General features: G+C 49.3%; 2 protein-coding genes across 7 annotated transcripts; both read left to right on the forward strand.

Annotated features, from left to right (window-relative positions):
• Positions 1-13,588: 13,588 nt before the first annotated feature.
• On the forward strand, positions 13,589-17,889 carry LOC101390004 (cytochrome P450 2D14-like). Of its 4 annotated transcripts, none has more exons than XM_087448569.1 (9): positions 13,589-13,777; positions 14,479-14,650; positions 15,337-15,489; positions 15,581-15,741; positions 16,094-16,270; positions 16,448-16,589; positions 16,761-17,005; positions 17,469-17,610; positions 17,711-17,889. In XM_087448569.1, the coding sequence occupies exons 1-9, from the start codon at positions 13,589-13,591 to the stop codon at positions 17,887-17,889; spliced, it is 1,560 nt and encodes a 519-aa protein (XP_087304695.1). The 4 variants fall into 4 exon arrangements, with proteins under 4 accessions (XP_087304695.1, XP_087304694.1, XP_004437992.2 ...); XM_087448568.1 differs by having other exon boundaries at positions 16,818-17,036; positions 17,434-17,610; XM_004437935.3 differs by having other exon boundaries at positions 16,818-17,005.
• A 27,777-nt stretch (positions 17,890-45,666) lies between these two features.
• LOC101389738 (cytochrome P450 2D14-like) lies at positions 45,667-48,511 on the forward strand. Of its 3 annotated transcripts, XM_087448829.1 has the most exons (8): positions 45,667-45,682; positions 45,872-46,024; positions 46,115-46,275; positions 46,627-46,803; positions 46,983-47,124; positions 47,351-47,538; positions 48,006-48,147; positions 48,249-48,511. In XM_087448829.1, exons 2-8 carry the CDS (start codon positions 45,880-45,882, stop codon positions 48,425-48,427), a joined length of 1,134 nt encoding a protein of 377 aa, XP_087304955.1. In that variant the 5' UTR covers positions 45,667-45,682; positions 45,872-45,879; the 3' UTR covers positions 48,428-48,511. The 3 variants fall into 3 exon arrangements, with proteins under 3 accessions (XP_087304955.1, XP_087304956.1, XP_014648755.2); XM_087448830.1 differs by lacking the exon at positions 45,667-45,682 and having other exon boundaries at positions 45,752-46,024; positions 46,678-46,803; XM_014793269.2 differs by lacking the exon at positions 45,667-45,682 and having other exon boundaries at positions 45,753-46,024.
• The last annotated feature ends 12,437 nt before the right edge of the window (positions 48,512-60,948 follow it).

Below are 60,948 nucleotides of genomic sequence, written 5' to 3' on the forward strand. Positions count from 1 at the left end.
CGGTGTCTCCCCAGGCAATCGGAGGAGGGGCAGACCATGTCCTGGTGGAGATTGGGCCCCTAGTGCCTGGAGACAAGACAGGGCCTAAGACACGTGGGTCTCAAACGTGGAGCAGAGAGAAAGGCTAGGGATTGGTGGGCCCAGGGCATGGAGGAAGGAGCCTGTATCAGGGCTGGGGCCGGAGGAGTGTGGGCCTCTCAGAGGACCAGGTGTGTAGTGAAAGGGGGCGGGATTGCGTGAGCAATGACAGGGGCTGGGGCCAGGAACTATCTGCTGTTAGAAGGGGAGTCAAAGTGGGTGGGATTGGGGGCTGGAAAGGACAAGGCATCGGGGGTTGGGGGAATTGGCGGGGGGTGGGCCTGACCCAGAGATGCAGGACTGTTCGAGCAGGTGCAGAGGGCAGGCCTGTAAAAGGGGGCAGGACTGTGAGAGCATGGCATGGGGTGGAGCCAGGATCCACATTCACACATCATTATCACCCAGAGTCCATACTTTCCATTAGGGTTCACTCTTGGTGGTGTACATTCTATGAGTTTGGACAAAAGTACACTGACATGTATCCACCATTATAGGATCATACAGAGAAGTCACTGCCCTAAATATCCTCTGTGTCCACCTATTCCCTCCCCCAGCCCCTGGCAAACACTGATCTTTTTTGTGTCTCCATAGTTTTGCCTTTTCCAGAATGTCATATAGGTGGAATCACACAGTATGTAGCCTTTTCAGATTGCCTTCTTCACTTGGTAATAGGCATTTAAGGTTCATCCATGGCTTTTCATGGCTTGAAAGCCCATTTCTTTTGCGTGCTAAAGAATATTCCATTGTTGGGATGTACCACAGTTTATCCATTCACCTGCTGAAAGACATCTTGGTTGCTTCCAGGGTTGGCAATTAGGAACAAATTTAATGTAAACCTCCGTGTGCAGGATTTCTGTGGACACAAGTTCTCACCTCCTTTGGTGTAATATCAAGGAGCATGATTGCTGGATCACATGGTAAGAATGTTGAGTTTTGTAAGGAAGCGCCAAACTGACTTCCAAAGTGGCTGTGCCATTTAGCATTCTAACCAGCAATGTATGAGACCGCCTGTTGCTCCACATCCTCCTAGCATTCGGTGTTCTCAGTTTTCTGGATTTGACCATTCTAATAGGTGTGTAGTGGAGATGTATACAGTTTTAAGAATTTTTAAATCGTGGTAAAAAACACAACAAAATTTGCAATCTCAACCAGCAAGTGTACGGTTCAGTAGTGTTAAGTATATTCACATTGTTTTTCAAAGGATCTCCAGAACTTTTTCATCTTGCCAAGACGAAGCCCTGTACCCATAAACTAGGGTACCTCTCTGGGAGGTGGGCCCTGACAGGGTCCCCCTCCCGCCCCTGTTCGCTCCTTGTCCAGGGCCTCCTGCGCCCCCCGGCGCCTACCTGCAAACTGCAGACGCGGCCACCCTGCCGGGGTCTCCCCCTGGATCCCAGCGCTGCGCTGGGTGGGTCCGCACTGCGAGTCAGGTGAGGCAGCCAGGCCCGCGGCCCCACAAGCTGCACGCAGCTTCCACGCACCTTTCTGTCCCCAGCGGGGAGGGGGACTTGCGGGATTTCCTCCGCGGGCGCTCCATGCCGTGGGGGGAGGGGCAAGCCGAGCAAAGTGCCGCCAACTTTCCCAGCGCCCTGGCTGGGGCTGCAGCTCCCTACCTGCTTTCTAGCGCGCTCTCCCTGGGTCGCTCTGCATCGCTTGGGTCCCAGGGCCCCAGGCTTCCTGCTCTGCCATCGTGCTGACGTCACCCCTGGACTCTAAGTTTCAGGTCGCAGTGTCCAGAGGACCCTTCCCTGCTGGGTGAACACTTGTGACATGCATAGTCCCCGGGGGCGGGCTCCCCTCTACCCCAGCAGCTTCACCAGAGCAGAAGCCCAGCGAGGGTGGGCTGAATGTGTTTCTAAAACAGTAAATCTCAGTGACTTACATGTAGAGCCATAGCTCAGAGTCTGCCTTATTATTTATTTTTTTTTTTAGTATTTTCAAAAAATTATTTTATTGAGGTCATACTGACTTATAGCAAGTTTCAGGTGTACATTATTATATTTCAGTTTCTGTATAGACTGCATAGTGTTCACCACCAATAGTCTACTTTTTATATCTCACCATATGTATGTGCCACTTTACCCCTTTTGCCCTCCCTTCTTCCCTCATTCCCTCTGGTAACCACCAATCTGTTCTCCTTATCTACGTGTTTGTCTTCCACATATGAGTGAAATCATATGGTGTTTGTCTTCCTCTGTCTGACTTCTTTTGCTTAGCATAATACCCTCAAAGTCCATCCACGTTGTCCCAAATGGCACAATTTTGTCTCTTTTTATGGCTGACTAGTATTCCATTGTATATATATATATGACATCTTATTTATCCTTCCAACCATTGATGGGCACTTGGGTTGCTTCCATGTCTTGGCTATCGTGAATAATGCTGCGATGAACATAGGGGTGCATATAAATTTTTTTTTTATTATTGATGTTTTAATAGTTTTTAATATTGTCAAATTTTTGGTTGTCCATTTTTGTTTGTCCATCACCATATATATGACTCCCTTCACCCCTTGTGCCCACCCCCCACCCCGATTGCCCCTGGTAACCACAGTCCAGTTTTCTCTGTCCATGTGTTGGTTTATATTCCACATATGAGTGAGATCATACAGTGTTTGTCTTTCTCTTTCTGGCTTACTTCACCTAACATAATACCCTCCAGGCCCATCCATGTTGTTGCAAATGGGACGATTTTGTCTTTTTTTATGGCTGAGTAGTAATCCATTGTATATATATACCACATTTTCTTGATCCAATTGTCAGTCGAGGGACACTTAGGTTGCTTCCACTTCTTGGCTATGGTGAATAATGCTGCAATGAACATAGGGGTGCATAAGCCTCTTTGGATTGTTGATTTCAGGTTCGTTGGATAGATTCCCAGTAGTGGGATGGCTGGATCATAGGGCATCTCTATTTTTAATTCTTTGAGGAATCTCCATACCGTTTTCCATAGAGGCTGCACCAATTTGCATTCCCACCAGCTGTGTATGAGGGTTCCTGTTTCTCCACATCCTCTCCAACACTTGTTGTTTTTTGTCTTGGTGATTATAGCCATTCTAACGGACGTGAGGTGATATCTTAGTGTTCTTTTGATTTACATTTCCCTGATGATTAGTGATGTTGAACATCTTTTCATGTGCCTATTGGCCATCTGTATATGTTCTTTGGAGAAGTGTCTATTCATTTCCTCTGCCCATTTTTTGATCAGGTTGTTTGTTTTTTTGTTGTTCAGTTGTGTGAGTTCTTTATATATTATGGAAATCAACCCCTTGTCAGAGGTATGTTTTGCAAATATTCTCTCCCAGCTTGTGGGTTGTCTGTTCATCTTGATTCTGGTTTCGTTTGTCTTGTAGAAGCTCTTTAATCTGATAAAGTCCCACTTGTTTATTTTTTCTTTAGTTTCTCTAGTCTGGGTAGGCACGTCATCCGAAAAGACTCCTTTATGACCAATGTCAAATAGTGTGTTGCCTATATTTTCTTCTACGAGTTTTATAGTTTCAGGTCTCACCTTCATGTCTTTGATCCATTTTGAGTTAATTTTTGTGAATGGCGATAGCAAATGGTCCACTTTCATTCTTTTGCATGTGGCTGTCCAGTTTTCCCAACACCATTTATTGAAGAGACTTTCCATTCTCCATTGTATGTTCTTAGCTCCTTTGTTGAAAATTAGCTGGTCGTATATGTGTGGTTTTATTTCTGGGCTTTCAATTATGTTCCCTTGATCTGTGTGTCTGTGTTTGTACCAGTACCAAGCTGTTTTGATTACTATTGCTTTGTAGTATGTTTTGAAGTCAGGGATTGTGATGCCTCCTGCTTTGTTCTTTTTTCTTAGGATTGCTTTAGCTATTCAGCGTCTTTTGTTGCCCCATATGAATTTTAGTATTCTTTTTTCTATTTCCGTGAAGAACGTCATTGGGATTCTGATTGGGATTGCATTGAATCTGTAGATTTCTTTAGGTAATATAGACATTTTAACTATGTTTATTCTTCCAATCCATGTGCATGGGATGTCTTTCCATTTCTTTTGTCATCATCGATTTCTTTCAATAATGTCTCATAGTTTCCACTGTATAGGTCTTTCACCTCCTTGGTAAGATTTATTCCTAGATATTTTATTCTTTTTGATGCAATTGTAAATGGTATTATCTTTTTGAGCTCTCTTTCTGTTAGTTTGTTATTAGCATACAGAAATGCAACTGATTTTTGTAGATTGATTTTGTACCCTGCAACTTTGTTGTAGTTGTTGATTATTTCTAATAGTTTTCCAACAGATTCTTTAGGGTTTTCTATATATAAAATCATGTCATCTGCAAATAGTGAGAGTTTCACTTCTTCGTTGCCTATTTGGATTCCTTTTATTCCTTTTTCTTGCCTAACTCCTCTGGCCAAAAACTCCAGTACTATGTTGAATAGGAGTGGTGAGAGTGGGCAGCCCTGCCTCGTTCCTGTTCTCAGAGGAATGGCTTTCAGTCTTTCCCTGTTGAGTATGATGTTGGCTGTGGGTTTGTCATAAATAGCCTTTATTATGTTGAGGTACTTTCCTTCTATACCCATTTTGTTGAGAGTTTTTATCATAAATGGATGTTGTATCTTCTCAAATGCTTCTCTGCATCTATTGAGATGACCATGTGGTTTTTATTCTTTGTTTTGTTGATGTGGTGTATCACGTTGATTGATTTGTGGATGTTGAACCATCCCTGCATCCCTGGTATAAATCCCACTTGATCATGGTGTATGATCTTTTTAATGTATTGCTGTATTCAGTTTGCCAATATTTTGTTGAGGATTTTTGCATCTATGTTCATCACGATATTGGCCTGTAATTTTCCTTCTTTGTATTGTCTTTGTCTGGCTTTGGTATCAGGGTGATGTTGGCCTCATAGAATGAGTTAGGAAGGTTCCATCTTCCTCTATTTTTTGGAATAGTTTGAGAAGGATGGGTATTAAATCTTCTTTGAGTGTTTGGTAAAATTCTGCAGAGAAGCCATCTGGTCCTGGACTTTTATTTTTTGGGAGGTTTTTGATTACCATTTCAATCTCTTTACTTGCGATTGGTCTATTCAGATTCTCCATTTCTTCTTGGTTCAGTTTTGAGAGGTTGTATGAGTCTAAGAATTTATCCATTTCTTCTAGATTGTCCAATTTCTTGGCATATAATTTCTCATAGTAGTCTCTTATAATCCTCTGTATTTCCGTGGTATCTGTTGTAATTTCTCCTCTTTCACTTCTAATTTTATTTACTTGAGCCTTTTCTCTTTTTTTCTTAGTAAGCCTGGCTAAGGGTTTGTGGATTTTGTTTATCTTCTCAAAGAACCAACTCTTTGTTTCATTAATCCTTTCTACTGTTTTTTTGGTCTCAATTTCATTTATTTCTGCTCTGATTTTTATTATTTCTCACCTTCTGCTGACTTTGGGCTTTGTTTGTTCTTCTTTTTCTAGTTCTGTTAGGCATAATTTGAGGTTGCTTATTTGGGCTTTTTCTTATTTGTTAAGGTGGGCTTGTATCGCTATGAGTTTCCCTTTCAGGACCACTTTTGCTGCATCCCATATGGTTTGGTATGGCATATTTTCATTTTCGTTTGTTTCCAGATAGTTTTTGATTTCTCCTTTAATTTCATCAATGATCCATTGGTTGTTCAGTAGCATGTTGTTTAATCTCCACATTTTTGTCACTTTCCCATTTTTTTTTAGTGGTTGATTTCCAGTTTCATAGCATTATGGTCTGAAAAGATGCTTGTTATGATTTCAATCTTCTTAAATTTATTGAGGCTTGCTTTGTTTCCCAACATATGGTCTATCCTTGAGAATGTTTTATGCGTGCTTGAGAAGAATGTGTAGTCAGCTGTTTTTGGATGGAGTGCTCTGTATATGTCTACTAGGTCCATCTCGTCCAGTTTTTCATTTAAGTCTACTATTTCTCTATTGCTTTCTGTCTGGATGATCTATCCATTGATGTAAGTGGGGTATTAAGATCCCCTACTATTATTGTGTTGTTGTTAATGTCTCCTTTTAGATTTGTTAATAGTTGCTTTATGTACATTGGTGCTCCTACGTTGGGTGCACATATATTTATAAGTGATATGTCTTCTTGGTGCAGTTTCCTTTTTATCATTATATATTTCCCTTCTTTGTCTCTCCTAACCAGTTTTATCTTGAAGTCTACTTTGTCTGATATGAGTATGGCAACACCTGCTTTCTTTGCTTTGCCATTAGCTTGGAGTGTTGTCTTCCATCCTTTCACTCTGAGCCTGTGCTTGTCGTTAGAGCTGAGATGTGTTTCCTGGAGGCAGCATATTGTTGGGTCTTGCTTTTTAATCCATCCTGGCACTCTGTATCTTTTGATTGGAGAGTTCAATCCATTTACATTTAGGGTAATTATTGATATATGAGGGTTTAATATTGCTGTTTTGCCACTTATTTTCAGGTTCTTTTGCATTTCTTTTGTTTCTTGTCCTATTTGTTTCGGACTGCCAATTCAGTTTGGTTGTTCTGTCTTATGACTCTTCTAGTTTTCTCTTTGTTTATCATATGTGATTTTGTTTCGATTATTTGTTTAGTGGTTACCTTGAGGTTTGTGTAAAAAATCTTGTGTATGAGACAGTCCATTATCTGATGGCCTCCTATTTCCTTATACTAAGTCAATTCAGTCACTTTCCTCTTCCCCTTCTAAGTCATTCTTGTTATACCTTATTCTATCTTGTGTTGTGGGTGTGTATTTACAGTGATGAGGTTAAACTTAATTTTGGTGAATTCCTTTCTTTGATCTTTGATTTTGGTATTTAAGTGGTTGCTAACCTATTCCAGTAAAGATCTACTATTTTTCTGAGTTTGTCTGCCTACTTTTCTCCTTGCTCCAAGCTTTGTATTCCCTTTCTCTTCTTTTTTCCATGCCTGAGGGCCTTCTTGAGTATTTCTTGTAGTGGGGGTCTCGTGGCCATGAGCTCCCTTAGCTTTTGTTTATCTGAAAGGTACTATTTCTCCACCATATTTGAAGGATATTTTTGCTGGATAGAGTATTCTTGGCTGAAAGTTTTTGTCTTTCAGTATTTTGAATATATCATTCCAGTCTCTCCTAGCCTGTAAAGTTTCGGTTGAGAAATCCGCTGAGAGCCTGATGAGAATTCCTTTGTATGTTATTTTTTGTTTTTGTCTAGCTGCCCATAGTATTGTTTCTTTGTCATTGACTTTGGCCAGCCTTACCACTAGATGTCGTGGAGTGGGCCTTTGCCTGTTGATGTATTTAGGTGATCTGTTGGCTTTGCTTACTGGTATTTCCGGTTCCTCCCCCAGATTTGGGAAGTTCTCAGCTATTATTTCCTTGAATAGGCTCTCTGTTCCTCTTTCCCTCACTTCTCCCTCAGGAATATCTATGATTCTTATGTTACATTTCCTAATAGAGTCATATATTTCTTGGAGACTTTCTTCATTTCTTTTTAGTCTTAGTTCTCTCTCCTTTTCCATCTGGAGCATGTCTGTATTCCTATCCTCTATAATGATAATTCTTTCCTCCATATTATCAGCTCTGTTCTTTAAAGATTCCAGATTCTCCTTTATCTCCTCCATTGGGTTCTTCATCTCCATCAGTACTGATTGGTTTTTCTTTATGATTTCAATCTCTTTTGTGAAGAAACTCCTAATCTCATTGAATTGTTTGTCTGTGTTGTCTCGTATTTGGTTGAGTTTTTTTATGATAGCTATTTTGAAATCTCTGTCGTTTAGGTTATGGATTTCTGTGTCTTCAGGGCTGGTTTCTGGGTGCTTGTCATTTTCCTTCTGGTCTGGTGATTTCATGTATCTTTGCATTGTGGTTCCTGTATTGGCTTTGTTTTTCCTCATCCTGGAAATATCTGGTTGCAATTTCCACCCACTGCCACTGTGTGGGGGTAAAGGGCAGTGTAATCTGAGCCCCCTGCGCTCTGCCCGCCTGTTCGCTGCAATCCGCCGGTCGCTTGGTCTGGTCTGGTCAGCTGAGCTGCAGGGTCCAGCTTGTGGGGAGGGGCGGGGGCTCTCTCTTTTGCCTGCTGGGTCCCTGGCATGGGGGGCTTCTCATTTGCCCCTCTTTATCTGCTCTCCTGGGGTGCTCAGATGTTGATGGTACCCCGTAGCAGTTCTGAGTCCTCTGTGTGGGAGTTTCCCACTGGCTGAGAGAGCCCAAAGAGCTACGGTTTCCCCACAGAGGGCTGCCCCTCCCCCCTCTCTGGGAGCTGCGAGGACCAGGATTGCTGATCTGATCGGGAGGGAGAGGAGTTCTCCTTACCTCTCTCCACTTCCTCCGGGGGCCCAGCACGTTCCACTCTCAGATGTGTGGCAATGTGGATCTTTCCAATCTTGCTTTTCGCTGTCTAGGATTCCATTGTTGGTCTGTGACTGATCCGTTTCTTGTATCTTATCGGGGGATGACTTTATGGGAAAGCTCACTCTGCCATGATGCTGACGTCACTCTCTGCATATAACTTTTTGAATTATAGATTTCATGTTCTTCTGATAAGTACCCACTAGTGGAATAGCTGGATCATCTGGTATTTCTATTTTTAATTTTTTGAGAAATCTCCATACTGTTTTCCATAGTGGCTGCACCAGTTTGCATTCCCACCAGCAGTGTATGTGGGTTCCCTTTTCTCCACATCCTCTCCAACACTTGTTATTTCTTGTCTTGTTAATTGTAGCCATTCTGGCGGGTGTGAGGTGATATCTCATTGTAGTTTTGATTTGCATTTCCCTAATAATTAGTGATGTTGAACACCTGTTGTCCATCGTTGCCTGTATATCTTCTTTGGAAAAACGTCTGTTCACATCCTTTGCCCGTTTTTTGATGGGGTTGTTCATTTTTTTTTCTTGAGTTGTATGAGTTCTTTATATATTTTCAAAATTAACTTCTTGTCGGATATATGATTTGCAAATATTTTCTCACAGTTAGTGGATTGTCTTTTCATTTTGTTGACGGTTTCCTTTGCTGTCCAGAAACTTTTTAGTCTGACGTAGTCCCCTTTGTTAATTAATTAATTAATTTTTTTTTTTTTTTTTGCTTAAGGAAGATTTGCCCTGAGCTAACATTTGTGCCAATCTTCCTCTATTTTGTATCTGGGTTGCCACCAGAGCATGGCCGCAGATCAGTGGTGTACGTCCATGCCTGGGAACAAAAACCAGGCCACCAAAGAGGAGCACACTGAACTTAACAACTAGGCCACAGCACCGGCCCCTTGTTAATTTTTTCTTTAGTTTCCCTTGCCTGAGTAGGCATGGAATTCGAAAAGAAATTAAGACCGATATCAAAGACCGTAATCCTTATATTTTCTCCTGGGAGTTTTATGGTTTCGGGTCTAACCTTCATGTCTTTAATCCATTTTGAGTTAATTTTTTTATATGATGTAAGATAATGGTCTACTTTCATTCTTTTTCATGTGGCTGTCCAGTTTTCCCAACACCATTTATTGAAGAGTCTTTCCTTTCTCCATTGTATGTTCTTGGCTCCTATAATGAAGATTAGCTGTCCGTAGATGTCTGGTTTTATTTCTGGTCTTTCAATTCTGTTCTGTTGATCCGTGTGTCTCTTTTTGTGGCAGTACCATGCTGTTTTGATTACTATAGCTTTGTAGTATATTTTGAATTCAGGGAGTGTGATACCTCCAACTTTATTCTTTCTTCTCAGGATTGCTTGGCTATTTGGGGTCTTTTGTTGGTCCATATAAATTTTAACATTCTTTGTTCTATTTCAATGAAATTGTCATTTGGATTCTGATTGGTATTGTATTGAATCTGTAGATTGCTTTAGTTAATATGGACATTTTAACTACGTTTGTTCTTTCAGTCCATGAGCATGGACTATCTTTCCATTTCTTCATGTCCTTCGATTTCTTTCAATAATGTCTTATAGTTTTCAGTGTACAGGTATTTCACCTCCTTGGTTAAATTTATTCCTAGGTATTTTATTCTTTTCGTTGCAATTGTAAATGGGATGGTAGTCTTGATTTCTCTTTCTGTTAGTTCATTATTAGTGTATAAAAATGCAACTGAATTTTGTATGTTGATTTTGTACTCAGGAACTTTACTGTATTCATTGATAATTTCCAATAGTTCTGGTGAATTCTTTAGAGTTTTATATTTATAGAATCATGCCATCCACAAATAGTGACAGTTTTACTTCTTACTTTCCAATTTTTTCCCTTTTATTTCTTTTTCTTGACTAATTGCTCTGGTTAAAACCTCCAGGACCATGTTGAATAAGAGTGGCAAGAGTGGGCATGCTTGTCTTGTTCCGGTTTTTAGAGGACTAGCTTTCAGTTTTTCACTGTTGAGTATGCTGTTGGCTGTGGATTTGACATATGTGGACTTTTATGTTGAGGAAGAGAATGCATCTGGAGATGGACCTGGAATGCTGATCTGTGAATTTGACCTCCTAGTGTGACGCCTGAGACTCAGTCTCCTCCATGCCTTGGGGACCATAAAGCCACCTGCCTTACAGGGCTATGGGGCAGACATGTGGAGTGAGCAGCAGAGCCTGGCACACGGGTGCCTGATCAATGGAAGCTGCAAGTGCTCAATGATTGCAAAGGCCATCAGCCTCACGATTGTACTGTGTGCTCTGTGTACTCATGAGGTTTCCTCAAGGCCTCCCCGTCCTGGACAACAGGCACCTAGTATCAGGAGGCTCTGCCTGAATTACAGGCTTGTCTGTCCCTGCCCTTCATATCCTCATTAGGGTGACTGTATGGGAGGGCGTGACACATCCAAAACAATGGGGGCATAAAGACAGTTTATCCAGGGCCACTGTGTGACCAACACTCTGACCATCCTGCTCTCTGTGCCCCCCAACACCACCTGATTCTCTGGCAGTCCTGGGCAGAAAGTTGCTGTCCAAAGGACAAGACATTCAACTGAGGCCAATAAGAGGTGAGAAACGGATCCGGGAGTTGCCAGGGTACCTGTCGGTCTTGTCTTCCCAGTCTGTTGAGTGGCCTCAAAATGGCTCTCTCAGTCTCCTGGAGACCCAGCGACTCCAGTTCCCCCAAGTCCAGTCCTCATCCAGACTTTCAAAGCTGACTCAAGCCCACTGCCCCTCACCCTCCTGCACAGGACTTTGCAATTGTTTTGGTCCTGCTGCCACGTCACCTTGGATGCAGTGCCAAGCCAGCCAAAGTCTGCCAGGAGGTCTTCCCAGAAAGTCCTGCTCCAGCCTGGGGCAGTGTCCCCAAGACCCTCAAAGCAGTCTCCACACTGCTGGCCTGGTCTGTCAGCTCTCTGTCTTTCTACTCCTCCTCTTGGTCATGAGCATAGTGGAGCAGGGGCCCACCATCGTCTTCCCCCGCAGGCTGCAAGTGCCTAGCCCAGCATCTAGCACATGGTCCGACCAGTGGGTGTAGAACAGAATCCAAGGCCTGACCAAGGCAAGATGCATGGAAGGCCAGGTAAACTGAGGACAGCCCAGCTAGACCCCAGCAACCCATACCCTCTGGCCCCAGGGCTGGCAGGAGAGTGGGGATGTGGGAATTCAGAAGGGGAGGAGCAGATTTCACAAGCCAAGCAGGAACTGCAAACATTGAAAGCTAATACCAAGAGGACACATCCCTGGGGAGCCCATCACTGGGTGACCATCTGTGAGTCAGGGATGTCCAGAGGCACCCTAGGAAGAAGCCAGTCTTCTTACTGTTGGGGAGTGAATGATGGAGAGAACTGGGGGCATAAAGGGGTGTGGAGTGCCTCCTGCAGGCCCTGCTTCAGCTGGGGAAAAGAGTTTTCCAGCTGTTTCCAGAATGAGAGCTTGCCTCACATACCCCTGCAATGGGTGAGAAGGCCTGACCCCTACCCCGTCCCCACCCTCTGGGCTCCTGAGCCTTCCCATTTGAGTGGGTTTTGGCCTCAGAGTTCCCATCAGCTTCACTGACTTAAAAACTCAGCCTCAAATCCCACCCCTTTTCTTGTTGAAGAAGGAGGGTGCTGAGGCCAGTGGGCAGTGGCCCTGCCCTGGTATGGTGTGGTCACCCCCCTGCTTGGAGTGGGCAAGAGACTGAGCAAGAGGGAGGGCCTGGTAGCCACAATTTCAGCCGGGAGGTGGCATGCACTGGCCCGAGGTGGTGCTGAGGTTGGCATCTTTCCTTGAGGGACCACAGAGTCAGTGTTGGGAGGGATGGGGCTGGAGCAGGGGGGACCTGGCCCAGGGAGAGGGAGGAGGCCGGCAAAGGGGGAGGCCTGAGAATCCATTTCTTGTGGTCCTCAGCAGGCCTGTGAGGGTGTAAAGAAATTACATCATCCCCACTTGGTTTCCATCCCCTTGTCTTCTAGAAAGTGTTTGAGCATCTGATGTTCAAGGAAAAATGATAATGAGGAGGAGGAAGCAGGCTCCCTCCTCTGGGGACAGAGTGACATCCTATGCTAAGCCACCCTAGTACCCTGAGCTTCCTGGCAGCTCAGTCAACAAGGGCAAGTGCCCACCCCACATTTCTCTGAGTCAGGGAAGTGGACTCAGGCACCAGGAGATTCATCACCTGGGTGGCCTCCAGAGCTAGGAGGTCAAGGACCAGTTGGAACGAACTTAGGAAGGGTCTCTTTGCAACGAACTGGCTGGTTGGGTGATTAGGGAGCTCTGAAAACAACAATGCTGCCTCCCCACCCCCAGATTCAAACCTGCAAAGGCCACAACCAAACCGAAACCAAAGAAGTTGAGCCAGCAGCCAGCCAGGTGAGGGTGCTCAGCATCACTGCCCACAGCCTCCAGGTAGGGAGAGGAGGGGTCAGGGGAATCAGCTCCAGGCAACTACTGAGATCAGGTGCCCTGGTGCTGGGTGTGTGTGTGTGTGTGTTTGGTGCATCTGTTAATGTGTATGTGTATGTGGTCTTGTGGGTGTATAAATGTGTGTGTGCATGTGTTTGTGTGCCGTATGTAAGCATGTGGGTAGGGTCTGAATGTGTGAGTGGCTGTAAGTATGTGATCTGTGTCTGTGTGTGTTGAGTGTACTTCTGTTAAGTGAGGAACACAGAGAACCTCATCCCTCCCCCCCATCCCTCTGACCATTGTGACCTCCCTGAGAGTGCCAGTACAAACTTGGGAGGTCAAGGTCACTCAGGAGGAGGCAGGTGAGATATGGAAAGGCAAGACTGTGTTCTGGGGACAAAGCTGTGACCACATTAGGGAGTGTGAGCCTGATATGACAGGTGGAGGGAGGATCAAGTCCAAAGACCCCCTGCTTCTTCCTCAGAGCCTGTACAATGCTGTGGAGTCAGGCGCCCCCACCCTTGGTAAGCACCTGGAGAGGGCAGCAGGGAGAGGACTCTGTGGCAACTCCTGCACCTGACCTTCCCTGGCCCCTCCCTGCACCCTTTAGCAAAACAGTGATACCAACACCTAGGCTCAGGGCAGAGTACAAAGGCCAGTCTCAGCTCCCTTCATAAAGAGGGCCCAGGCTGGTCGAGCCCTCAGGGTTGGTAAGAGTGCCCCGCCTGGCCTGGTCTGAGGTGCCTGGTGTGGTGAGGGGTGCCAGTGTTTCCAGAGGAGCCCAGTACCCACTGAGGCAGACATGGGGCTGCTCATCGGGGAGACACTGGGGCCCCTGGCCATAGCTGTGGCCATCTTCCTTTTCCTGGTGGACCTGATGCATCGGCAACAACACTGGGCCACACGCTACCCAGCAGGCCCCATGCCCCTGCCTGGGCTGGGCAACCTGCTGCAGGTGGATTTCCAGGACCCCCGTTGCTGCTTTACTCGGGTGAGGAAGGTAGGGGGTGGGCACAGAGGTTCTGGGCACACACCTAGCGGCAGAGAGTGGGTGGTGGGGAAGCCACAGGCTGGACAGGGAGCTGGGTGGAAAGGGGCAGGCAGGTTTGAGAGGCCTCCTGGGGGAGGGCATCTTTGAAGGGCCTGGAGGATTGTTCGAATTTTCCAATCAAAGGTCAGAGACAAGAAAGGCCTGAAAAGGGGTGGGACCTGGTAGAAGATTTCAGTTCCAGTTGGACAGAGCTTAAGTTATGTGAGCTTGAGTCCCTTCTGAGGACATCAGGAGGAAAGGTCTTGAGATGTGGGGAGGGGAGTCTGGTCATGAGCCTCATTTAAATCAGGAAGTTGAGGTTGAGAGGGGACAGTGACAAGCTTTAAACTGTTTGCTGCTGTGAGACCTTGGGCCTCACTGCTCACCTCTGTGAACCTCAGTGTCTTTACCTGTGAAATGGGATGCTAACTCGGCCTACTCACAATGTTGGTGACTTTGCAAAGTTGTAGCTGGGTGGTCTGATCCAACGTGAGGTACTCCACCATAGAAGACGTGACTTCTAGCATTATGAGGCCCGATAAAGTCCTTGCACCCTCTTGCTGCTGGAGGCCCATGGGTCCTTCAAAGCTATCGCCAGGAGACTGTGGTCAGCAGCTGGCAGGGGGTGGGTTTGCAGAATGTCTTTGACCCTTGGCCTGCAGCTGCTGCGCCGCTTCGGGGACGTGTTCAGCCTGCAGCTGGGCTGGACGCCAGTGGTCGTGCTCAACGGGCTGGCGGCCATGCGGGAGGCGCTGGTGGACCACGGGGAGGACACCTCTGACCGCCCACCTGTCCCCTTCATCGAGCACCTGGGCTTTGGGCCACGCTCCGAAGGTAAGCAGAGAAGGGGGCACTGTGGCCTGGCGGCGACTGGGCCCGCAGTCTCACGAGACCCGACAGGGCCAAGCGGAGGGAGGGTGGTGGACCTGCGATGCAGGGGAGAGTCAGCAAATTTGAAGGGGCAGCAGGTGGAGTAAGGAGCCTGTGCCAAAAGTGGGGAGGTGGATGTGGGCAGAGCGGAGAGCAGGGCCTTACAGAGAGTGGGCGGACCCTGAGGGGGTACAGTGAGCAGGAAGGGGATGTCCAAGTGGCTGTAATAAGGAGGATGAAGTCACTGTGGGCGGGGCAGGGGGCGGCTTGGGATCTTCTCTGAAGAGGAAGGGGGTCACGGTGGGCAGAGCCAAGAGTGGGGCCAAGCCCTGCCCCCAGTGGGGAAAGCTGGCCAGCAATATGGGCAGGCAGAAAGCTGTACATGTCCCCAGCCGGGCAGGTGGTAGTGGGCGGGACTTAGTTTTGTTGGTTAAGGGATTGAGGTTAGTGTGGGCAAGGGAGGGGACTTGGTTTATGTGCAGAGTAAGGGGCGGGGCCTGTACGGAATGGGGGCGGGACTGCGTGTGCAGGGGCGGGGCCAGGGCATGTCCCTGACATGGACGAAAGGACCGACCAGCCCGTGAGCAGGTATCCGCTAAGAGGCGGGGCCAAGGCGCACCCGAGCCTTGCCCAAGTCCACCTGCCCCTAGGGTTGGTCATGGCCCGCTATGGGCAGTCGTGGCGAGAGCAGAGGCGCTTCTCCGTGTCCACCCTGCGCAACTTCGGCCTGGGCAAGAAGTCACTGGAGCAGTGGGTGACTGAGGAGGCCTCGTACCTCTGTACCGCCTTCACAGACCAGGCCGGTGAGTGCTGGGCTGAGGGACAGGAGACAGGGATGAAGGCGAGGGAAGAGGAGATGGAGGTGACCCCCTGACACGCATCGACCCCTCCCAGGACGCCCCTTTAGCCCCAACGCCCTGCTGAATAAAGCAGTGAGCAATGTGATTGCCTCCCTCACCTTCGGGCGCCGCTTCGAGTACAACGACCTGCGCTTCCTCAAGCTATTGGACCTAACAGAGGACTTACTGAAGGAGGAGAGCGGCTTCGTGCCCGAGGTGTGAGGGTGGAGGGGGCCAAGAAGCCTTGAAGATGAGCTCCATGGAAGAGGCTTCCACCCTGCAATGGGGCCTCCACGGGAGAAGATTTGGATAGAGGGGTGTTGAGTCAGCAGACCCCAGGAGAGGGCTAAGGAACCTGTATTGCTTTCCTTAGAAGCAACTAGAACCCATGCGATGTAGATTTTAGGTTTATCCTCCTGGCATTCACTCCAGGTGAGGGTTTAGGCCCAAAGTAAGGGAGGAACCAGGACATACTGGGGATACCCTGGAAGCAATGGGGACCAGACTGGTGAAGGTGAACACCTGAGTACAGGGAAGACCTAGGACTGCACATCTGTGGCCAACGCAGGTGCTGAACGCGATTCTGGTGCTCCTGCACATCCCGGGTGTAGTCTCCAAGGCCTTTCCAGGGCATAGGACCTTCCTGGCACTGATGGATGAACTGATTGCTGAGCACAGGATGACCCGGGACCCGGCCCAGCCACCCCGCGACTTCACTGACGCCTTCCTGGACGAGGTGGAGAAGGTGAGCTGCCAGGGACAGGGACATGGGTTCTGGGTTTAGGGTCCCATGATGCTTCCAGGCAAGGTGGGGCCTGTGTGTCACCCAGTGATCAGTCACCTGGGGTGATGGGTGCAGAGTGGGAGGCCATTTGGGGTTTCCTTCCTCTGCCCCTGAGCCCACCCTCTCTGTATGGCCCAGGTCAAGGGGAACCCCGAGACCAGCTTCAATGATGAGAACCTCTGCCTGGTGTTGGCTGATTTGTTCCCTGCCGGGATGGTGACCACCTCAACCACGTTGGCCTGGGCCCTCCTGCTCATGATCCTGCACCAGGACGTGCAGCGTGAGCACAGCCTGGAGGCCCAGTGGGATGGGCCAGGGGGGAGAGGGACAGACTGGGGGCCCTGAACTTGGGTTGGCCACCAGGAGCTCTAAGCACAGGCTGGGCCCTGGCTCAGAGGTCAGAGTGACCTCCTCCTCCCTGTGGGCACAGCCCCTGTACAGGAGTCAGGAGGATGTCAGGGCCCAGCCCCCTGGCTTCTGGCCACTGTGGGAACACTTGTCTGTCCAGGCCGTGTCCAACAGGAGATCGATGAGGTGATAGGGCAGGCGTGGCGACCAGAGATGGGGGACCAGGCCCACATGCCCTTCACCATGGCTGTGGTCCATGAGGTGCAACGCTTTGGGAACATCATCCCACTGGGTGCACCCCACATGACATCCCATGACATTGAAGTGCAGAGCTTCCTCATCCCCAAGGTAGGCTTATGGCCCTCCTCACCTCAGCTCAGCTCCACTTGCCCCCTGGTAGCCCCAGCATGGCCATTGCCAGGTGGGGTGAGGACTGGAACCCAAGCCAACTAATCCTCATTTGGACGAGCACCAACTGTCCGAGCCTAGGTGGGTTTGGGGATGAAGCTGAGGCAGGGCTGGCCCTGTCCATTCAGATCCCAAGTCTGTGGGGGAGGACAAACTAAAATGTCCCACAGTGTCTTGGAGGAGCTGTGCATGCAGGGACAGGTGGGAGTGAGGGCGCCCAGGAGAGGCCTGTCCTGTGGCCCTGCCATGGGGACAGGGGAGGTGCCGAGAAGCTTCTTGGACTGAGATTGACTTGAAAGAGTCCAGGTGTGTGCCAGGCAGAGAGGTGGCCCATGTGTGTTTGGTGGCAGGGGTCCGGGCAACCCAAGCCCAGACACTATCCATGCCAGGCATCTCCTGCCAGGGGACAATGCTCATCACCAACCTGTCCTCGGTGCTGAAGGACGAGACCGTCTGGAAGAAGCCCTTCCGCTTCCACCCCGAGCACTTCCTGGACGCCCAGGGCCGCTTCGTCAAGCAGGAGGCCTTCATGCCCTTCTCAGCAGGTGCCTGTGGGGACCCTGGCTCTCTGACCTTTCCTGAGGGAGTCTTGGAGACTTGGCGCCCTGGGCCCCAGGCTCACTGACCCCCCATACCCACCCACAGGCCGCCGCTCATGCCTCGGGGAGCCCCTGGCCCGCATGGAGCTCTTCCTCTTCTTCACCTGCCTCCTGCAGCTCTTCAGCTTCTCGGTGCCTGCTGGGCAGCCCTGCCCCAGTGATCATGGTGTCTTTGGTTTCCTGGTGACCCCTTCCCCCTACCAGCTCTGTGCTGTGCCCCGCTAGAGGGGCAGCACCTAGTCCCCAAACCCCTCCTCAGCAGGGGGCCTGATGTACAATAAACCAGTGTGTTGGCCCCAACCTTGGTGAGTCCCACCTGGGGCCCCTGATCAGTGCCTGGCAGATATGTAGCCTCAGCAGCCTCCCAGGGCCAGCTCCTACCCCTCCTGATCAGCCTTACCTGGCATTTGACCCCCTTTGAGAGATGGGCATACTGAGGCTCAGAAGGTGACGACTTACTCTTAGTCACCCACGGAGACCCTACACTGGCTACTCAAATTAGTGACAAAATCAATACATAGGTCCTAGCTTCTGCTGGGAGTCCAAATGTCCTCTTAGAATAGGATTATTCTGAGAGATTCTCTTAGAATAGGATTCTGAGAGACATCAGTGAGGTCCTGGTGGGGATGGGGAGGGCGCAGTCAGCCTGAATTCCCACATCCCAGACCTGACTTCAGCCACCCCATCATGGGCCAGCAACTCAGCCAGCACCATCAAGCCTCCTACACTGCTTCACCTACGACATCCTGATAGGTGGGGATCTCAGGGATGGCTGGAGAAGGATGTGCCAGGTTAACACCCAGGCTCAGTCCTCAGGTGCCAGAGCCCTCCCTGGGAAGCCTGATGGCAGTCCAGGCGTGACCACTTCTCTGAACCTCTCCGTCACCCCAGGATTGGATGGTCCCCATTTCCCACCCCCTCCTGGATGCTCCTGTCCAGGCACCTGCCCAGTAGAAGTTGGTCACAGCTAGGCTGGAGCTGGAGGAGGAAAATCCTCTGGGCTCCAACCCAGGGCACTGTCCTCTGAGTGGCTGGTTCAGCTGGGGGTCTCAGGAGGCTTGGCCAGGGGCAGAGAATGAGCACTGTGGGGCGAAGGCGTGTCCTAGTGACAGACTTTGGGGTCAACTTTGGACTCATGTGGCAGTGGGATGGCCAGAGGAGAAGGAGGCCATGTGGAGTTCTTGGAGGAGGACACTACGGCTCTTGGCCTTGCTCTGCCAGGACACTCTGTGACCTTGGGCCAGTACCCCCCTGACCTGGGCTTCTGTTTCCCCTTGAGCCAATGAGATGTTTGTACCAGATGGCCACTGGGTCCTATCTTCCTTCTCTGAATCAGGGGCTGTGACCTTCTTAGCCTGGAGCCTCAGCCAAACACAGGGACTGCCACCCTCCACCTGTCCCCACCCCTACAATTTGCTGGCTCTGGACTGAGCACACGGGCAGTGCCCAAGGGTTTCTAACGACTGTTGCTTGCCTGAGTCTTAGGCAGACCCGCCCAGTGCATTTAAGTAACAGTTTGGGGACCACAGGTACTCAGAGCAGAGGCAGCCCCTCCAGGCCTCTGATGCCAGAGGACCCTCACCCAACAGCATCCCTGACGGGGTTCCACCAGCATCTTCCAGGTGCCCTCATGACAGGGAGCTCCCAGCTCTCAGCACTCAGGGAACTGGGTGTGTCCCTTGGCACTGAGTCGGAAAGGCAGCGGGGCCCCCTTCAGCCTCTCCAGAATATCCACTGTCGTGTCAGGGCTTGGTGGCAGGAGGGGGCTGTTCCTGTAGCTTGTCAGGACATAGAGTGTGGATCGGGCCACACTGGGTTTGTGAAGATGTGAGGCCCCTGAGAGGAGACTGGTGGGCCTGCAGAATCAGGAACTTGGGGAACTCATTAGATGCTTTGTCATTCGTGGTCTGTCTTGGGGATGTCAGAGGCTGGGAACTGGCCCCACCAGAGCTTCGTCAGTAGTTGGCAGATCCAGCCCCAGGGCCTTTCCTTCTTCCTCTCTATGTCAGGGCCTCTAAAAAGCACAAACAGGCATGCCCTGTGGGTCCCTTGCTGGGAGGAGCTTACCCAGGGCCAGGCGATCCCCTGATGTCCAGAGAGCAGGTTAGCATTGATAAAAGGCTAGGTATTCCTCTAGCCCAAGGGGAGTGACCTCAAGTTCCCGCCAACCAGTAAGGAAGCAAGAGGCAGGGGAGGATCATTCAGGAAGGTCAGGGCATCTGGCTTTCTGGGCTTCCACCGTACTCTGAAGGATGTGACTCCATTTTTTGATGTTTCACTGCTGACACCCTATAAGCATCACTTCTGTCTCTTCCCTTGTCCCCAATAACTGGACCAGTTTGTAAAATCCCTGGTTCTGTCTCCTTTGCTCCCTACTAGAGTTTGAAACCAGCAAGCTTCTACCCACACAAGTGAGTGCTCACCCAAGCCCATCACCAAACCACAGTAAATATCCAGGCCAGTCTCCTTTCCTGGCTCTCTCAAGCCATTTTGGTCCTGCTTGAGAGGCCAGTCCTGTTTTGCCCAGGGACCTCAATGATGCAAGTAGTAAAGCCTTTCATACTATCCTGGTGAGGGAATGCTGTCATCTGTCCACATCCAAATCGAAATTTGATTGGGAGGTCTCTCCTGCTTTTGCTTGGTGACTGTAACAAGAACCTAAAGACTTGAAGAGTTAAGAGAAAATCCTCAGTTTCAGGAATTCAAGGAGCATCAGACTTGTCAACACCAACTCTTGAGGTAGAATACAATGAGAAAGGTGTTCACAATTCCACGGGAAAGTTATTTGCAATCTAGAATTCTATACCCAGCTGAACTATTAGTCAAGTATGAGTGGAGACATTTTTAAGACATCTAAGATCTCAAAAGACTCCTCAGGAGAGCAGTTATATCAGCAAAAATGGCAGAGCTCTCAAAAGTTGCCACTCCAAAAGAGCAATGAAAAAACTGGCAAAATGATCAGATACTTTTTCAGAAGTCTGGGAATTAACCAAAAGCTTACAGCTAGTCAGGAGCATTATTTCAGGACACATAATGAATCTCAAAATGAACAGCAAGCTCTGTGGCATTTCCACTTCCCTGGTCCTATCCTCCACTCTCCAGCTCAGCAGGAGCCTTGAAAACAACTCCCAGCACCCCCAGGGAAGCCTCCTGAGGGAGCACAGGACATGGAGCATTTTCAAAGCCTCAATCCCAAAGAATTGTCACTATTTCCCTGGCTGGGGGTTCCCTGGAAGACTCCGTGAACAGGGCTGTCTGTGTGACCTGAGAGGTCCCCTCGTGCAAACAGCTTTTTTTCAGGAGAGTTTGTTGAAGGTAATCAGAGGCCACTGTTGAAAATCAAAGCTTCCTGAGGGAATGGATAATAGTTGGGGCAAATGATACACTAACCACACAGCTTAAAAGGAGAAGCTGGGGCATGAGGTGTCCACAGGGGCCTTGAAGAGCCCTGACATATTCCTGGGAATCTAAGAGGCCATGCATGTGTGTAGGGTTGTGTGCTGCTGTGTGTATTCTCAAGAAAGACCTGCAGGGGCCCTAAGCTCTCACCTCTTACTGACCTTAAGCTTCTGTGCAAACAGAAAGTTTGCAGAGGAAAAGGCACAGGAAAAGTCTTAAACTCTAAAGCCAGTGCCTGGCTACATGTTGAAAGTATCCTTCAACACACACAGGGAGCACTTCTGTGCAGCAAAGGCTGGGACAGTGATTGTTCCAGACAATTAAAGAAATCTCTAACCAATCATTAGCTGACCACCAAGCAGAGTAGAGACTTCAGTGGCCACAAACAACAAGGTATAGAGACTTTATAGAATTAGTTCAGAAAAATCACTAAGCAAAGAAACAACTACAACACAAACCCATAACGCCAATCCTAGGGAGCAAAGAGAATCTGGTTTCCAGTTGCCACATTATCTCACCTGAAATGTTCAATTTTCAACCAAAAAATTGCAAGATATTCAAAGGAACAAGAAAGTGTGGCCCATCCAGAGAAAGAAGGAATCAATGGAAACTGTCCCTAATGGTGGAGTTGTTGGACACAGACTGCGTATCAGCTAATTCAATATGTTCACAGAACTAAAATAAACCATGTCTAAAGAAGTAAGGGAAAGTGGGAGAGTGATGTGTCACCAGTTAGAGAATCTCCATAATGATGCCCTCCCCCACCAGAGGCTCCGTTGTGCCTGTGCTCTGGCCCCAGTGGCTCTGGCTTGCCCATGCCATGGTCCCAGCTGCTTCAGCTCTACCACACCCAAGTTCCAGCTGCTTCAGCTTGGCAGTGCTCAGGCTCCAGCTGCTTCAGCGCCAGCTACTTCAGCCCAGCCATGCTCTGGCTCCAGTTTCTTTGGTCCAGCTGCACTCCAGCTCCTGCTCCAGCTTCTTTTGCCCAGCCACACTCCAGCTAATGCTGCTTCAACCCAGCTGCACTCCAGCTCCAGCTGCTTTGACCCAGCTGAACTCCAGCTCCAGCGGTTCCAATGCTCCAGCACCAGCTGCCTCCACTCAGCGGCACTGAGGCTTGGCTGTGCACCAGCTCTGGCTTCTTTGGACTAGCCACACCCAAGCTCCAGCTGCTTCAGCCTAGCTGTGCTCCAGGCCCAGCTGTTCCCCCACTCCAGCTCCAGCTGTTCTCACACTCCAGCCCCAGCAGCCTCTGCTTGGCTGCACTTCAGCTCAACTATGCTTCAGCTCAGCTGCAGGCTTACCAGAGCACCCACAGATTGAGATGGGCTCAGAATACACAGCTCTTGACCCCCACCCAGTGATGGCAGGAGGAACCTGCGACCAGATATTTTCACTATGAGGAAAAATAAGCCAACACCATCAGGCACTATGCAAAAATATATTAAATCTCCAGAACAGAAGGAAAATGACAAGTACACAGAAATAAACCCTGAAAGCACAGAAATGTATAACCTTAATTACAGAGAATTCAAAATAGCTGTCATAAAAAAGCTCAACAAAATACAGGAAAATACAGATACACAGTTCAATGAAATCAGGAATTTCTTCACAAAAGAGATTGAAACTATAAAGGAAAATCAATCAGAAATCTTGGAGATCAAAAACACAATGGCGATGATAAAGACAAATCTGGAAGCCTTAAGCATCAGAGCTGACAATATGGAGGAAAGAATTAGCAATATTGAGGACAGCAATGCAGAAATGCTCCAGATGGAGGAGGAAAGAGAACTAAGATTAAAAAGAAATGAAGAAACTCTCTGAGAAATATCCAACTCAATTAGGAAATGCAACATAAGGACTATAGGTATTCCAGAGGGAGAAGAGAGGGAAAAAGGAGCAAAGAACTTGTTCAAAGAAATAATAGCTGAGAACTTCCCAAATCAGGGGAATGAGCTGGAAATACCAGTGAATGAAATCAATAGATCTCCTAAATATATCAACATGAAAAGACCCTAACCAAGGCATATATTAGTAAAGCTGGCAAAATTTAACAACAAAGAAAAAATATTAAGGGCAGCTAGGCAAAAAGAAAATTAATGTACAAAGGAATTCTTATCAGGCTCTCAGCCTACTTCTCAACAGAAACGTTACAGGTTAGGAGAGAGTGGAACGATATATTCAAAATTCTGAAAGACAAAAACTTTCAGCCACGAATACTCTATCCAGTGAAAATATCCTTCAAATGTGATGGAGAAATAATAACTATCCCAGATAAGCAAAAGCTAAGGAAGTCCATTGCCACAAGACCCCCCCACTACAATAAGAGCTCAAGAAGGCCCTGATGCCAGAGAAAAAACAGAGAAAGGGGTTACAAAGCTTTGAACAAGGAGGAAAATAGGGAGACAAAACCAGAAAAATTGCAGTGCTCTATCAGAATAGATTAGCAAACACTTAATTATAAAACCAATGATCAAGGGAAGGAAGACACCAATAATAAATATAACCTCATAACTTTAAACACAAACTCACAACACAAGATGGAATGAGTTGTGACAACAATAACATAGAAGGGGAAGAGGAAAGGGATTGAATTGACTTAGTCTAAGGAAATAAGAGGTCATTAGAAAACGGACGATCACATCCATGAGGTTTTTATAGAAACCTCATGGTACCCACTAATCAAATAATCAGAACACTGTCAGACACGATAAATACAGAGAAAACTAAGATAGTCACTATACAGAACTACCAGACTGAATTGGTAGGCCGAAACACCTGGGACAAGAAACAAATAAATGCAAAAGAACTGGAAAGTGAGCAATAAAATAGCAACATTAAGCCCTCATATATCAATAATTACCCTAAATGTAAATGGACTGAACTTTCCAATCAAAAGACACAGAGTGGTAGGATGGATTAAAAAACAAGACCCAGCAATATGCTGCCTCCAGGAAATGCATCTCAGCTCTAAAGATAAACACAAGCTCAGAATGAAAGGATGGAAGACAATACTCCAAGCTAATGACAAACAAAAGAAAGCAGGTGTTGCCACACTTATATCAGACAAAGTAGACTTCAAGGTAAAACAGGTAATGAGAGACAAAGAGGGGCAATATATAATGATAAAAGGGACACTCCACCAAGAAGACATATCACATATAAATATATATGCACCCAACACAGGAGCACCAAAGTATATAAAGCAACTACTAACAAACCTAAAAGGAGATATTAACAACAACACAATAATAGTAGGGGATCTTAACACCCCACTTAAATCAATGGATAGATCATTCAGACAGAAAGTTAATGAGGAAATAGTGGCCTTTAGTGAAAAACGAGATGGACTTAATAGATATATATAGAGCACTCCATCTGAACACAGCAGATTATACATTCTTCTCAAGTGCACATGGAACATTCTCAAGAATAGACCACATGTAGGGAAACAAGGCATGCTTATATAAATCTAAGAAGATTGAAATCATAACAAGCATCATTTCCAACCATAACACCATGAAGTTAGAAATCAACTACAACAAAAAAAACTGGGAAAGTGACAAAGATGTGGAGACTCAACAATATGCTACTAAACAACCAATGGATCATCGATGAAATTAAAGGATAAATCAGATCATATCTGGAGACAAATGAAAATGAAAACTGTACCAATCATTTGGGATGCAGCAAAAGTGGTCCTAAGAAGGAAACTCACAGCAATACAGGCCCACCTTAACAAACAAGAAAAAGCCCAAACTACGCCTACAGAATTAGAAAAAGAAGAAGAAACAAAGCCCAAAGTCAGCAGAAGGAGGGAAATAATAAAAATCAGAGCAGAAATAAATGAAATCAAAATAGAAAAAAAACAGTAGAAAATATCAATGAAACAAAGAGCTGTTTTGTTGAGAAGATAAACAAAATGGATAAACCCTTAGCCAGACTCACCAAGACAAAAAGAGAGAAGGCTCAAATAAATAAAATTAGAAACGAAAAAGGAGAAATTACAATGGATTTAATTGAAATCTGTTGTGGATTTTAATTGAAATCCACAGAAATACAAAAGATTATAAGAGAATGCTATGAAAAACTATATGCCAACGAATTGGACAAGATTGAAGAAATAGATAATTTCTTAGACTCTTACAGCCTCCCAAAACGGAATCGAGAAGAAATAGAGAATCTGAATAGACCAACCACAAGTAAAGAGATTAAAACAGTAATCAAAAACCTCCCCAAAAATAAAAGTCCAGGACCAGATGGCTTCTCTGCAGAATTTTACCAAACATTCAAAGAAGATTTAATGCCTATCCTTCTCAAACTATTCCAAAAAATAGAGGAAGATGGAACTCTTCCCAACACATTCTATGAGGCCAACATCACCCTGATACCAAAGCCAGACAAGGACAATACTAAGAAGGAAAACTACAGACCAATATCCTTGATGAACATAGATGCAAAAATCCTCAACAAAATATTGGCAAACCGAATACAGCAATACATTAAAAAGATCATACACCGTGATCAAGTGGGATTCATACCAGGGACACAGGGATGGTTCAACATTTGCAAATCAATCAATGTGATACACCATATTAACAAAATGAGGAATAAAAACCATATGATCTTCTCAATAGATGCAGAGAAGGCATTTGACAAGATCCAACATCCATTTATGATAAAAGCTCTCAACAAAATGGGTATAGAAGGAAAGTACCTTAACATAATAAAGGCCATATATGACAAACTCACAGCCAACATCATACTCAATGGGGAAAAACTGAAAGCCATCCCTCTGAAAACAGGAACAAGGCAAGGGTGCCCACTCATGCCACTCTATTCAACACAGCATTGGAGGTGCTGGCCAGAGCAATTAGGCAAGAAAAGAGAATAAAAGGAATCCAAATAGGTAACGAAGAAGTGAAACTCTTGCTGTTTGAAGATGACATGATCTTATATACAGAAAACCCTAAAGAATCCATTGGAAAACTATTAGAAATAATCAACAACTACAGCAAAGTTGCAGGGTACAAAAATCAACTTATAGAAATCAGTTGCATTTCTATATGCCAATAATGAACTAACAGAAAGAGAATTCAAGAAGACAATCCCATTTACAAATGCAACAAAAAGAATAAAATATATAGTAATAAATCTAACCAAGGAGGTGAAAGATCTATACAATGAAAACTATAAGACATTATTGAGTGAAATCAGTGATGACACAAAAAAATGGAAAAATATTCCACGCACATGGATTGGAAGAATAAACATAGTTAAAATGTCCATACTACCTAAAGCCATCTACGGATTCAATGCAATCTCAGTCAGAATCCCAATGACATTCTTCATGGAAATAGAACAAAGAATGCTAAAATTCTTATGGGCAACAAAAGACCCCGAATAGCTAAAGCAATCCTGAGAAAAAACAACAAAGCTAGAGGCATCACAATCCCTGACTTCAAAATATACTACAAAGCAATAGTAATCAAAACAGCATGGTACTGGTACAAAAACAGACACACAGATTCAATGGAACAGAATTGAAAGGCCAGAAATAAAACCACACATCTGCAGGCAGCTAATCTTCAAAAGGAAACCAAGAACATACAAGGGAGAAAGGAAAGTTCCTTCCATAAATGGTGCTGGGAAAACTGGACAGCCACTTACAAAAGAGTGAAAGTAGACCATCTTCTTTCACCATACACAAAAATGAACTCAAAATGCATCAAAGACCTGAAGGTGAGACCTGAAAGTATAAAGCTCCTGGAGGAAAATATAGGCAGTACACTACTCGTCATAAGACATAAAGGGATCTTTTTCGAATTCCGTGTTTACTCAGACAAGGGAAACAAAAGGAAAAATAAGCAGGTGGGACTTCATCAGATTAAAGAGCTTCAACAAGGCAAATGATACCAGGATCAAAACGAATAGGCAACCCACCAGCAGGGAAAAAATATTCGCAAAACATATATCTGAGAAGGGATTAATCTCCATAATATATAAAGAATTCACACAACTGAACAACAAGAAAACAACCTGATCCAAAAATGGGCAGAAGAAATGAACAGACACTTCTCCAAAGAAGATATACAGATGGCCATAGGAACAGGAAAAGATGCTCAACATCACTAATCATCAGGGAAATGCAAATCAAACAACACTAAGAAATCACCTTGCACCCATTAGAATGGCTATAATCACCAAGACAAAAAACAATAAATGCTAGAGAGGCTGTGGAGAAATGGGAACCCTAATTCACTGCTGGTGGGAATGCAAACTGGTGAAGCCTCTATGGACAACAGTATGGAGATTCCTCAAAAAATTAAAAGTAGAAATACCCTATGATCCAGCTATCCCACTACTGGGAATCTATCCAACGAACCTGAAATCAGCAATCCAAAGAGGCTTATGCACCCCTATGTTCATTGCAGCATTATTCACTATAGCCGAGAAGTGAAAGCAACCCAAGTGTCCCTCGACTGATGACTGGATAAAGAAGATGGGGTATATACATACAATGGAATACTACTCAGCTGGAAAAAAAGACAAAATCGTCCAATTTGCAACAACATGGTTGGACCTGGAGAGTATTATGTTAAGCGAAATAAGCCAGAAAGAGAAAAACAAACACCACATCATTTCACTTATAAGTGGAAGATAAACTAACACATGGACAGAGAGAAATGTTTGGTGGTTACCAGGGGCAAAGGAACTGGGGGTGGGCACAAGGGGTGAGTGGATGCATTTATATAGTGACTGACAAGCAATACAATAAAAATTTCACTATAAAGAAAAAAAAAGAATATCCATAATGGGATGGAAAGTATAAAAAGGAACCAAGTAGAAATTCTGGAGTTGAAAATACAATAACTGAAATGAGGGTTCACTACAGGAACTCAAGAGCAGATTTGAGAAAAATCAGCAAACATGAGGACAGGCATCTCAGCTGATCCAGGCTGAGAAACAGAAACAAGGATGAAGAACATGAGCAGAGATTCAGAAACCTGTGGGGCACTCAGGGATACCACACACACGTAATGGGAGTCCTAGCAGAAGAAGAGAGAGAGATAAATGACTAGAAGCAATATTTGAAGAAATGTTGAAAACTGAATAATCACCAAATTTGATGAAAAACATTACTCTACACATCCAAGAAGTTCAGTGAGCTCCAAGTAGGATAAAATCAGAGACCTACACCTACACACATCATCAACAAAGTATCAAAGACAAAGAGAGAATTTTGAAAGCAGCAAGAAAGATGGGTGATACACCTCATCATGAACAAAGGATCCGTCCTCAATAACATTGACATCAGATTTCTAATCAGACACCACAGAGGCCAGAAAGCAGTGGGATGACAATATCCCTCAGGAAGTCACTGGAGGATGTCACAAGCTTGGGAAAGGGTATCCGGGCTCCAGCAATTGTCCAGTGGGTAAATGGGGAGTCCAGAGAAGAACCCTGGTACCCTTGACACCCCAATTTAAATTTGCCACAGCTACACCAGAGCCTAGGTATCTGGGCTGTGCTGTAAGCCAGATGAGGACCCTAAGTCCCACAGGGAGCAGCCTCCACCAGAAGAGGTCCCATCCAGGCATCCAGGAGCCTCGCTGAGAACCAGGCACTTGGTGCTGGGTCTGCCTGTGTGTGTCTGTGAGAATCTATGTGCCTTGTGCGCAAGTGTGAGTTTATGTGTTCATGTGAGTGTTGCCTGAGTGTGGGTGGCCTTGTGGTGTCTATATGTCTGTGTGGTGTTTCTGTGGGTGTGTGTGCTTGTGTGAGCATGAGGGTGAGAATCTGGGAATGGATTAGTGGTTTGTGTGTGATTATGTGTGTCTGTGTCTGTGCATGTCAGGTGTGCAATGTGAGGTGAAGGGGACAAATGGAGACCTCAGCCCCTTCTGTCTCCCTGACAACCCCTATACCCGTGATCTGCTTCATCACCAGGCAAGTGTCAATGACCTCCCAGGTGAAGGCCTCTCAAAAGAAGGCGGGTGATAAATGGGAGGGCAGGGATGTGTTCTGGGGTTGAGGTAGTGATCACATCAGGTAGCGTGAGCCTAATGTGACAGGTGGGTGGCAGGATCAAGTCCAAAGACCCCTACTTCTTCCTCAGAGCCTGCACCATGCTGGAGTCAGACTGGGGATGGGGCTTTCCCTTTTCTTCCTGCTCCCTCACCACCTGGGAGAAGCACCAGGAGAGTGGGGAGACACAGGTCTTCTGTTCCACCCCTGCGTGGACCTTCCCTGGCCTGTCCCTGCACCCTCTGGCAGCTCACTCATGTCAACAGGTTGGCTCAGGGCAGAGAGCAAAGGCCAGTCTCTGCTCCCTTTATAAAGAGGGTCCAGGCTGGTCGAGCCCTCAGGGTTGGTGACAGTGCCCTCCCTGGCCTGGTCCTAGGTCCTGGTGTGGTGAGGGGTGCCAGTGTGTCCAGAGGAGCCCAGTGCCCACTGAGGCAGCCATGGGGATGCTGACCGGGGAGACACTGGGGCCCATGGCCATGGCCATCTTCCTTTTCCTGGTGGACCTGATGCACCACCGCCAATGCTGGGCCCCACGCTACCCACCAGGCCCCATGTCCCTGCCTGGGCTGGGCAACCTGCTGCAGGTGGACTTCCTGGAGAGGCATTGTTGCTCTATTCGGGTGAGGAAGGTGGGGGTGGGCACAGAAGCCCTGGGGACCCCACCTAGCAGCAGACAGCTGGGGTGGTGAAGCCACAGGCTGGACAAGGAGCTGGGTGGAAAGGAGGAGGCAGATTTGAGAAGCCTCCTGGGGGAGGGCATCTGTGCAGGACTGGAGGACAGTTTGAATTTTCCAGCCAAAGGTCAGAGAGGACAAAGGCCTGGAGGGAGGTGGAATTTGGCAGTGGGTTTGGGAACCAGTGGGACAGAGCATAAGTTATGTGAGCCTGAATCCCTTCTGAGGATATCAGGTGGAAAGGTCTTGAGATTGGGGGAGAAGTGTCTGGTCATGAACCCCATTTACATCAGGAAATCGAGGTTGAGAAGGGACAGTGACCAGGTTCAAATATTTTGCTGCTGTGAGAACTTGAGCCTCACTGCTCACCTCTGTGAACCTCAGTTTCTTCATCTGTAAAATCAGATGCTAACTTGGCCTATTGAACAAGGTTGGTGACCTCTGCAAAGTCATAGCTTAGCAATCTGATGTAACGTGAGGTCCTTAGCCATAGAGAATATGACCCGTCCCATCACAAGGCCAGATAAAGCTCTTGCATCCGCACCTCTAGGGGCCCAGGGGTCCCCCAAAGCTAGCACCAGGAGACTGGGGCTGGCAGCCCTTCAGAGGCCAGGCTTGACCAATGAGCATCCTGGAGCCTCGGCCTGCAGCTCTGGCCCGGCTTCTGGGACCTGTTCAGCCCGCAGCTGGCCTGGATGCCCGTGGTCGTGCTCAACTGGCAGGCAGCCACCCGGGAGGCGCTGGTGTACCGCAGTGAAGACTTGCCTACTGCTCCTGGTTCCCACAGTTTGACTGGGGGCTGAACACAAGGCAAGCAGAGGAGGGGCAGACTGTGTCCGAACCTGGACTGGGCCCTCAGTGATGGAGAGAATAACTAGGGAATGGTGGGCTCAGGGCACGCAGGATGAAGCCTGTACAATGGTTGATGCAGGAGGAGTGTGGGCCTGTCACAGTGCCAGGCCTGTAGGGAAAGGGGGCAGGACTGTGTGGGCAATGACCCAGGTGGGTCAGGACCTGTCTGCTGTTGGAAAGGGAGGATCAAAGTGGGAGGGATTGGGGGCAGGGGAGGACAAGACGTGCATGGGGAGAGGGGGATTGGCTGGGGTTGGACCTGACCTAAGGAGTCAGGACTGTGAGAGCAGGGCAGGGGGTGGGGCCGGGACCCACATTGACACATCATTATCACCCAAAGTCCACAGTTTACATCAGGGTTCACTTTTGCTGTTGTATATTCTATGGGTTTGGGCAAATGTACACTGACATATTTCCACCATTATAGGATCATACAGAGAAGTTTCACCGTCCTAAATATCCTCTGTGTCCCCCCAGCCCCCGGCAAACACTGATCTTTTTTGCATCTCTATAGTTTTGCCTTTTCCAGAATGTCATGTAGGTGGAATCGTACAGTATGTAGCCTTTTCTGATTGCTTTCTTTCACTAGGTAATAGGCATTTAAGGTCCATCCATGCCTTTTCATGGCTTGATAGCTCATTTCTTTTGAGCGCTGAAGAATGTTCCATTGTCGAGATGTACCACAGTTTATCCATTCACCTACTGAAAGGCCTCTTAGTTGCTTCTGAAGTTTGGCAATTATGAGCAAAGCTGCTGTGAACATCCCTGTGCAGGTTTTCTGTGGACATAAGTTCTCAGCTCCTTTGAGTCAATATCAAGGAGCGTGATTGCTGGATCATATGGTAAGAATGTTTAGTTTTGTAAGGAACCACCATACTGACTTCCAAAGTGGCTGTGCCATTTTGCATTCTCACCAGCAATGTATGAGACCTCCTGTTGCTCCACATCCTCGCCAGCATTCGTGGTTCCCAGTGTTCTGGATGTGACCATTCTCATAGGTGTGTAATGGAGATGTACATTTTTTTAAGAAATTTTAAATCTGGTCAAAAAACAACACACAACAAAATTTGCCAACGCAACCAGTGAGTGTACACATTCAGTCGTGTTAAGTATATTCATATTGTTGTGCAGCAGATCTCCAGAACTTTTTCACTTGCCAAGACTAAGCCCAGTACCCATAAACCATCCCTGGGAGGTGGGCCCTGTCCAGCTCCCTCTTCCCCTCTGTTCCCTCCTCGGCCGCGGCCTCCTGCGCCCCCCGGCGCCCGCCTGCGGAACTGCAGACGCGGCCGCCCTGCCGGGGCCTCCACCTGGATCCCAGCGCTGCGCTGGGCGGGTCGGCACTCGAGTCAGGTGAGGCGGCCAGGCTCGCGGCCCAACAAGTGGACGCAGCTTCCACTCTTCCTTTCTGTCCCCAGGGAGGAGCGGGAATTGGGGGGTTTCCTCCGCGGGCGCTCCATGCCGCGGGGGGAGGGGCAAGGCGAGCCAAATGCCACCAACTTGCCCAGCGCCCCGGCTGGGGCTGCAGCTCCTTACCTGCTTTCTAGGGCTCTCTCCCAGCGTTTGCCCCGCATCACATGGGGGAACCAGGGCCGCTGCTCAGTCCTTCGGGGACCAGGGCCTGATGCTTCCTGGTCCGCAATTGTGCTGACGTCACCCCTGGACTCTAAGTCTCAGGTCACAGAGGCCAGAGGGCACTTCCCTGTGTGGGTGGACACCAGTGAAACGCGTGGTCCCTGGGGGGGCTCACCCCTCTATCCCAGCGGCTTCACCAGAGCAGAAGCCAGCCAGGGCGGGATGAGTGTGTCTCTAAAATAAGAAATCTCACCAACTTACATGTGGAGCAGTAGCTCAGAGCATGTGTTTTGAGATGGACCTGAATGCTGCTCTGTGACTTTGACCTCCTGACCTGACCCCTGAGACTCAGTCTCCTTCATGCCTTGGGGACCCTAAAGCCACCTGCCTTACAGGGTTGTGGGGAGGACACGTGGAGTGAGCAGCAGAGCCTGGCACGTGAGTGCCTGATCAATGGAAGCTGCAATTGCACAATGATGGCAAAGGCCATCAGCCTCACGATTGTACTGTGTGCTCATTGTACTCACGAGGTTTCCTCAAGGCCCAACCCCCCCCCCGTCCTGGACAACAGGCCCCCAGTTTTGGGGACTCTGCCAGAATTACAGGCACTTCTGTCCCTGCCCTTCATATCCTCATTAGAGTGACTGCTTGGGAGGGCGTGACACATCCAAAACAAAGGGTGGATAAAGACAGTCTATCCAGGGCCACTGTGTGACCAACACTCTGACCATCCTGCCCTCCCGCTGACACCACCTGATTCTCTGACAGTCCTGGGTAGAGAGTTGCTGCCCACAGGACAGGACATTCAACTGAGGGCAATGAGAGGCCACAGGCTGGATCCGGGAAGTTCCCAGGGTGCCCGTGGGTCTTGTTCTCCTGGTCTGTTGAGTTGCTTCAAAGCTAGTGTTCCTGCTGCCGGGAGATCCAGGGACCTCAGTTCCCCACAGTCCAGTCCTCGGCCAGATTTACAAAGCCTGAATCTTGAGCTGCTGCTCTCCTGCTTCCCCTCACCACCCTGTATGGTACTTTGCAGTGGCACTTTGGTCTTGCCGCCAGGTCACCTTGGCTTGCAGTGCCAAGCCAGGCAACATCCTCCAGGAAGTCTTCCCAGAAAGTCCTTCTCCAGCTTGATGCAGTGTCCCCATGACCCTCAAAGCAATCCCTGCACTGCTGGCCCAGCCTGTCAGCTCTCAGCCTTCTCACTCCTCCTCTTGGTCATGAGCACCTTGGAGCAGGGGCCCACCATCGTCTTCCCGCCAGGCTGTGAGTGCCCAGCCCAGCACCCAGCACATGGTCTGTCCCGGGGGGGTGGAACAGAATCCAAGGCCTGAGCAAGAAAGGTGCAGGGAAGGCCAAGTAAACTGAGGAAAGCCAGCTGGGCCCCAGCAAGCTATACCCTCTGGCCCCAGGCCTGGCGGGAGAGTGGGGATGTGGGAATTCAAAGGGGAGGAGCAGCTTTCACAAGCCAAGCAGGAACTGCAAATATTGAAAGCCAATACCACCAAGAGGCCACAGTCCCAGGGAGCCATCTCTGGGTGGCCATCTCTGAGTGGGGGATGTCCAGAGGTACGTTGGGAGAAGCTGATCCTCTTACTGTTGGGGAGTGAGGGAGAGAGAGAACTGGGGGTACACGGGGGTGTGGAGTGCCTCCTTCAGGACCTGCTTCAGCTGGGGGAGAGAATACTCCAGCTGTTTCCAGAATGAGAGCTTGCCTCACACACCCCTGGGATGGGTGAGGGGGCATGACCTCTACCCAAGAAATGCCCCTTCCCCACCCTCTGGGCTCCTTTCCCTTCCCATTTGAGTGGGTTTTGGCTTCAGAGTCCCCATCAACTTCACTGATTTAAACACAGCCTCAAATCCCACCCCTTTTCTTGTTGAAAAAGGAGGGTGCTGAGGCTGGCGGGCAGCAGCCCTGCCCTGGCATGGTGTGGTCACCACTGTGCTTGGAGGCAGTGAGAGGCTGAGACACACGGAGGGCCTGGGAGCTACATCTAGCTGGGAGGCGGCACACACTGGCACGGGGTGATGCTGAGATTTGCATCTTTCCTTGAGGGACCAGAGAGTCAGGAGTGGAAGGGATGGGGCTGGAGCAGGAGGACCTGGCCCAGGGAGAGGGAGGAGGCCAGCAAAGGAGGAGGCCCGAGAATCCACTCCTGTGGTCCTCAGCAGGCCTGTGAGGGTGTAACGAAAATACGTTGTCCCCACTTGGTTTCCATGCCCTTGTCTTCTAGAAAGAGTTTGAGCAGCTGATGTTCAAGGACAAATGACAATGAGGAGGAGGAAGCAGGCCCTCTCCTCTGGGGACAGAGTCACATCCTACGCTAAGCCACCCTAGTCCCCTGAGCTTCCTGGCAACTCAGTCAACAAAGGCGAGTGCCCACCCCACATTTCTCTGAGTCAGGAAAGTGGACACAGGCCCGAGGAGATTCATCACCTGGGCGGCCTCAAGAGCTAGGAGTTCCAAGGACCAGTTTGTAACCAACTTAGGAAGGGTCTCATCGCCATGGAACTGGCTGTTGCGTGACTAGGCAGCTCGGAGAACAACCCAGCTGCCTCCCCATCTGAGTACTGAGTACTAGTGTGAAGTGAGGGACACAGAGAACTTCATCCCTCCTCCCACTCCCCCCGCTTCGTCCCTCTGATCCTTGTGACCTCCCTACAGCAAGTGCCAGTACAAACCTGGGAGGTGAAGGTCACTCAGAAGGAGGCAGGTGAGACATGGGAAGGCAAGAATGTGTTCTGGGGACGAGGCTGTGACCACATTAGGGAGTGTGAGCATGATATGACAGGTGGGGCAGGATCAAGTCTAAAGACCCCTGGTTCTTCCTCAGATGCTGTACAATGCTAGGTAGTCAGACTGGGAGTGGGGACATATCGTCTCTCCCCCCCACCCCCACCCCGGCTAAGTACCTGGAGAGGGCAGCAGGGACAGGACTTCTGTGGCTTTCCCTGCACTGACCTTCCCCGGCCCCTCCCTGCACCCTCTGGCAGCTCAGTCATGCCAAGAAGTTGGCTCAGGGCAGAAGGCAAAGACCAGTCTCAGCTCCCTTCATAAAGAGGATGCAGCCTGGTCGAGCCCTCAGGGTTGGTGAGAGTGCCCTGCCTGGCCTGGTCCTAGCTCCTGGTGTGGCGAGTGTGCCAATGTGTCCAGAGGAGCCCAGTGTGCACCGAGGGAGCCACAGGGCCGCTGACCAGGGAGACACTGGGGCCCCTGGCTGTGGCCATGGCCATCTTCCTGCTCCTGGTGGACCTGATGCACCGACGCCAATGCTGGGCCCCGTGCTACCCACCAGGCCCCATGCCCCTGCCTGGGCTGGGCAACCTGCTGCAGGTGGACTTCCAGGACTTGCTTTCTTGCTTTACTCAGGTCAGGAAGGTGGGGGTGGGCACAGAGGTCCTGGGGACCCCACCAAGCAGCAGACCGTGGGTGGTGGGTGAAGCCACAGGCTGGACAGGGAGCTGGGTGGAAAGGAGGCGGCAGGTTTGAGAGGCCTCCTGGGGGAGGGCATCTGTGCAGGGCCTGAGGAGGGCATCTGTGCAGGGCCTGAATTTTCCAATCAGACGTCACAGAGGGCAAAGGCCTGGAGGCGGGTGGGACTTGGCAGCGGGTTTGGGATCCAGTGGGACAGAGCTTAAGTTATGTGAGCCTGAGTCCCGTCTGAGGACATCAGGAGGAAAGGTCTTGAGATTGTGGGAGAGGAGTCTGGTTGTGAGCCCCATTTACATCAGGAAATTGAGGTTGAGAGGGGACAGTGACCAGGTTCAAATCTTTTGCTGCTGTGAGACCTTGGGCCTCACTGCTCACCTCTGTGACCCTCAGTTTCTTCACCTGTAAAATGGGATGCTCACTTGGCCTTCTAACAATTTTGGCGACCTCTGCAAGGTCATAGCTGGGTTGTCTGATACAATGTGATATCCATGACCACAGTGGGTGTGATCCTCAGCATCACGAGTCCAGATAAAGTCCTGCATCAGACTTGGTGAGGTCCAGGGGTCCCCCAAGGCTAGTGCCTGACTTGAGGCCCATGGTCGTGCTCAAGGGCTGGCGGCCGTGCTCAGGCACTGGTGTACTGCGATGAGGATTTGCCCACTGCTCTTTGGTTCTCATACTTGGGTTTGAGTGGCGCCCATGGCAATTGGAGGAGGGACAGACTGCGTCCTGGTGGGGACTGGACCTCCAGTAACTGGAGTCAAGACAGGGTCTAACCTACATGGGTCTCAAATGTGGGGCAGAGAGAATGGCTAGCAAATGGTGGGCCCAGGGCATGGAGGAAGGAGCCTGTATCAGGGCTGGGGAAGGATGAGTGTGGGCCTCTCAGAGGACCTGGCCTGTAGTGAATGGGGGCAGGACTGTGTGAGCAACGACTGGGGGTGGGGCCTGGACAGAACGCTGTTGGAAGGGCCATCAAAGTGCGTGAGATTGGAAGCCAGGGAGGACAAGGTTTGCAAGGGGTGGGGGGGGGCTGGCACAGGGTGGGCCTGACCCAAAGAGGTGGGACTGTCTGAGCAAGTGTAGAGGGCGGGCATGTCAAAGGGGGCGGGACTGTGAGAGCAGGGCAGGGCGCCGGGCCGGGACCCACTTTCATACATCATCATCACCCAGAGTCCACAGTTTACATCAGGGTTCACTCTTGGTCTTGCACATTCTGTGAGTTTGGACAAATGTACACTGACATATATCCACCATGATAGGATCATACAGAGAAGTTTCACTGGCCTAAAAATCCTCTCTATCCGCCTCTTCCCTGACCCCTGGCTACTGGCAAACACTGATCTTTTTTCTGTCTCTATAGTTTTGCTTTTTCCCGAATGTCATTTAGGTGGAATCATACAGCATGTAGCCTTTTCAGATTGCCTTCTTTCGCTTGGTAATAGGCATTTAAGGTTCATCCATGCCTTTTCATGGCTGGATAGTGCATTTTTTTTTTTGGAGTGCTGAAGAATATTCCATTGTCAGGATGTACCACAGTTTATCCATTCACCTGCTGAAAGCCATCTTGGTTACTTTCCAGGTTTGGCAATTATGAACAAAGCGGCTGTGAACATCCCTGTGCAGGTTTTCTGTGGACATAAGTTCTCAACTCCTTTGGGTCAATATCAAGGAGTGTGATTGCTGGATCATCCGGTGAGAATGTTTAATTTTGTAAGGAACCGCCAAACTGCCTTCCACAGTGTCTGTGCCACTGTGCATTCTCACCAGCAATGTATGAGACCTGCTGTTGCTCCACGTCCTTGCAGCATTCTGTGTTCTCAGTGTTCCGGATTTGACCACTCTAATAGGTGTGTAGGGGAGATGTATTTTTACAAAATAATTTTTAAATCATGGTAAAAAAACACAACAAAATTTGCCATGTCAACCAGTAAGTGTACAGGTCAGTAGTGTCAAGTATATTTGAGACAGGAACCAGCCTAATGAGACAGGGCCATCTGCAAGGCCCCTGGCCTAACAAGATAAGGCCCCTAACCAATCGGCAAGCTAGGAGAATCAGATAGAGACCACCAAGACCCACATTCCGCAGTTTCGGGACTCTCCTGGGTTTATGCATACATCCTAGCACCCAGGAGTTGTCTGAAGGTGACCCTAGCACAATTAGCATGTTAAACATCACACCTGGGGTGGAGAGCTAGCATGCTAATGATACATGCAACGCATTGTGGTGGTGGCATGTTGAACAACAGTGCAAGTGCAAGAAAAACCCCACCTCTACGTGCCATGACAAGGCGCTCCTCCCCAGCCCCTGCCTAATAAAAGCCCCACAATCCCGCTTCCTAGGGAGCCGGTCACCCGCCCCTTTCCCTTCTGCTGGCTCCCTTGTGCCTCTCCTGTGCACAAGCTTATAAACTTTTACTTTTCTACTCTTGTTTGTTGTCTCTCTTGATTTCCATCCTGGGGGACAACAAGAACCCTCTGCGCCGGTAACATAGTCACATCGTCGTGCAACGGGTCTCCAGAGCTTTTTCATCTGGACAAGCTGAAGCCCTGTACCCATAAACCAACTCAGAGAGGCGGGTCTTGCCCGGCTCCCCTTCTCCTTTTAGCTCCTTGGCCGCGGCCTCCTGCGCCCCCCGGCGCCCGCCTGCGGAACTGCAGACGCGGCCGCCCTGCCGGGGCCTCCACCTGGATCCCAGCGCTGCGCTGGGCGGGTCGGCACTGCGAGTCAGGTGAGGCGGCCAGGCCCGCGGCCCCACAAGCTGCACGCAGCTTCCACTCTTCCTTTCTGTCTCCAGGGAGGAGCAGGAATTGGGGGGTTTCCTCCGCGGGCGCTCCCTGCCGCGGGGGGAGGGGCAAGGCGAGCCAAATGCCACCACCTTGCCCAGCGCCCCGGCCGGAGATGCGGCTCCCTACCTGCTTTCTAGGCCTCTCTCCCCGCGCTCGCTCCGCAACCAGTAGGGGGCCCAGGGCGAGGAGCTCCCTGCTCCGCCATCGTGGTGGCGTCACTCTTGGACTCTAAGTCTAAGGTCACAGTGTCCAGAGGACAGTTCTCTGAGCGGTTGAACACCTGTGACACGCGTGGTCCCTGGGGGCGCTCCCCCTCTACCCCGGAAGCCCAGCAGAAGCCTAGCGAGAGCGGGCTGAGTGTGTTTCTAAAATAAGAAATCTAAGTAACTTACATGTGGCGCAGTAGCTCAGAGCCTGCCTTTTTTAAAAAAAGTATAATTCAATTAAAATTATTTTATTGAGATCATATGGCTTATAACTTTGTTTATATTTCCGGGTATACATTATTATATTTCAGTTTCTGTATAGACTGCACGGTGTTCACCGCCAACAGTCTAGTTTATATCCCTCACCATCCACATGTGCCCTTTCACCCCTTTTGCCCTCCCCTTCTCCTCTTTCCCTCTGATAACCACCAATCTGTTCTCCTTATCTATGTGTTTATCTTCCACATAGTGAAATCATGTGGTATTTGTCTTCCTCTGTCTCACATATTTCACTTAGCACAATACCCTCAAAGTCCATCCATATTGTCGCAAATGGCACGATTTTGTCTTTTTTTTTTAAGGCTTGGTAGTATTCCATTATATACATATACAATATCTTATTTATTGGTTGACGGGCACTTGGGTTGCTTCCACATCTTGGCTATAGTGAATAATGCTGCAATGAACTTAGGGGTGCATAGATCTTTTTGAATTATTGATTTCATGTTCTTTGGATAAATACCCAGTAGTTCAATAGCTGGATTATATGGAATTTCTATTTTTAATTTTTTGAGAAATCTCCATTCTGTTTTCCATAGTGGCTGCACCAGTTTGCGTTCCCACCAGCAATGTATGAGAGCTCCCTTTTCTCCGCATCTTCTCCAACACTTGTTATTTCTTGTGTTGTTAACTATAGCCATCCTGATGGGTGTGAGGTGATATCTCATTGTAGTTTTGATTTGCATTTCCCTAACAACTAGTGATGTTGAACATCTTTTCATGTGGCTGTTGGCCATCTGTATACCTTCTTTCTTTCTGGATATGAAAGATGTCTATTCATATCCTCTGCCCATTTTTTGATGGGGTTGTTCATTTTTTTTTGTTGAGTTGTATGAGTTCTTTATATATTTTTCAAATTAATTCCTTGTTGGATATATGATTTGCAAATATTTTCTGCCAGTTAGTGCGTTGTGTTTTCATTTTGTTGATGATTTCCTTTGCCTTTGCCGTACAGAGGCTTTTTAGTCTGATGTAGTCCCATTTGTTTATTTTTCCTTTGTTTCCCTTGCCTGAGTAGACATGGTATTCCAAAAGATACTGCTAAGACCGATGTCAAAGAGTGTACTCCTTGTATTTTCTTCCAGGAGTTTTATGGTTTCAGGTCTTTCCTTCATGTCTTTAACCAACTTTGAGTTAATTTTTGTGTATAGTGTAAGATAATGGTCTACTTGCATTCTTTTGCATGTGGCTGTCCAGTTTTCCCAACTGCATTTGTTGAACAGACTTTACTTCCTCCATTGTATGTTCTTGGCTCCTTTGTCGAAGATTAGCTTTCCATAGAAGTGTGGTTTTATTCTGGGAATCTCGATTCTGTTCCATGGATCTGTGTGTCTGTTTTTCTGCCAGTACTATGCTGTTTTGATTACTATAGTTTTGTAGTATTCTTTGAATTCAGGGAGTGTGATACCTCCAAATTTCTTCTTTCTTCTCAGGATTGCTTTGGCTATTCGGGGTCTTTTGTTTTTCCATGTAAATTTTAAGATTCTTTATTCTATTTCTGTGAAGAATGTCATTGGGATTCTGATTGGGATTGCATTGAATCTGTGGATTCCTTTAGGTAATATGGACATTTTAACTGTGTTCGTTCTTTCAATCCATGAGCATGGAGTATCTTTCCATTTCTTCATGTCCTTCGATATCTTTCAATAATGTCATATAGTTTTCACCGTATAGGTATTTCACCTCCATGGTTAAATTTATTCCTAGTTATTTTATTTCTTTGTTGTGATTGTAAAAGGGATTATATTCTTGATTTATCTTTATGCTAGTTCATTATTGGTGTATAGAAATGCAACTGATTTTTCCCTGTTGATTTACTGCAACTTTACTGTGTTCATTGATTATTTCCAACAGTTTTGGAAAATTTTTTAGGGTTTTCTATATGTAGAAACATGTCATCCACAAATACTGACAGTTTTACATCTTCCTTTCCAATTTGGATCCCTTTTATTTCTTTTTCTTGCCTAATTGCTCTGGCTAAAACTTCCAGGACTATGTTGAATAAGAGTGGCGAGAGTGGGCATCCTTGTTTTGTTCCTGTTCTCAGAGCAATAACTTTCAGCTTTTCACTGCTGAGTATGATGTTGTGTCCAGGTTTGACATATGTGGCCTTTATAATGTTGAGGTGGAGCATGCATTTTGAGATGGCCCCAAATGCTGCTCTGACTTTGACCTCCTGACACGACCCCTGAGACTCAGTCTCCTCCATGCCTTGGGGACCATAGGGCCACCTGCCCTATAGGGCTGTGGGGAGGACACGTGGAGTGAGCAGCAGAGCCTGGCACGGGATTCCCTGATCAATGGAAGCTGCAATTGCACAATGATTGCAAAGGCCGTCGTCCTCACGATTGTACTGTGTGCTCATTGTACTCACAAGGTTTCCTCAAGGCCCCCTGTCCTGGACAACAGGCTGCTAGTATCGGGGGCTCTGCCTGAATTACAGGCGTATCTGTCCCTGCCCTTCATATCCTCATTATGGTGACTACTTGGAGGGCAAGACACAGCTAAAACAAGGGGTTGATAAAGACAATTTGTCCAGGGCCACCGTGTGACCAACAGTGGGACCATCCTGCCCCCCCCACCCCCTCTACTAACACCGTCTGATTCTCTGACAGTCCTGGGAAGAAAGTTGGTGCTCATAGTACAGGACAATCAACTGAGGCCAATGAGAGGCCATAGGCTGGATCTGGGAAGTCCTGAGGATGCCCATGCGTCTTGACCTCCTGGTCTGTTGAGTGGCCTCAAAACTGCTCTCTCAGCCCCCTGGAGGCCCAGTGACCCCAGTTCCCCAGGACCAGTCCTCATTTGGATTAGCATAGCTGCCTCCCTCCCTCTGCCCCTCACCCCCTTGCACAAGACTTTCCAGTGGCCCTTTGGTCCCACTGCCAGATCACCTTGGCTTGCAGTGCCTAGCCAGCCAAAGTCCTCCAGTAAGTCTTCCCAGAGAGTCCTGCTCCAACCTGAAGCAGTGTCCCCACGCCCCTTAAAGCAGTCCCTGTAGAGCTGGCCTGGTCTGTCAGCCTTCCTGTTCCTCTTCTTGGTCATGAGCACCTTGGAGCAGGGGCCCACCATCGTCTTCCCACCAGGCTGTGAGTGCCCAGCCCAGCACCCGGCACATGGTCCGTCCAGCAGGGGTGGAACAGAATCCAAGGCCTGAGAAAAGCAAGATGCAGGGAAGGCCAGGGAAACTGAGGAAGGCCCTGCTGGGCCCCAGCAAGTGATACCCTCTTGCCTTGGGCCTGGCAGGAGACTGGGGATGTGGGAATTCAGAAGGGGAGGAGCAGTTTTCACAAGTCAAGCAGGAACTGCAAACATAAAAGCCAATACCAAGAGGCCACAGCCCTGGGGAGCCATCTCTGGGTGGCCATCTCTGAGTGGGGGATGTCCTGAGGCACCCTGGGAAGAAGCTGGTCCTCTTACTGTTGGGGAGTGAGTGAAGGAGAGAACTGGGGGGACACGGGGGTGTGGAGTGCCCCCTGCAGGCCCTGCTTCAGCTAGGGGAGAGAATACTCCAGCTGTTTCCAGAATGAGAGCTTATCTCACATACTCCTGGGATGCATGAGGGGGCCTGATTCCTACCCAGGAAATGCCCCTTCCCCACCCTCTGGGCTCCTGAGCCTTCCCATTTGAGTGGGTTTTGGCCTCAGACTTCCCATCAACTTCACTGATTTAAAAACTCAGCCTCAAATCCTACCCCTTTTCTTGTTGAAGAAGGAGGGTGCTGAGGCTGGTGGGCAGCAGCCATGCCCTGGCATGGTGTGGTCAACCCCCTGCTTGGAGGAGGTGAGAGGCTGAGCAACAGGGATGGCCTGGGAGCCACAATTCCAGGTGGGACAGTGTGGTCCCGAGGTTTGCATCTTTGCTTGAGGGACACAGAGTCAGGGGTGGAAGGGATGGGGCTGCAGCAGGCGGGACCTGGCCCAGGGAGAGGGAGGAGGCCAGCAAAGGCGGAGGGCCAAGAATCCACTCCTGTGGTCTTCAGCAGGCTTGTGAGGGTGTAGAGAAATTACATCATCCCCACTTGGTTTCCATCCCCTTGTCTTCTGGAAAGAATTTGAGCAGCTGATGTTCAAGGACAAATGATAATGAGGAGAGGGAACCAGGCCCCCTCCTCTGGGGACAGAGTCACAGCCTATGCTGACACCCTAGTCCCCTGAGCTTCCTGGCAGCTCAGTCAACAAGGGCGAGTGCCCACCCCACATTTCTCTGAGTCAGGAAAGTGGACACAGGCACGAGAAGATTCATCACCTGGGTGGCCTCAAGAGCTAGGAGGTCAAAGGCCCAGTTTGTAACACTTAGGAAGGGTCTCCTGGCCATCGAACTGGCTGTTGGGTCACTATGTGAAGATGAAGCTGAACCCCAGGAAGCTGAGTAAGCAGCCAGCCAGTTGAAGGTCCTCAGCATCACTGTCGGCAGCCTCCAGGTGGCAGGAGCGGGGGGTTAGCTCCTGGCAAACACTGAGAAGAGTGCTGGGTCCGTGTGTGTGTGTTTGTGTGTGCCTGGTGCATGTATTAAAGTGTGTGTGTACATCGTCTTGTGGGTGTGTTCGTGTGTGTGCAAGTGCTTGTGTGTCAGTCTGTGAGCATATGGGTAGTGTCTGAACGTGTGTGTGGTTTGTGAGTGTAGGACCGTGTCTGTGTGTATTGAATGTACTGGTGTGAAGTGAGGGCCAGGAGAATTTCACCCCCACACCCATTGACCCTCTGATCATTGTGACCTCCCTGAGAGTGCCAGTAACACACCTGGTAGGTGAAGGTCACTCAGAAGGAGGCAGGTGAGATATGGGAAGGCAGGAATGTGTTCTGGGGACGAGGCTGTGACTGCATTAGGGAATGTGAGGCTAATGTGACAGGTGGATGGCAGGATCTAGTCCAAAGACCGCTGGTTCTTCCTCGGAGCCTGTACAATGCTGGGGAGTCATGCTTGGGGTGGGGACTTCCATTTTCTCTACCCCCGACCCTGGGTAAGCACAGGGAGAAGGGGGAGGGACAGGACTTCTGTGCCACCCCTGCACCTTGCCTTCCCTATCTGCTCCCTGCACCTCTGAAGGGACAATTATCCCAACCTGTTGGTTCAGAGCAGAGAGCAAAGGCCAGTCTCAGATCCCTTTATAAAGAGGGCCCAGGCTGGTCGAGCCCTCAGGGTTGGTGAGAGTGCCCTGCTTGGCTTGGTCCTAGGTCCTGGTGTGGTGAGGGGTGCCAGTGTGTCCAGAGGAGCCCAGTGTGCACTGAGGCAGCCATGGGGCTGCTGACTGGGGAGACACTGGGGCCCCTGGCCGTGGCCGTGGCCATATTCCTGCTCCTGGTGGACCTGATGCACCGGCGCCAACGCTGGGCCCCACGCTACCCACCAGGCCCCATGCCCCTGCCTGGGCTGGGCAACCTGCTGCAGGTGGACTTCCAGGACACACTTTGCTGCTTTACTCGGGTGAGGAAGGTGGGGGTGGGCACAGAAGCCCAGGGGACCCCACCTAGCAGCAGACAGTGGGTGGTGGGTGAAGCCACAGGCTGGACAGGGAGCTGGGTGGAAAGGAGGAGGCAGATTTGAGAGGCCTCCTGGGGGAGGGCATCTGTGCAGGGCCTGGACGACAGTTTGAATTTTCCAATCAAAGGTCAGAGTGGGCCAAGGCCTGGAGGGGGTGGGTCTTGGCTGTGGGTTTGGGATCCAGTGGGACAGAGCTTAAGTTATGTGAGCCTGTGTCCCTTCTGAGGACATCAGGAGGAGATGTCTTGAGATTGGCGGAGGGGAGTCTGGTCATGAGCCCCATTTAGTCAGGAAATTGAGGTTGAGAATGGACAGTGACCAGGTTCAAATCTTTTGCTGATGTGAGACCTAGGGCCTCACTGCTCACCTCCGTGACCCTCATGGGATGAAGAAACATCCCATTTCTTCACCTGTAAAATGGGATGCTAACTCGGCCTCCTGACAATGTTGGTGACCTCTGTAAAGTCATAGCTGGGGGGTCTGATCCAATGTGAGGTCCTCAGCTGTGCAGGTTGTGACCCCCAGCATCACTGTGACCAGATAGAGCCCTTTCACCCCCTCGCTGCTGGCACCTCAGTGTCCCCCAAGGCTAGGGCCAGGAGACTGAGGCCCCCAGCCTGGTGGGGCCGGCTTGTGGAACGCCCTTGACTTTCGACTTGCAGTTGCGGCGACGCTTCGGGGACGTGTTCAGCCTGGAGCTGGGCTGGACGCCCGTGGTCGTGCTCAACGGACTGGCAGCCATGCGCGAGGCGCTGGTGGACCGCGGCGAGGACACCTCCGACCGCCCACCTGTGCCCTTCATGGAGCACCTGGGCTTCGGGCTGCGCTCTGAAGGCAAGCAGAGGAGGGGAGGACCGCAGCCCGGCGGGGACTGGGCCTGCAGTGCGGGCCAAGCCGAGGGAGGGTGGTGGGCCTGTGCTGCAGGGAAGAGTCAGTGAATTTGAAGGAGCGGCAGGCGGAGGCAGGAGCCTCAGTCAAGTGTGGGGAGGTGGCTGTGGGCTGGACAGAGGGAGGGGCCTTACAGGGAGTGGGCGAGACCCGGGCCACTGTGAGCAGGAAGGGGACCTCCGGGTGGCGGGAATGAGGAGGGTGGAGTCAGTGTGGGCGGGGCAGGGGCGGGTCTGGACCTTCCTTGCGCGGAAGAAGGTCAGGGTGGACAGAGCTAAGAGTGGGGCCAAGATCTTCCCGCAGTGGGGAGAGCTGGCGAGCAATGTGGGCGGGCAGAGGGTGGGACCTGTTTCCAGATGGAAGGGGGTGTAAAGTGGGCGGGACCTGGTGATGTGGCTGGCGGGAATGAGGTTAGTGTGGGCAAAATAGGCGGCGCGGTGGTACGTGCAGGGTAAGGGGCGGGGGAGGTACCGACTGAGGCGGGGAGCGGAGCTGGTCCATGGCAGAGACCGAAGGGCAGGCGAGCCCGTGAGCAAGGTGTGCTCGCAGAGGTGGGGCCAGGGCACACCGGAGCCACGCCCACATCCGCCCGCCCCTAGGGGTGATCATGGCGCGCTACCGACACGGGTGGCGGGAGCAGCGGCGCTTCTCCGTGTCCACCCTGCGCAACTTCGGCCTGGGCAAGAAGTCGTTGGAGCAGTGGGTGACCGAGGAGGCCTCGTGCCTCTGTGCCGCCTTCTCAGACCAGGCCGGTGAGTGCTGGGCTGAGGGACAGGAGACAGGGATGGAGGCTGGGAAGAGGAGATGGAGGCGACACCCTGACCTGCACCGTCCCCTCCCAGGACGCCCCTTTAGCCCCAACGCCCTCCTGAATAAAGCGGTGGGCAACGTGATCGCCTCCCTCACCTTCGGGTGCCGCTTCGAGTACAAGGACCTGCGCTTCCTCAAGCTATTGGACCTCACAGAGTACTTACTGAAAGAGGAGACTGGTTTCCTGCCCGAGGTGCGAGGGTGGAGGGTCCAAGGGGTCACACAGGCAAGCTCCATGGAGGAGACCTGCACCTGCAGTGGGCCTCCACGGAGGAGGATTTGGAAGAGGGGTGTTGGATCAGCAGGGCCCAGGAGAGGGCTAAGGAACCTGTACCTCCCACGTTGGAAGCCACCAGAACCCATGAGATGTAGATTTTAGGTTTATATATTTGGGGACAAGGCCAGGAGAAAGGGTGGAGGTCGGAACTTAGGAAGGAACCAGGTCAATAGTGAGGACACCCTAGAGGCGGCTGGGACATGACTGTTGGAGGTGAACACTTGAGCACAGGGAGGACCCAGGGCTCCACATCTATGGCCAACACAGGTGTTGAACGCGATCCCCATGCTCCTGTGCATCCCGGGGCTGGTCGCCAAGGTCTTTCCAGGTCATAAGGCCTTCATGGACCTGATGGATGAGCTGATTGCTGAGCACAGGATGACCCGGGACCCGGCGCAGCCTCCCCGAGACCTGACTGATGCCTTCCTGGACGAGGTGGAGAAGGTGAGTTGCCAGGGACAAGGACAGAGGTTGTGGGTTGAGGGCCCATGAGGGGAGCCTGGGCTAGGTGAGGCCTGTGTATCACCCAGTGATCAAGGCAGTTGGATTAATAGGTGCAGCGTGGGAGGCTATTTGGTGGCTCCTCCCTCTGCCCCTGAGCCTACCCTCTCTGCCTGTCCCAGGCCAAGGGGAACCTTGAGAGCAGCTTCAGTGATGAGAACCTACGCCTGGTGGTGGCTGACCTGTTCTCTGCTGGGATGGTGACCACCTCGACCACGCTGGCCTGGGCCCTCCTGCTCGTGATCCTGTACCCGGACGTGCAGCGTGAGTCCAGCCTGGGGACCCAGTGGGATGGGCCAGGGAGGAGAGGGACAGGCTGGGGACCCTGAGCTTGGTCTGGCCACCAGGAGCTCTGAGCAGTGGCTGGACCCTGGCCAAAGGTCATAATGACCTTCTCCTCCACGTGGGCATAGAGCCTACATAGGCATCGGGAGGAGGTTGGGGTCCAGCCACCTGTGTTCTGACCACTTTGGGGGCCTTGTCTGTCCAGGCCGTGTCCAAGAGGAGATCGATGAGGTGACAGGGCAGGCACGGCGACCAGAGATGGGGGACCAGGCCCACATGCCCTTCACCATGGCCGTGGTCCATGAGGTGCAGCGCTTTGGGGACATTATCCCAATGGGTGTGCCCCACGTGACATCCCGTGACATCGAAGTGCAGGGCTTCCTCATCCCCAAGGTAGGCCTGTGGCCCTCCTCACTGCAGCTCAGCTCCACCTGCCCCCTGATAGCCCCAGCGTGGCCATTACCAGATGGGACCAAGACTGGAATCCAAGCCACCTGATCCTCATTTCCACAGGCACCCACTGTCCATCCTGGGTGGGTGTGGGGATGAAGCAGGGGCAGGGCCAGCCCTGTCTATTCAGAGCCCCCAGTGGGGGAGGACTAAGAAAAACTAAAATATGCTGCAGTGTGTTGGAGGAGCTGTGCATGGAGGGACAGGTGTCATTGAGGGCGCCCATGGGAGGCCTGTCACTTGCCCCTAACATGGGGACAGGGAAGGTGCCAAGAAGATTCTTAGGCTGAGGTTGACTTGAAAGAGTCCAAGTGTGTGCCAGGCAGAAACTGTAGCCTATGCATGTTTGGTGGCAGGGGTCCAGGCAACCCCCAGCCCAGGCCCCACTCATGCTAGGCATCTCCTGCCAGGGGACAACGCTCATCACCAACCTGTCATCGGTGCTGAAGGACGAGACCGTCTGGAAGAAGCCCTTCCGCTTCCACCCTGAGCACTTCCTGGATGCCCAGGGCCGCTTCGTCAAGCAGGAGGCCTTCATGCCCTTCTCAGCAGGTGCCTGTGGGGAGCCTGGCTTGTTGCCCCCTCCTGAGGGAGTCTTGGAGGCACAGAGCCCAGGTCCCCAGGCTCACTGACCCCCCCATACCCACCCACAGGCCGCCGCTCGTGCCTCGGGGAGCCCCTGGCCCGCATGGAGCTCTTCCTCTTCTTCACCTGCCTCCTGCAGCGCTTCAGCTTCTCGGTGCCCGCTGGGCAGCCCCGCCCCAGTGACCATGGTGTCTTTGGCTTCCTGGTGACCCCGTCCCCCTACCAGCTCTGTGCTGTTACCCGCTAGAGGGGGGCACCAAGCCCCCAACCTACTCCTTAAGGGTACCCGGATGTACAATAAACCAGTGTGATGGCTCCAACCTGGCTTGAGTCCCACCTGATTTCCCTGATCAGCTCCTGGCAGGGATGAAGCATTAGTTGCCTCCCTAGAGCCAGCTCCTACCCCTCCCTGATCCAGCCTCACGTGGCATTTGACCCCATTTGAGAGACAGGCATACTGAGACTCAGAAGCTAAAAATTACCCCCTACTCCCCTCATGGAGATCCAACACTAGCCACTCAAATTGCTGACAAAAATCTGTACATAGGTCTTGGCTCCTGCCGGGAGGAGCTAGAATAGGCTTCTGAGAGCCATCAGTGAGGCCCTGGTGGGGATGGGAAGGGCCCCACTCAGCCTGGATACCCAGATTTCAGGCCCAGTGACACCCGCCATGCACCTGGGGCCAGCAGCTCAGCCCGCACCACCAAGTGTGCTGCCCCACTTCATCTACAACACCCCGATAGGTGGGGAAGTCTGGATTGGCTGGGAAATCATCTGCCAGGTTAACACCAGGCTGAGTGCTCAGGTGCCCGAGCCCTCCCTGGGAAGCCTGAGGGCAGTCCAGGGCTGAGCACCTCCTTGAGCCTCTCAGTCACCCCAAGATAGGATAGTCCCACTTTTCCAGCCCCTCTGGGATGCTCCAGACCAGTCCCCCAAGTAGGAGTTGCTCATGGCCAGGCTGGAGCTGCAGGACAATTGTCAGGGCTCCGACCCAGGACACTGTCATCTGAGTGGCTGGGTCAGGCTGGGCTCTCAGGAGGCTTGGTCATGGGCAGGAAATGAGCCCTTGGGGCTGCAGGCATGTGTAGGGACAAGGGTCAGCCTTGGACCCATGTGACAGTGGGATGAGCAGAGGGAAGGAGGCCACATGGGGACCTTGAAGGAAGACACCCTAGCTCTCTTCCTTGCTCTGCCAGGATGCTCTGTGATCCTGGGCCTGTTCCCCCTGCCCTGGGCTTCTGTTTCCCCTTCAGCCAATGAGATGATGTATCAGTTGGCTGCTGGGTCCTGTCTTCCTGCTCTGACTCTGAGGCCATGACATTACTAGCCTGGCACCCCAGCCAAGGACAGGTACTGCCATCTTCTCCACCTGTCTCCACCTCCACAATTGACTGTCTCTAGACTGAGCACAAGGGCAGTGCCCAGGGTTTTCTAATGACTGTCTGCTTACCTGGGTTTTGGGCAGAGCCCTTGCTAAATTTAGGTAACAGTTTGGGGACCACACACACTCAGGGCAGAAGCAGCCCCTCCAGGCCTGGTTGTCAGAGGAGCCCCACCCAACAGCATCCCTGACAGGGGTCCCACCAGTGTCTTCCAGGTGCCCTCATGACAGGGACCTCCCAGCTCTCAGCGCTCAGAGAACTTGGTCTGTCCCTTGGCACTGAGTCGGAAAGCAATCCATGGCCCCCATCAGTCTCTCCAGAGTATCCACTGTCATGTCAGGGCTTGGTGGTAGGATAGGGGTGTTCCTTCAGCTTGTCGGGCCAGGGCATGTGGACAGGGCCACACTGGGTTTGTGAAGAGGTGAGGCCCCTGAGAGGAGGCAGGTGGGCCTGCAGAAGCAGCAATTCTGTAGATTTATTGATACTTTGTCATTCATGGTCCTAAGACTTGGGGACGTCAGAGGCTGGGAACCAACCCAGCCACAACTTCCTCAGGAGCTGGCGACCCAGCCCCTGGGCCTTTTTCCCTTCCTCTCCACCTCAGAGGCCTCTAAAAAGCACAAACAGGCATGGCTTGTGGGTCCCTTGCAGGAACGACCTTTCCCAGGGCGAGGGGGCCCCTGATGCCAGGGGAGCAGCCCAGCATTGATAAAAGACTAGGTATTCCTCTAGCCCAAGGGGAGTGGTCTCAAGTTCCTGCCAACCAGGAAGGAAGCCGGAGGCAGAGGAGGCTCATTCAGGAAGGTCAGGGCATCTGGCTAGCTGGGCTTCTTCTCCACAATCAGGAGTGTTTGATGTTTCACTTCTGACAGGTTTAAGTACCATCTCAGTCTCTTTCCTCGTCTCCAAATCAGGACCAGCTGATAATAAATCCTAGTGCTCTCTCCTTTGGTCTCTACTAGAGTTTCAAACCACCAAGCCACTGCCCATAAAAGTGAGCCTCACCACAGCCCATCACCAAACCACAGTAAATGTCCAGGCCAGTCTCCTTTCCTGGCTCTCTCAAACCATTTTGGACCTGCTTGAGAGGCCAGTCCTGCTCTGCCCAGAGACCTCAGTGATGCAAACAGTAAAGCTTTTTATACTCTCTTGTTGTGGGAATGGTGTCATCAGTCAACATCCAAATCAAATTTTGTGTCTGGGGGTTTCTCCTGCTTTGCAGAGTGACCATAACAAGAACTTAAAGACTTGCAAAGTTATTAAGAAGAAAGAAGTCTAAGTTTTAGGAATTTGTTTAGCATAAGAGTTATCAAAACCAACCCCTGAGGTAGAAGACAATGAGAAAAGTGTTTACAAATCTGCTGGAAATATATTTCCAATCTAGAATTCTATACCCAGCTGAACTATTAGTCAAGTATGAATGGAGACATTTTCAGATACCTAAAGTCTCATAAACACCCCTCAGGGGAGCAGTGATATCAGCAAAAATGGCAGAGCTCTGAGAATTGGCCACTCCAGAGGAGCAATGATAAAACAGGCAAAATGGTTAGTTACTTTTTCAGAAGTCTCGGAATAAATGAAAAGCTCATGGCTACTCAGGAGCATTTTTTTCCAAGACACATGGCTGAATCTCAGAATGTACAGCAAGCTTTGTGGCAATTCCACTTGTCTGGTCCTCTCCTCCACTCTCTGACTCAGCAGGAGTCTTGAAAAGAACCGCCCACATTCCCAGAGAAGCCTCCTGAGGGAGCACAGGACATGGAGCATTTTCAAAGCCTCATTCCCAAAGAATTGTCACTATTTCCCTGGCTGGGGGTTCCCTGGAAGACCCCGTGTGCAGGGCTGTCTCTGTGTGACCTGAGAGCTCCCTTCGTGCAAACATCCTTTTCTCAGGAGAGTTTGTTGAAGGTAACCATAGGCCACTGTTGAAAATCAAAGCTGCCTGAGACAATGGATAACTGTTGGGGCAATGATACACTAACCACACAGCTTAAAAGGAGAATCTGGGGCATGAGGTGTCCACAGGGGCTTTGAAAAGCTCTGACACATTCCTGGGAATTTAGGAGGCCATGCATGTGTGTAGGGCTGTGTCTAGCTGTGCATGCTCAGGAAAGACATGGGGGGGCCCTAAGCTCTCCCCTCTAGCTGACCTTGAGGTTCTGTGCAAACAAGAATTGACGGCTGAGGGAAAGTTGTAAACTCTAAATTCCATGCCCAGCAGAGTGTTTAAAGTATGTCCCAAAACACACAGAGAACACCTCTGTGCAGGAAAGACTGGGAGAGTTATTAGTTCAGACATTTAAGGAAATCTCTAACCAATCATTAGCTGACCACCAAGCTAACTGAGTAGAGACTTCAGCGGCCACACACAAGGAATAGAGACTTTATGGAATTAGTCAAGAAATGTCACTAAGTGTAGAAAGAACTACGATGACAACAAACAACCACAACAACAAACCGTAGGGAGTAAAGAGAGTCTGATTTCCAGAGTTGGCACATTATCTTATTTGAAATGTCCCGTTTTCAACAAAAAATTACATGACATGCAAAGGAACAAGAAAGTATGGCCCATATACAGGAAAAAGGCAACCATGGAAACAGTCCCTGATGGTGGAGTTGCTGGAAAAAGACTGCACATCAGCTAATTCAGTATGTTCACAGGACTAAGAGAAACCATGTCTAAAGAACTAATGGAAAGTTAGAGCATGACGTATCACCAACTAAAGAATATCTGTAATGAGACACAAATTTTAAAAAGGCACCAAGTAGAAATTCTGGAGTTGAAAATACAATAACTGAAATGAAAGGTCACTGCAGGAACTCAAAAGCAGATTTGAAAAGGCAGAAGAAAAATCAGCGAACACGAGGACAGTCAGCTTCTCTGATCCAGACCGAGGAACAGAAACAAGGAAGAAGAATAGTGAGCAGAGATTCAGAGACCTGTGGGCACCATCAAGCATACCGCACACACGTAATGGGAGTCCTAGAAGAAGAAGAGAGAGATAAAGGACTACAAGGAATATTAAAGAAATGTTGAAAACTGAATACTCCCCAAATTTGATGGAAAACATTAATCTACACATCCAAGAAACTCAGTGAACTCCAGTAGGATAAAATCAGAGACCTACACCTACACACATCACAAGAAAACCATCAAAACACAGAGAGAGCTGCTTTCTTGCTTTGAAAGCAGCAAGAAAGATGTGAGCTGTTCCTCATCATGAACAAAGGATCCGTCCTCAATAACATTGATGTCAGATTTCTAACCAGAAACCACAGAGGCCAGAAAGCAGTGGGATGACAATATCCCTCAGGAAGTGACTGGAAGATGTCACAAGCTTGGGAAAGGGCCTCCAGACTCCACCAACTGTTCAGTAGAGGGTAAATGAGGAACCCACAGAACAACCCTTTTGCCCCCGACGCCCAGATTTAAACTTTCCACGGCTACACCAGAGCCTAGGATCTGGGCTATGCTGCACGCCGGGTGAGGACCTTGAGCCCCGTAGGGAGCAGCCTCCACCAGAAGAGGCCCCGCCCAGTCATCCACGGGCCTCGCTGAGAACCAGGCACGTGGTGCTGGGTGTGTGTGTGCGTGTGTGTGTGAGAGAGAGAGAGAGAGAATCTGTGCGCCTTGAGTTGAAGTGTGAGTTTGTGTTTTCACGTGAGTTTTGTCTGTGTGGGTGGCTTTGTGAGTGTGTAGATTTCTGTGGGTGGGTGTGTGTGTGTGTGTGTGTGTGTGTGTGTGTGTGTGTGTGTCTGAATGTGTGAGCTTGAGGGTAAAAGCGGAAGCCCAGAATCCATAAACCATCTCCGGGAGGCGGGCTCTGCCCAGCTCCCCCTCCCGCTCGGGTTCCCTCCTCGGCCGCGGCCTCTGGCGCCCCCCGGCGCCCGCCTGCGGAACTGAAGCCGCGGCCGCCCTGCAGGGGCCTCCACCTGGATCCTAGCGCTGCGCTGGGCGGGTCCGCGCTGCGAGTCAGGTGAGGCGGCCAGGCCCGCGGCCCCACAAGCTGCACGCAGCTTCCACTCTTCCTTTCTGTGCCCAAGGAGGAGGGGGAATTGGGGATTTCCTCCGCGGGCGCTCCATGCCTCGTGGGGAGGGGCAAGGCGAGCAAAATGCCACCAATGTTCCCAGTGCCCTGGCTGGTGCTGCTGCTCCCTACCTGCCTTCTAGGGCTCTCACACGGGGTTTGCTCTGCATCCTGTGGGAGGGCCCAGAGCCCCGTCACGATAGCCAGTTTAGGAAGCCATTGTGCGGACGTCACCCCAGGACTCCAAGACTCAGGTCGCAGTGTCCAGAGTACACTTCCCTTGGCAGATGAACACCTGTGACACCCGTGGTCCCTGGGGGCGCTCACCCCTCTACCCCAGTGGCTTCACCAGAGAAGAAGCCTAGGAAGGGTGGGCAGAGTGTGTTTCTAAAATAAGTAATCTCAGTAACTTACACGGAGGGCAGTGGGTTTTCAGGTCCACCCTTATGCTGCTCTGTGACTTTGACCTCCTGATGTGAAACCTGAGACTCAGTCTCCTCCATGCCTTGGGTACCATAGAGCCACCTGCCTTCCTTACAGGGCTGTTGGAGGATGTGCAGAGTGAGCAGCAGACCCTGGCATGGGAGTCCCTGATCAATGGAAGCTGCAATTGCACAACGATTGCAACAGGCCATTGGCCTCATGATTGTACTGTGTGCTCATTGTACTCATGAGGTTTCCTCAAGGCAGCCCTGTCCTGGACAACAGGCCCCGAGTATTGGGTGTTCTACCTGATTTACAGGCATGTGCATCCCTGCCCTTCATATCCACATTAGGGTGATGGCATTGGAGGGCATGACACATGCAAAACAAAGAGTGCATAAAGACACATTACCCAGGGCTACTGTGTGACCAACACTAGGACCATCCTGCCCCCTGCACCCCTCACCACCACCTGATTCTCTGACAGTCCTGGGTAGAAAGTTGCTGCCCACAGGACAAGACATTCAACTGAAGTCAGACGAGAGGCCACAGCCTGGATCCCAGAAGACCCCAGGGTCCCCTGAGTCTTACACTCTTGGTCTGTTGAGTGGCCTCAAAATTGGTCTCACTGCTTCCTGGAGGGCCAGAGACCCCGTGTTATCAGAGGTTCGGGGATTCGATCGGAGACGTAAAAGACACTTTCCACTCCAAACAAATGGACTGAAGGTATATTTTATTATATAGAGGATAGTAAAGGTGACAGTCTGCAAACAGATCAAATCAAATATTAAGAGGAAAAAACATCAGCCCGACTGGAAAGGGAAAACACCCACATCGGCTGAAGAGAAATGACACAAATCAACCGGAAAGAGAAACACCAGGTTGACCGAAAAGAGAACACATCAAATCAATTACTTCATATCAAATCAATTACTTCACATCAAATCAGTTACTCACAACATCCACGCCCCACTGCCGGGAGAGCCCTGTCAATCGACGCGGCTGGGCAAGGATCACACGTCCTGGGCAAGGTGTCCCTTCCACAGGTGGAACTCTCACCCGGTCTCAGTTTCAGCAGTTTTTATACCATCAGTAATTTTCAGAGTAAGCAATTACAGAGTTTGCAGAGCAAGCATTTAGTGTTCCTATGCACAAATGGTTATCAGTGGCGACGTGCACTGAGCCCCTGGCTAACGCCCCAGCCCAGTAGTTCGCAGACGTGCATTGTTCTCTTTGGTTATCGTCCCAGCCCGGCACAGATGGCCAGTCCATCCCGTTGCTACGACGCCCAAGAGCCTTGAAATGTTACAACTTGCAACTCCCTCCGTGAGAGAAGGGCCAGTTCCCACCACGCAGAAAAGCAGCCTTGTATTTCTTTTGTGCTGGTGGCTGTAGGTCAATGGAGCGACCAAACATGGCTGTACTCATGTCAAGACATATTCGGCCGTGGCGCCTCCATTAACCATAAGACACCATACGCACAGACAATGAACTTCGTACGCAAGTACATAAGGCACATCCAAGAATCCAAAATCCAATGACTACAATAATTATAAAACTATCTCGCAATAAAGGACCCAAACCCCAAGGTAACCCATCAACCCCTTAGAATATGAAATGTTATTAACTTGATCTTGCAAATCATGTACAGTATCAAAGATAACATTAGATAAGGTAACACTTAGGCCTAACAAATTAGCTTGCAGAAGTCCAGATCAGCCCCCATCACAGAGGGTAGCAGAAGGCAGGGTAATAGAGAAATTATAACCAGTTCTCCGTGACTGGTCAGATATACTGAGAGATTGCTTGATGTTTCTGAGACCAAATTTCTCGGCCATTCATAGTCCAGGTTATAGGTCCCACTGGTGTAGAGCAGTTGGTCCAGCAGTGCAGGGTCAAAGGTTGTCCTATGGAGACATTAGTTGGCATGTAGGTCTGCAGCAGACATGGAAGTGCAGCACAGCATAGCAAACACAGCAGGAATATTTATTCACGCAAAGAAACAGAATTTTTAGGAACATGATATAATTGTTCATTTCCTGGATACATTACTATGAGCGTTGCAGTGGGCCCTTGGGCCACTACTTCTGCGGCACGTGAGCATTGGGTGGATGTCTCACCCACACCTTTGCTCCAGGTTTCCATCCATCTGTAGACCCAAATCCTTGCATTCCTCTTTTAGTTAATTCACTTGGAGGTTGTCCTTGTGACACATTTGGAGTCAGGAGGGAAGCACCAATAATTGTCCCCACTCGTTCCCCAGACTCTACAGTTAGTACTGTGTCACTACCATTATATAATATAAATTTTATTTCTCCTTGATAATCTGGATCAATAACTCCTCCTAGTACATCAATACCTTTTGCTGCCAGTCCAGAGCGTCCTTTTAACAAACCAAAGGTATTTTTGGGAAATTGTACCCTATCCCAGTAGGGACTATAGACTGCCTCTTAGGGGCAATTGAATAGAATGAACAGTAGATAAATCCAATCCAGCCGCTTCGCCGTGGGTACCTAAAAGGCGGTTTAGCAGACTGAGTCAGGGGGCCAATAGGTTAAGGTCATAAACTCATGGGTGGCGGCTGCCACTTCTGTAATCTTTGCTGGTAACAACCTTGACAGAGGAGTCTCATTAGGGCCTAGTGGCCTGTTATTTAACACATTTAGAGCAGTACTTAGATGGTTGTGCCACCCTTTTAATGAGCCATGACCAAGTTTCTTCAATTGTTGTTTAAGCAATCCATTCATTCGTTCTATGAGGCCTGCAGCTTGGGGGTAATAAGGTATATGATAAATCCATTCTATATAATTTTCCTTGGTATAGGTTTGAATCAACTTACCTGTAAAGTGGGAACCGTTGTCACTCTGAATTTGCCTTGGTGTTCCATAATATAACTTGATTATATCTAATAATTTTATGGCACTCTGTTGGGTGGCCACTTTAGCTGGTATAGCCAATAAATAACCAGAATATGTATCAACAGCAGTGCAGGCATAAGTATATCCACAAGAATTTGGCAATGGTCCAATAAAATCTATTTGCCAGGTATGGGCGGGAAATAATCCCTTTTGGATATGACCTTGGTAGGGGTGTGGAACTCCCCGTTTATTTAACTGTTGGCATAACTGACACTGTTGTACTGCAGTGGCAATATCATCATGGGTGACAAGGATTCCCCTTTGTTGTGCCCACCTGTATGAAGCTTGTTCTCCCAAGTGTCCACTCTTTTCGTGGACCCATTGTGCTAAGCCTGGGTTGTGCGTTGCACGAATCTGCACCAGCTGATTAGCATGAGAATTATGCTTTCGTTCTGCAGAAATTAAAGAACTGTGAGCATCAACATGAAATACAGTAACAATTGTATTTTGACACCATAACCATATGTCTTCCCATAATTTCTTTCCCCATATTTCTTTATCATTAATTTTCCAATCATGTTTTTTCCATTGTGGCATCCACGTTGCCAAACCTTGTGCCACTGCCCACGAATCAGTATATATATGACATTGTTGCCCCTGTTCTTGTTGAAGTGCCTGATACACTGCATAGAGTTCAGCATATTGGCTACTCATATTATCTCCGGTGGTGACAATTGTTTGTTGGGTGGATGGGTTATAGGCAACTGCTTTCCATTTCCGTGAGCTTGATATCATTTTGGCAGAACCATCTGTAAACCACGTATGGTTTTGTTGTTCTTCAGTCAATTGATCATATGAGACACCCCATTTAACAGGAGATTCTGTTATATCAGTCTTAGGTGACACAGTTGGTTCACTGCTATATTGAGACACTTGTTCATGCAATAGAGACAACCCCTTTGGGCCAGGTTTGGCCCGGTCTTGAATATACCATTTCCATTTGATAATATTAAATTCTTGTGCTTGTCCAATTTTATGAGTAACAGGCGTGCTATGAATCCATTGCATGATGGGTATTTGGGGTCGCATAATTACCTCATGTCCCAGGGTAAGGCTTTCTGAGTCTATTAGAGCCCAATAGCAGGCTAACAACTGTTTTTCAAAGGGACTATATCTTTCACTGGAACAGGGAAGCTTGCGACTCCAAAATCCCAGAGGATAACGTCGGGCACCTTGTTTTTGCCATAGACTCCAGCTGGCATACTGATCAATGACATCTACCTGTAACTCAATGGGTCCCGGTTTAATTGGCCATAGATCTAAAGCAGTCTGAATAGCATGCTTGGCTGCTTCAAAAGCTTCTTTTTGTTCCATTCCCCATTCAAATTCATATTTTTTCCTGGTAACTTTATATAAAGGTGCAAGGAGCCGACTTAAATGTGGAATATGTGCCCTCCAAAATCCAAATAATCCAATAAATTTTTGTGCTTCCTTTTTGTTACGAGGTGCTGCAAAATCTAATATCTTTTGTCTAGCTTTAGGTAAAATTTCTTGTTTTCCATTATTCCAAAGTACTCCCAAAAATTTAACATTTGAACTCGGGCCCTGAATTTTAGCTGGATTAGTTTTCCATCCATCCTCCTCAAGTATGTCCATTACTTTTTCTAACTGTTGTTGTACCTTTTCTTCTTCATTTTCTTGGATCATAATATCATCTATATAATGTACTATTTGGACATCATCAGAAGCAGGTACCTTTGCCAAGGTTTCAGCAACCTGTCGATGGTAGATAGTGGGACTATGCACATATCCCTGAGGAAGTCTAGTAAAGGTATATTGTTGTCCCAGCCACGTGAAAGCAAACTGTTCTTGGACACTTTTAGGTATAGGTATGGTGAAAAAGGCATTAGCCAAGTCTATGACTGCATACCAAGTGCCTGGATAACATTGCACTTTTTCTATGAGAGTAATCAAATCAGGGACGGCCGCTTGAATAGCCGGAGTCACTTTGTTTAGCTCTCTGTAATCTACAGTCATTCTCCATGTCCCATCACCTTTTTTAACAGGCCAGATAGGATTATTCCAGGCTGTAGTTACTCTGCGAAGGACTTTTACAGCCAAATAATCTTCTATGGTCTCAGATATTTCTTGTTGTCCTCCAGGGATGCGATACTGTCTTTGATTGATCACTTGCGTGGCAGGTGGAATTTCTACTTCATGATGCAAACATCCCACAATTACAGCATTAATATGAAAAGACAAAGCTCTAATAGCAAATTGGTATTGTCCATCAGCCAAATTTAATGTCAATCCTTTTAGAATATCAATCCCAATTATATATTCTGGTATTGGTACAATCATAACTAGATATGTGCGCCGGGTAGTTGCCCAATTTGCATAGAAAGATTAGTGGTAACTGCCTGGATTTCTTTCCTCCCAATCCAGTTATCAGAATTGATGTACCTTGAAACTTAGTTGGATTCCCATAGATAAGGGTGGCCTCTGCCCCTGTATCCACAAGTGCCTTCACACTAGTTGTAGATCCATTCTTCCAAAATATTTTAATTGGTACATGTGGTCTAATATCTTTTCTTATAGTGGCACTAATCGATACAGAGGTTTGGCCTTCCCCTCAATCACATAAGTCAGCAAGAAGAGGATCCAAGGGAGGAGGTGGTGCACTAGGTGCAGTAGGCACTGGGTTGGAAGCATTCTCTACACTGTCCCTTCTGTTCACTTGTTTTACATTCAGCCCTTTTTCTTTATATAGTTTCCATAATTCTCTAGTGTCAACTCCATCAATCTGGTCTTTAGGTACTCCTGCCTGGAGTAGGGCCAAAAACATATCACCTCGAGTTATTTTATCTTTTTAAAGAATGTTTCTCTTTTTCTCTTCTTGGAGAGTTTTCAGTTGTCTGCCAGTCTCCCAAGTCTGCTAGCTGCATAATCTTATCTGCAAGTGTTGATATAGGGCTTTCAGTTTCATTCATGAGAAGGGTTGTAATTATTTGTTTGTATGCCAGAGGTGCAGTTTTTATCAACCTGTTTCGCACCTGGACACTTAAAGTCATTTCATTTAAAGCTTCACCACACCCCAGAAACACAGCCCGCTTCATGGTTTCTTCTCTCATCTTTTGAACACAATCTTTTAAAGTATACCAGGGTCTATTAGTGTCTGGCCACATATCATCCGTGGGGTATTTATCTTGAGCTCCTTTTACTGCAAGAGCCAATAAAGTCGTACCATCAGTGTCTTGTCCACGATCATTTGGGGGGTGAGCATTCATGCTCCAATCTCTGAAAGCTCCCCGTATTACTGGATCATTGGACAAAATTACAAATTTAAAAGCATCTCCTGCATCCAGATTAATTCCTGTAGCGCCCATATCATATAGGCGAACAAGCCAGGTTATGATGGCTTCTCCAGGCTTTTGTGTAGCCCGGGCTAAAATGTCAGAAATTTCTTGCTGGTTAAAATCCTCAATCACATCTTTCCTTACAGGATGATTACCATCCATTTCCATCCGCCGACGCCGAAGAGGACGTGCCTCTGTGCGTTTGGGCGGTTTTTCCTCTTCCTCATAATCAGTTTCAGAATCATCATCCCAGATATCACCATCCCATGTGTCCGGGTCCCACTTAGGACCGGCCGATGCTATGGCCATATGAACTTTTCGTTCATTTACCTTTCCTCTCCTCTTTCTATATTTATATTTGGCAACTCTTACAGCAGCCTTTTCTGCTATAGCTTGGTAGTTACGAGCCTGATCTCCCAGTGCATGATATTGACATTGAATCATAGCCAAGCGAGACTGCAAATCTGAATTCTCTTTTTCCAAGAGTGCCTTCTCTTTCTGTATCTTATCCCTATCTTCTATAGCCCGACGATAAGCAGTCAACAAACACCAACCTCGCTGTGCCAAAAAAGAAACATCATCTTTCTTTTTCCTTTCCACAGTCTGCAAAGCTTTGGTCACATCCAACGGTTCAAATTGTCGCAGACGAGCATCCCAAGCTTCACATAACCCTGACCTACGAGCCCACTCCCCAGCCAGAGTGCAAAAGGGAGGGTCCTCC

The sequence above is a fragment of the Ceratotherium simum genome, chromosome 25 (assembly GCF_057802395.1).
Source record: "Ceratotherium simum simum isolate JZ-2026a chromosome 25, ASM5780239v1, whole genome shotgun sequence".
Classification (NCBI taxonomy): Eukaryota; Metazoa; Chordata; class Mammalia; order Perissodactyla; family Rhinocerotidae; genus Ceratotherium; species Ceratotherium simum.

Excerpts from the sequence above, each read along its gene's own strand:
- LOC101390004 (XM_087448568.1), top strand. The coding sequence starts at position 13,589 with ATGGGGCTGCTCATCGGGGAGACACTGGGGCCCCTGGCCATAGCTGTG. Across the intron at positions 13,778-14,478 it reads CCCGTTGCTGCTTTACTCGG|CTGCTGCGCCGCTTCGGGGA; the intron begins GTGAGGAAGGTA and ends CTTGGCCTGCAG. Across the intron at positions 17,037-17,433 it reads GCCCTCCTCACCTCAGCTCA|CCCAGACACTATCCATGCCA; the intron begins GCTCCACTTGCC and ends GGGCAACCCAAG.
- LOC101389738 (XM_087448829.1), top strand. The coding sequence starts at position 45,880 with ATGGCGCGCTACCGACACGGGTGGCGGGAGCAGCGGCGCTTCTCCGTG. Across the intron at positions 46,804-46,982 it reads TCCTGGACGAGGTGGAGAAG|GCCAAGGGGAACCTTGAGAG; the intron begins GTGAGTTGCCAG and ends TGCCTGTCCCAG. Across the intron at positions 48,148-48,248 it reads CTTCATGCCCTTCTCAGCAG|GCCGCCGCTCGTGCCTCGGG; the intron begins GTGCCTGTGGGG and ends ACCCACCCACAG.